At 34.3% G+C, this 72089-nt stretch overlaps 1 protein-coding gene across 1 annotated transcript; it reads left to right on the forward strand.

Moving 5' to 3' along the window:
• Positions 1 to 24119: 24119 nt before the first annotated feature.
• On the forward strand, positions 24120 to 29096 carry LOC113394729 (keratin-associated protein 19-2-like). Its single transcript, XM_026632153.2, has 4 exons — positions 24120 to 24280; positions 25365 to 25548; positions 27955 to 28107; positions 28723 to 29096. Exons 1-4 carry the CDS (start codon positions 24269 to 24271, stop codon positions 28872 to 28874), a joined length of 501 nt encoding a protein of 166 aa, XP_026487938.1. The 5' UTR covers positions 24120 to 24268; the 3' UTR covers positions 28875 to 29096.
• The last annotated feature ends 42993 nt before the right edge of the window (positions 29097 to 72089 follow it).

The raw sequence follows: 72089 nt of genomic DNA on the forward strand, positions 1-72089 counted from the left end.
CACGACCGGACAAAAAGCAATATTACATTCACAAAAATTATATATAAACCGACAAATTTGTAATTCATATCTGCGAATAATATATCCAATATTCATAATCCAACGGTGCGTGACTTTTAATTAGTGTTAACTCAAGCGTGTACGTAATAACACTTATACGAGTAAGTAGCGTCAATGTACAGAATACATCCCTGATTGTCTTCCCAAGGTCCTTGATTAAACAAACGTTTTAACTGCATTTCCTTTACCTCTGTGTAACTGACAATAATATTATTTTATTGTCACTTTAAGTGTAAAGTTTAACGCTATTTTTTTCCAAAATAGTCGTCCGTCCCGACTTCGTACGGGTAAATTTCTGGCAAAGTTACACCACCCGCTTACAAGTGAGGGGACTTGTGGTGTAACTTATATTTATTTATTTATTCTTTATTGTACACCATAATGACAAAATAAAAAATCTTAAAATTAAAATAGTATATATTTCATGTGTTGTACAATGGGCGGCCTTATGGCTAATATGTCTCATCTCGTCCAGACAACCCAAACGAAGAGAGATTCATTGAACTTAAACTGGGTAGGCGGTGCAGCCAATAAACTTACATACAAATGTTACACACTAATACTTATACTTAATACAAATATAAAAAATGATAAATATTACTATTATATACTAAAAAATACCTACATATATAATATGCTAGAGAAAAACAGTACATGGAAATTAAGTGAAGTCGTCTAAATTATTATTTAGATAGTAATTTTTAATAGATTTTTTTAAATATATTGATCGATTCTGATTTTTTTATATTTTCCGGAAGTGCATTCCATAACTTTATGGCCTTTACAGTGAAGGAGTTTTTGAAAAAAATTTGTTTTATGTACAGGCATTTTAAGCATAAGGTTCCGCGACGGTCTTAATAAGGAAGAGCCTCCTAGAAATTCAAACTGTACCTTTAAATAGGAACGAGAGTTAGAGGTGAATAGAGTACTGTACAGAAGAGAAAGTTTGTGCAGGTTCCGGCGAAGACGTATTGGAAGCCACTTGAGCCTTGAACGATATTCAGAGACATGGTCATACTTTCGCAGGCAAAATATGAACCGGATAGCAATATTTTGAAGTCGCTCAAGCTTGTCAAGTTGGTCCTCAGTCAGATCAGGATAACTGGCATCTGCATAATCAATAACGGATAAGAGGAGAGAGTTTGCTAGCATAATTTTGGTAGGAATTGGAAGAACAGATTGGAGACGTCGTAATGAACTCAGTGTAACAAATAATTTCCTACTGTCCTCTTTAATTTGTACTGACCACGATAGTGTCTGATCTAAATAGATACCAAGGTTTTTGACGGTGGAACAGTATGGTATTCTGTAGCCGTTGTATTCTACTGATGGTAAGTTCAATAGATTGACCTTCGTGATCATGCCAGGGCTACCGATTATAATAGCCTGAGATTTGTTAGGGGTAATGTTAAGTCCGTATCGTTTACTCCAATCAGAGATTGAGACAAGATCATCATTAATGTCATTAATAGCAGCAGGAATATCTTTAAGCGATGCCTGACGATAGATCTGGATATCGTCTGCCTTATCGTCTGCCTATGTATGATAGTGAGAAGAAATGCAAGAGAAGATGGAATTAATAAAAATTGCAAATAGTAAGGGAGATAAGATGCCACCTTGAGGAACACCGGCCTGGACATCACACCACGAGGAGGGAATCTCATTAAGGGGTATACGATGTCGCCGGCCCTTGAGGTAACTCTGAAACCAACCAATCACTGATGGAGATAAGTCGTTAGTACCTAGCAGACCCAAAAGGAGGTCATGGTCAACACAGTTAAATGCGTTGCTGAAATCCAAAAGGATCAAAATTGATATGGCTGCACGAATGTCATCAGTAACCTTGACAAGGGCCGAGACCGTACTATGACCTTCACGGAAACCGGATTGAAGAGGGTTCAGAAAGGAATGATTGTTGAGGAACGTGTTTAACTGTTGAAAAATAATTTTGTCTAAGATTTTTGATAGGAAGGGAAGGATGGAAATCGGACGGAAATCTGAATAGTTGATAGGATTCGGTTTTTTAGGAATAGGTATAATTTGAGCATCCTTCCAAACATCAGGAAATGAGCTACTAGAGATTGAATGATTTAGGATGGGCTCTAAGATGGGAGCAACAATATTATATAATAATATATCCTTATAGTGGAAATATCAAAAAAATATTTTCTTAGTAAGCGTTTACGTTGCAACGGGAGTAACTATGTTAAATTTCAAGCCGATCGGATATAGAGTTTTGGAGATCTTGTAATCAGTTGTATTTCGCTGTGATTTAATCATATAGATATTATTTATATAGGCAATTTGAAAGTTAAGAAAGAAAAAGACCTATGAGTTAGTATTCGGTGATTTTCAAACGAGAAACATATTTAATTATGACAGTATTATGAATATAGAAGGTGTTACGTATGTATTGAAATAAAAAGGTGACGCAAGTCGTTTTCACTGTATGTTTGAATAAATCATATTGTTTTTTACTTTCTTGTTAATAATAAAAGGCTATGATCTATGAATTTTTCTGATATTAAATATAATCTGCGACAGAATTGAACTTTAATTTGTTTCTAGTTATGTTGCCAATTCAATAAATATATAATTGAGCACAAATTATAGTAAATGCGATGCCTTTAATCAATTTATAACTTAAACTATAAAACACAATGACTCGGAATTGACAGGAGACCTGTTGTAATTTTGAACTGCACTAAAAAAAGATTTTAAGGAAATTGCTTAATAAAATACTGCATATTTAAAGAGTCATTATTTTTTAAATTACTTCGAAAAAGGACAAGATTCGTCTCTTAATGGAACCCTTTTGTTTGTGTATAGATAGTTTCTTTTTGAGCGAGACTCAGTAAAGCTTCAAGGCGATACAATTTCAATTTCATTACTCTGATCAGTGTTAAGTTGTATGTACATTTAGACACATTTTTATAGTCAATTTATTATATCATTAAAATAATTCTAAATTAAACTAAAACTAATGAATATTTTCATATACTTTTATAAATTAGATATACTGACTGAAAAATCACTGATATATTATTTTAAATGTTTGGGCTAAAGTGAGGGACAGTACTAGTCAACATAAAGTCTTTGTCAGCGTTTCCTAAATGGTAAGTCGCGACCTGGCACCGAGCCATGAAAATAAAACACCGGCTCGCAGTACTGTCTCCGTCTTGTTTAATCATTCTCGTAAATGATCACGTTGCTGGGCTTGTCGCTAGGCCGGCGACAGAGATGCTATGTCTTTAATTATAATATTATTTTTAATTTAACATATACTTTTCATTGACATATTTATTTACAAAGATTTACTGGTTTATCTGAAGAAGATATGTCTCAGGAAGTCTAAGAGTGGATGTTTTCGGGGGTAAATAAAGATTCGAGAAAAGTTGATTATGTATATACATAGATTTTTTAGTGATCCCAGTGGAAAAAAAAAGGAAAAACAAATATAGGCTTCCAGAACAGCAGCGGGGATGATATTGATGATGTATAGAGGCGAGATCTCTTTTTCGCCCTTTAAAAAGCGCTCCATCGAGCCATAAAGCAGATGTCTTGCAAAGATTACATAATGTCACCAATTCGGCAAAGACTACCATCACATGGGTTCACTTACTGGGTAAAAAGTCTACATAGTTTCTCCTGGATGGATAAAAAAAATATCTATTCCATCCTTGACACTACGTTATTGCTATTTAACCAGTTCTTTACATCAATCTCATTATCCTTTCCTCTTCTCTCACACACCAGTAACCAGTAATTCAAACCTTCGATTAAAATCGAATAATTAACGTTTATTTACACACAAAGTGGGTGGAAGTTCTTGAGTTGAACCTTACTAGTTGCTAATCAATGATTTGAGATACTGAGACATTGCTAATTACACTAACGCGAATCAAGGAGCAAGAATATTCACGCATAATGCGTTGATTGTAATGACCGAGACATATGCTTTAAGCAATACGTGTAATGACACTATTCCAAATAACCGATTTAATATATATTATAGGAGTAATAGTACCTAAACATATTTTATGTGCAATACAAAACAAATATTTCACAATCCTTATTAATTTAAATAATTATTAATTGCTTAATATTATGACGACGAATATTTTGCATACTATACCAAGATTTATGTACATATTTGATAGGGCTTTGTGCAAGCCCGTCTGGATAGGTACCACCTTTTTCTTTGTAAAAGCTTACTTGAATAAAGTATATTTTGATTTGATTTTGATTTGAATTAGTATTCTTATGTTCCGGTTTGAAGGGTAAATGAGCCAGTGTAATGTACAAGGGATAAACAAGGGACCAGTCGATGGCGCATGGTGATGTAAGGAATGGTCGATATTTTTAACAGCGCCGATTTCTTTGGGCAGTTGTAAATACTTACCATCAGGTGGCCCATTTGCCAAATAACACGATTAGATATTGATTTGGGCTGTATCGTTGAGACGCTCAAAGTCCTTTTTGCTTGTGCAAGTTAACTACGCTGGGCATAATTATTAAAGCACACAACCGTTTGCATAGACACAAATACACGCTCTGCCCTCACTCCCTTAGCGCGATGGGACGGTCCAACTCGACCGGAAAGACCTAGATTTCAGGCGACTTAGCACTGCCAACATCTAGACTCCGGGATGGTACTAAAGATTTCTCGAAGGATAAACTAAAGTTTTTTTATTGATCCGACCCGGGAGGCGAGGCAACTTCTTTGTCTTAAGACAGTCGCTACCAATCTATTGCACAATGCAATCTAGACTCAACAAAAAGATAATTGTTTCAGTTCTCACGTCTCGTTATTGAATACGCTCCATTGAATCTTGGAAATGAACACTTATTATCATTGACCTTGGCAGCCCATTCGCTAATGTATGGCTTTGTAGTGTAGTAAATGCTATGACGGTCCGTAGAACCTTAAATAATAATCGTTCTAGTACTATATTAAGGTGAGATTTATTATTATGATTTGTTGTATACGACATTGAAATATTTATTTTCGTTTCTTTCAATTTTGTAGTAATCGAACGAGATGAGATAATTACTGCATATTATAAGATAAATTTATCTAGGCGTGTATAAGTCAAAAACTGCCAACGGACTACGGCTTTCTCTAATGGATGAAGTGATTTTTGAGGAAGGTGTATAGTTCATTATGAATAAGGGTCTACATTTTATTCTACCCGTGCGAAGTCAGTCAGTCTAGTAGTGTTATATTATACTGTCGTAGATTGTTGTGTTCTTACAAATTTTCTTCTATCTAATATTGTTTTAGAATCATGTGCTTGAAAAGCGACCGGACTAAACATGCAGGTGTTCTTCGACCACATTCATATACATTCATTACCGAAATGAAAAAACACTTTATTTAAGTAAACTCTTTTAAGAATTTTAACGGCGAGTAACTTTTTCATCAATTATGTAATAAAAAATTATATGCACCAACAACTTTGTTACACTGGCTCACTCACCCTTTAAACCGAAACACAAAAATAACAAGTATTGGTGGTTGGCGGTAGAATATATGACGAGAGGGCGGTACCCACTCAGACGGGCCTGTACATAGCCCTACCACCAATTAAATCGATCCTTAAGCTTAAATATCAATATTTAACTCTTTCTGTTATAGAGACAATGATTAGCATAATGAACTGAAACATTTCATATAATTTCAATGGTAGAAATGTATTTGGAGTGCATGTCACTGATCACGTCAAGTTTCACAGTTGACTAATTTTATTCATGACTTTCTGATCAGACCCATTCGTTAATATTCAAATTAAATTAGCATATTTATATCGTAATAACGCTCACTAAATATTCCAACGTAAAATAGGCAATCGAGTGTTGTCAAGTTTCAGAGCGAATGAGCGGCTTCGTGTAATTAGTTTAGGCAAACGCGACAGATTTTAAGTCCTGCATTTGTCAATGAGTCGTGATCGTCCCAGTAATTAATATACCTTTATCCTAACCGAGGATGTCGGATTCTAATCTGAATAAGAACCACCGAGTCTTCACGTGCTCAATTTGAGTTTACAATACATTCGTCTTATACTGACACGTTTTATGCACACGCTAGTTCAAACTTACGTGGGACAAAATTCTGTGCAACCGTTTCTTACATAAACATAATAATAACATAATCAGCCTGTAAATTTCCCACTGCTGGGCTAAGGCCTCCTCTCCCGTTGAGGAGAAGGTATGGAGCATATTCCACCACGCTGCTCCAATGCGGGTTGGTGGAATACACATGTGGCAGAATTTCGTTGAAATTAGACACATGCAGGTTTCCTCACGATGTTTTCCTTCACCGCCGAGCACGAGATGAATTATAAACAAATTAAGCACATGTAAATTCAGTGGTGCCTGCCTGGGTTTGAACCCGAAATCATCGGTTAAGATGCACGCGTTCTAACCACTGGGCCAACTCGGAACCGTTTCTTAGGGGGTTGTTATTAACTCCAATCTTTATCATCGAGACGATATAGAAGCGTTTACCCACAAGTCGGACATGGACAAAGGACACAGGCTTTTAGCTTGTGTAAAAATATTGCCAGTTTACATGGCCACCACAGTATTCGTATTACAGTAGTATTAGATCACAGTAATGATCGTACATAAACATCTTTACCAACTTGCTATTATGTAAATAAAACATTTTAAAAAATCTAGTTGAAAAGGTTGACCTCTAAAAATGAATGTCGTAGATATACTCTTTGACAACAGCGAGAGGTCAACTATTTCTGGACATTTCAATTATATTTTAACAACCTTTGTTTTTTTTAAGTTGAAAATAAATAGTTTTATGTATGTTTTAATATATCACCATCCTCCTCCCTTATCCAAATTTTACTCGGGGTCGGCGCAGCTTGTCTTCTTCTTCCATACTTCTCTGTCGGACGTCATCTCACAAGTAACATTCTTTCTAACCATATCGTCTTTCACACAATCCATCCATCGTTTCTTGGGTCGTCCCCTACCTCTATATCCATCCACGTCCATTCTCAAAACCTTTCTCACAACATGGTCCTCATTCCTCCGCATGACATGCCCATACCAAGACAGCCGGTTTCCAGAGAGCTTCTCGGTTACCGGTGCCACTTTCAAACAATATATATCACTATGTTTTTAATATATTTTGTATGTTTTAATATATATCACTCATTTAAAGTATGTATAGATTTGACCGCGAATTTCTCTGCAATTAATTAAACGATTTCCGTGAATTTATTTCGACTGAAAATTCGCTTCGGTATTCTTGTACGCAAATGAAACAAAAAATGGGAAAATTACTTAAGGAAGTTCTATCGTGCAGTAAAATCCTCCCTTATTTTTGTTTTTCTTAAGAGCTGAGTCCGTTCGTTATACTTTATATATAAGACAAAAATATACTTAACATAAACATATGAATGTTCTCATAAGGAATGATGTAGGTATTTTTTATATATAGTTTGTTTGCGGACGATTAAACGGGCCACCTGATGATATGTGGTCGGCTGTACCCATAGACATCGGCGTCCATAAGAAATATTAACCATTCCTTATGGGCACAATGCGCCACAAACATGGGAACTAAGATATTACTATAAGATATATGCTTATAGTTACACTGTATTGCTGCTTGGCGGTAGGATATATGAGTGGTACCTTCCCAAACGGACACAAAATCCTATCACCAACCAGTTGACCTGATCTTGATCTTTGATCATTACTCTTGATCCTACGGCGCAGTTGTACAGTACGATTAACATTACTTTTGTTATTGTGCGCTCAAATATGTATCAGTGTTGAAATATTATTGCGTCATTGTAAATTTATTAATACGTTACATATAAAACTCTACAAAATTATACCATGATGTGTTCCTTACCGTCATACTAAATGAATAAGTTACATGAAAACTCAAACCTGAAGTTGTGACATTTGTTTAACGAAATGAAAAAAAAAATTATTCATTAAACCAAAAAAAAACCAGATTAATTAAAAACATTTAGAACAAAGAAGAATAAACGAGTTATATGTGTATAAAAATAGTTGTAGAAAAAAAAATATTTCAAACAATGAAAAAAAACTATAGATTACGTTACAAAGAAACAACAACAACAAATTAACAACTCGACGAGGACGATCAATGCTGTTATTCATAAAGCAGAACGGTATAGAAATATAGTTTTTTTTATCATAAATAATATATAAGACCAAAAATAAAATTACAGAATATTATTATAATTATTTCAATTTATGTGTAGGACACACAAACTCATATTCACTTACGCATGTAAACAATTACTCTTAATGTTTTAGTACAAGTTTTATAATATACTGTCATGATTGTCAGTAGGGAAATTAAATTTCGAGCTAGAGTGATTAAAAGGGAGAGGATATATAGACTAGATTTATGGTATATAAATTGACACAGGATCTACGACTGCTTAAGATAGATAAAAAATTAAGTAATATTATACGTAAGTATTTAATATTCATAATGTTACAGAGTTAAAAAATATGACAAAACAAACTTCAACAATACACGGATGCAAAAACAGATAAAGATAGAAAATAATTAAAAAAGGAATCTCCAGCAACAGTGAAGATAATAGATGATCATAATCAAACAAGAAGTTCTTGTTAAATTACGGAACTGTAATATAGGGCAGCTGAGTTGCGTGCCCGTTTAGGAAAATTAAATTGCTACTTTTATGTTAAATGAACGTTGTTGAACGAATGAAAGGGAATGATAATTCGCTTGATGGTGAATGCTCACCATCGTTAATCCGAGGACATTTAGTACGAATATCTTATGTCCTTTGTTTACTTATTTTATTTATTTACTAGATAAAACCCGGCTTCGCTCGGGTAAAATATATGAAACTATATAAATATGGTTCATCATTTTTCATATAACACATAACTTTTTCTTAAAGATTGTGATTATCAAACATCTATAACATCACCCGTAAACGTCAAACATGGCCGTCTGTTGATCTGTCACGTCATTGAATTTTATGGATTTAATATCGAAATATCTTGCTTATACGAATTTTGCATATAGACTATAAAATTATTATTTTTTAAAGCTCCATAATTGTGTAAAGGTCTTGATCATAGATCTGCACGAAATAATATAGATTATACAGACAAAAATAATTTTTTTATTAATGTTATGTTCTATGTAACAAAAATATTAAGAAATTTTGCGTAAGATGATAAAAAAAATCAATACGTGTGACGTATGTCATCCGTATTCTCATCCAATTTTGCTCAATTTAAGGTATTTTCACGGGGAATACTCCGAGTTTGGATTAATACCGGCCTCTACATTTCACCTTCGGATATTACTTCAGTATTCCAAATTTCATCCACACAACTTTGTTGCCTGGAATTATATAAAAACTATAATAACAAAATCTCGATTTTAAGGCATATACTTCCTCCTTTTTAACTAGAGTAGGTATTTTCTTAAAAGCAACACATATGCAAGGCTTGCGGTGTTGCAGATGTCCATGGGCGGTACATTAAATGTTAAGTTAAGGTCAATTTGCCAACCCGCCGTTTAGCTAACAATAAGTTACTTATACGCTTCCGAAATAAATATTCTCGTAATTAACATAACGTGCGTCTAAATTATACATAACAACGCTGTTAACACAAGGATTAGACACCGATTAATATATTATAAGTATTGAGCGTTGTTTTTTAAATATGAGTTATGACGAAGGTTTCGGGTTTTGTCGAAGCCTCCTTCCACTTTTCCTTTCCACCTGTCACACTTTCATAGTTTCTGTAGTTTAGAATTCATTTGCATTAAATTATCAAATAGATTTGAATATAATGTCTGTCGGAATCTAATACACTATTCCGCTTAACTTTGTCTTTATGACAAAACTGACATAGTACATTCTCGCCAATACGTACTGTTAGCGAGTTACATACTTAATAACAATAATTTCGTGGGCTCAATTCATTACTACGTAACGTAACAGCCTGGACGTGCCCACTGGTGGGCTTTTATCTTGTATAATATAAGTAAACAGGCAAATGGGCCAACTGATGGTAAGTAATCACCATCGCCTTTAGACGTTGGCGTTATAAAACAATCCTTCTACATCCTCATATGGCCAACGCTCCGCCAGCTTTGGTAAATAAGATGTTATGGCCCTGGTGCTTGTGGTTACACCGGCTCTATCACTGGAAACTTCAAACTGGAAAACAATAATACTAAATATTGCTGTTTGTCGCTGTTTGACGGTAGAATATTTGATGGGTGGCACCTAACCAGACAGACTTGCACAAAAACCTACCACGAAGAGACTAAAGCCACCTCTTCCTTCTTGAAAAGGTTTCGAACTTAGTCCGCCATGTTGCTCCAATATCTGTCAGTACGTGTATCAGAGCTTGAGACAAATCGTAAAATCCTATTAAGCACTGGATTTGAACACCCAATATAAGGCTGAGATTTACGTATTCTAACTACTATTACATCTCTGCACAAATTTCTTACAAAAAAGCACATCATTGTCGTAATAGCGATGACTTGAATTGAAAATTATATTTAACTGAAATTTTTATATGTCTTTTTTTTTTACAGAACTTTTCATGGTCAAACGTCAAAGTACTTACGTTCCAGATGAATTCCAAATTATTCACACCCGCAGTGAAGTAGCGTGGTGCATTGTGCTTCGAATAACTAATCTTAGTTCTCTTTTTTATTATTAAAAATATTAAATGCTATTATTCAACTCATTTCCTTATTCTGGTTAAATAAAAAATATACCTATTCTATTATTATAAATCTAATACGTATTTTAAATAACCGCCAAAGTAATTATATTAAATTCAAATTTATTTTTTGGTCACAAACGTTCACGTGTCTTTGTGAGGCTTATCACAATCGTGTGCGGCCTTATGTTCAGATTATATCGGTGAGGTGTTGACACAAAGCTCCCTGCTACAGGTTCTCGATATTTAAAACCTTACTAATATTTTAAAAGTGCTTTCTGTATTGTAAAAATAAATAAAAATGTGAAGTGACAGCCTGACAATGTTCCACTGCTAGACAAAGGACTCCTTTCCCTTTTGAGGAAAAGGTTTGGAGCTTACTCTGCTGCGTTGCTACAATGCGGGTTGCTGGATACAAATGTGGTAGATTTTTGTTGAAATTGCACACATGCCGGTTTTCTCACGATGTTTTCCTTCAGCGTGCCGGAGCACGAGATGAGAGAATATATTCATGGTCAAGTTAATTAATTCAGTGGTTTACACCAAGTTTGAACTCAGAACCATTCGTTAGGGACTCCCATCATGAAGGTCGTGGTCCCAAGATCGAAGTCTAAGCAAATTGTTTTGTTTAATCATATATGTTAAATTAAATCGGCCTTGCAAAAAGGTCAAGTACGTTCTCCCGAAGCTAAAAATTGCAACATTTTTTTTTAATTACGTATAATTCAAACCTTAATAATCAACACACTTAACAGAAACAAAAATGAGTGGGGAAAAACCGCGCTAGTAAATTTGACGCTTCCGAAGGTTTTCCGCTTAGCCAGCCTATTTAGAAATCTGCTAACTGTGGCGGAACTTGAATACTGCGAAACTGCTGATCAACTTCGAATGAACGTACATACATTAAATATTCCCTGGAACAAAACACAGGATACAGCTGGAGTTATGTATATATTTTAAGATGTGCCATTTTAAGCAATTACTCACTTACACCTCCAATAAACGTTAAGCTTGTGCGGGGAGTTGTGGATCAGGATCGAACTTGCGACTTTTTATAGAACTAGGCGGCTCGTAAACCATTACTCTTTTGATGCTTAAAATCAAAGTTCTTTTTAAAAATATCATTAAATAATATTTAGACAATAAAAAGGTCCTTCGTCAGTTTTGTCACAAATCTTGTTCCTGTCTTTATGGAGCGCTCTAGAACTAATTGTGATAATGGCAAACTCTTGACCTAACTTAGTTTACAATAATAGATGACATTATACATATTAGTAATATTCGTTTACAACAATATTATGCATAATCAGCTACGGTAATAGTTTCCATTATAAAATATCTAGTAATATTCCAAAAACATATTTAACAACTTTTCGTAATGTTACTATATTATTAAAAAGAGATCTAAATCAGATCTCAATAAAACTCTCAATAAAAAAATGAGAACTGTCCTGGAAAACCTGATTGGAAAGCAGTTGCTTCGCTATAAATTATGTTTTAAAATAACAGACACAATAAATAAATGAGCTATATTTTAAAATTAATTAAAAAAATAATAATATAATTGTCATTAAATTACTATGAGAATTAAAACATTAACAAAAAGTTATTTGAAATCATGGTATAATATAAACCGTATACAGTAGAAAGAGACAGGGAGGAAAAGATAGAGATGGAACGAAGTATAACGCTTTTGCCTTACGTCACGACTTCTGCCAGGTCCCTCGTAAGGCGCGTAAAAGAACTGCGTTCGAAAAGTTTTTTTTTATGGTATCGGTAGTCACCACAGCCCATAGACAATGGCGCTATAAGAAATATTAACCATTCCTTACATCACCTTTGGGAACTAAGATGTTATGTCCTTTGTGCCTGTAGTTACACTGGCTCACTCAACCTTCAAACCGGAACACAACAATACTGAGTACTGCTGTTTGGTGGTAGAATATCTGATGAGTGTGTGGTACTTACCCAGGCGGGCTTGCACAAAGCCCTATCACCGAGTAAATGGATGAATGGACAAGATGGATTTTCTTTGGATTTGTAGTTGAGTTGTTCCTTTATACAGCTATGTTTACTTACGTGTTTGTTTGCACTAAGCACCATCAGCGCGTAGTAGACGTCACGCGACTTGTAACGGATAATTGTTAGCAAAAAATAAAATAAAGATACATTGCAAAGTATGCCACGCCATCGCAACTATGAAATTTAAATGTATCTTTGATTTTAATTAACTTTAAAAACATTTAATAATAATAATCTTTTAACCATAGAAGTAACTCTACCCTTGTTCGCATGATGTCCAGCTTTATTTCACGATTGGACCCCACCTGATTCCATGGTGACTTCTGAATTCACATATTTCTGGAGACGACTCTCTGTATTGCGTTGTCACAATTATTTTTAAAACATTTCTCATTTAAAATAAATAAATCCGTATTAGATACACAGTAATAGCCTGTAAATTTCCCACTGCTGCGCTAAGACCTTCTCTCCCTTTGAGGAGACGATTTGGAGCATATTCCACGCTGCTCCAATGCGGTTTGGTGGATTCACATGTGGCAGAATTACATTGAAATTAGACACATGCAGGATTCCTCACGAAAATTTCCTACACCACCGAGCACTGGATGAATTATAAACACCAATAAAAATGAAAATTCAGTGGTGCTTGGCTGGGTTTGAATCCGCAATCATCGGTTAAGGTTCACACGTTCTAGCCACTGGGCCATCTAGATAATGTTTCTATTAATAAAAAAAATTAACATTTCTATATAGAACTGTCTCAAAAGCCTTAATCGCACATAAAACTACTCAGAATAGACCTGCAATCATTAATAAGGATTGACATCTATTACTAATTACTATTCCAACTAATATTTTAAAATCAAAGTTTAAATTTAATTTAATATTAATAATGTATGAATATTTCACAACAAAATTCCGACCTCTCCAATCCACTCTATGTCTCGAATTAGTAAAATTATATTTTATATTATACAAGTTATTAATAACAAAAGTATTACATAACAAACATAAATTATAAATAAGTAAACAATACCTTATTTATGAGAGAGCCGAGGTGGCCCAGTGGTTAGAACGCGTGCATCTTAACCGATGACTGCGGGTTCAAAGCAAGCACCACTAAATTTGATTTATGATTTATCTCGTGCTTAGTAGTGAAGGAAATCATCGCGAGGAAACCTTCATGTATTTAATTTCATTGAAATTCTATCACATGTCTATCCACCAAACCGCATTAAAGCAGAACGTTGGGATAAACTCCAAATTTACACATAGTTAGAGACCTTAGCCCAGCTTTGAAAAAGTTACGGGTCGTACTTTACTTTTTATGAATAAAGTATACTATTTTATACGTCTCAAACAGGTTACTACAAGACTAATGAACTTTTGCTGAATTCGTTTCGCCTTTATACATATGTACGTATGTAAGGTGTTCCTTTCCAGACAGGATATTTCTACATTAAATAAATTCATTTATAATATTGAATGTATAAATTATGATCAGGATACTTTTCTCCCGAGATTAAAGCAGAATAACTCGCAAGCCGTAACGAAACTAATATCAGTCAAAGCGTCGTCATTCCGATGATTAATTGTCGTAATTATACGGACCGACAGACGTTTATTATTTATTAATATTCTTCGATTCTCATTAAAGATCGTATTTGTGTTAATTTATAGTGATGCTTTGTGTGGCTTTGTGTGAGTCTGTCTGTGATACCAGCCACATATTAGATATATAATGAAAATCATCAAAAACTGTGTGTGTGTGAGTGTATTATATAATATACATATATAGTAGTGCAATTTTGCACACAAAAATATTCCTCTCTCCTATTTACTTAAAAATATTCTATTTTATGTAAATCATAAACATAATTGGTGATATTACTAATGTATTTTAATTATTTCAACGTTGGAGGAGAGGACTGATTATCCTTAACATAGGTTATCAAAAGCCTAGCTAGGATACCCAGTACCTGATCTACATTCGTTTGATAACATATGTTGTCCTAGATATTCAAAAATATTTTCTTGTGGAATAAATAGAGTATTATAATTGTTAGTAATTTTTTACACTAATTAAAAATCGAAAAAATTCATGCCTTATTCAAGTATAGACTTATTAACACTTTTTATATATCATATAAAATTATATATAAGACTACCACCGGTTTAAAAAGTATATACCACCGAGAAGAACTGGTAAGAAATTCGTGAGTTATGTTAATTAAGCAAGTACCGCAACTACAATATCTTCTGCGCAAATGGCTACTCTGAAGTCAGGTGAACACGGACAGGAGGACATTATAAAGATAAGTTTATCCCAGCGCAGCCGCACCTCCCAACTAACTGTATCATTGCATACGTTTTGTAATACTTGGCGCGTATTAACGACTCGCGAATAGTATTGTTTGTTTATAAATGTAACGAGTTCACGCGAGCTAATGGAGACGTGAAAACAACAAGAATTTAAAGAAATATCGTTTTACGTAAGAGCAGGTTATGAAATACTGGCTCTGGGATTTTGTCAAACATTGCATTATTTTATGCGACTCAAATATTAGTATCATAATTTTTATTAAAAATATTTTATTTTAAATTTCTATTAAACACGAACTGTACCTTTATCTTAAGTATATAGTGTAGAGTATTTTTATTGCTGTTTTACGCATTATTTATTTATATAATGTAGGGAACTTTTACTGCCCGAATAAAACTTTTTTGGCTTGTTTCTGTGGAACACTATGCATTTTTAAAAATGAAATTTAATGAGTAACCTACTCATTAAAACATTAGCTATCTACCAGTGGAAGTCTCGTCAAAATCTGTTTCGCTGTTTCGGTGATTACCCGGGACAAACAGACAGAATGGGCCATCAGACCGAATAAATAAAGATAAAATAAAAATTGTGTGTTTCGTTTGAATATCATATGAACATAGACAATTCCATTTTGTTTATTTGTATAGAATAACATCTTGCCAAAAGATCAAGTAACAAATATATCAAATTACATAACAATATTCAATCAGTGTTTTAAGTTAGCGGCAACACATAAACAAACATTAAGAGGCGGAACATACGTCGTAGACCTTGACGTCACGGATAAGTATGGCGCGTGTGAACCTCACGTCCCCTTGGCCACATTTTACAGTTCACAGATTCATGCAGCACAGCGTCTCGTCCCGCACTGATTTACTAGACAGAGGACTTGCATCGCGGTGTGCGCGCATTGATGTTGTGTTAAGTCGTTTAAAAATATTTAAAATATAATTTTGCAAATATAATCTGAAGGTTCCCTAAGTATTGGGTTACTCAATATTCTAATGTAAATATAAAAATCTTATTATAGATAGCTTAAGAAAAAAAAGCGAATAATAACAAATTCAGGTTGTTATATAAAATTATTGTAAGTTTTTCGGTAATGAGTACTGAGAAAAAGGAATCAACGTAACTTACTTGGTGGTAGGGCTAAGTTCAAGTCTGTCTTGGTGAATACCACCCGCTCATCATATAATTCACCACCAAACAGCAATAATTAATAACGTTGTGTTCAGATTTGAATGGTGATTGAGTCAGTGTCACTACAGGCACTAGCGATAAGCAATATGTACCTCTTACAAATACTTTATAATCATAATGTAACACGATTAATTAAACGAACTATAATAATTAACACCGCCGGTTTGAAGCTCAGTATTTACTCGCGTTCTAATGATGTTATTAATTTATTAATTAATAATATATTAATTAAATCAATAGAATTTCGCATATTCTATAAAATCAACGAATTGTAATTCCACGCCTTTTTGCCATCGTCACGTTTACGTTATACCCACTTCAAGGTACCGCTCACCACATGTTCTACCTCTAAACGGAAACTATTACTATTATTATTTTCTGGCTTGAAGAGTGAGTGAGAGCCAGTGTAAATACAGGCTAAGGGGGCATTGCATCTTATATTACCGATTGGCGGCACCTTAACGATTTTAGGAATGGTTAATTTTTCTTAGTGCTGTACAGGCTATGGGCAGTGTTCACTTACATGACGCTGATTTGCCAGACTGCTCAACCGCTTGAGTCGAAGCGAGACGTTACACTCGTATAGTCAGAAACCTTAATAAATATACTATCAAATGAGAAAAGCTATTTTTTTTGAAAATATCTAGTTGATCTTTAGATTAACATATTTTGCCTTCACTGGTGACAGGAGGGCTGGTTCGTTTTTTGCCCAGTGGATTTGAATTGTGATTCAACGGGGAAATTGCTGCTAGCATTCTCGCCACCATTACACGCGGTCAGGATTTGTACAGTTACTATTTTTAATTCATATTTGTATCTATTTAAGGACTTAGTGTTAATAATTCTTATGTTAATAAAACTATATATTTACGTCACTATACTGCTTCTTACATATTCAGTATATATAATCTAGATCGGTCTTCGAATGAATATTATAATTAATTGTCATTTAGATTCATAAACTATTAGATTGTATCATATAAGTCAGTATCAGGTGTGAGCTTATGTAATAATTCTATTGCATTTAATTTTGTTATATAGATATTTTAACATGCGCTTTCTACGTAGCTCGTTGGTTTAGTTCCAACGTCTTGGATTCAAACTGAATTAAATTGAGTTGGGTTTTCTGTTTAGATTATTTGTTCTAACTTGAAGTTTAATTTGGCAGTATTTACTTATTCTTATATCTGAAACATTGGTCCTGCTCTTCAACTCTCACCGATCGTGTGAAGTTGTTTTAGCACCAGATTATGAGAGTGAGGCAGTTAATAGTGCAGCTGGGTTTGCACACACAATTATGTGCAGCAACATATCCTGTGTAGTTTTGTAGTTTATCTTTAAAATGTCGCTGCGGCCCAAATCATACAGGACTAAAAAAATACAATTATTAAAAACTTAACTAACTAAATGCTAATTTACTCAGAAGTAAATATAGTATACTTATAATATAAAAAAGAAATAAATGTTCATTTAGGACACGGCACATTTGTAAAAACTATAATAAATAAAAATAATAATAATTTGTAGATTAACTTTAAGGTGTAACTTAATCTTGGACACTTCGACTATAAGACACACAGACACACACGAAATATAACACATCTACACATCTCTAATCGACTCTTTCTGCGTGGGGGGTTAATTAGAATGAACGTCAATCGTGCGATTAAATTAGATTAATTACAAATGATTAATATACTGTGTTCCTTAGCAAAAGCCGCCTGTAGGTTGTCATTCCCACACATATTAAATACGAGTAGAAATCTGACCGACATAAAACCATTCAATTTTCATATTAACTTGTGATTTCTTAACTTCACCGTATAATCGAGAGATTGTGAGGAAGTTTTGCCACTCGCGCTTCCTCCGGCTTGAGATGCCGTCAGAGATACTAATTGTTTTTATGTCCAATGTATTAAATGAAAAAAAAATCGTCAATGATGAAATATTTTACAATATTTTTTGTATGTGTACCTTATCTTCTTGATAATCAGTGGTCACCTTTTCTAGACAATAGCTCTGAAGAGACCCAATAACAAAATTCCATGGATTTTTTGGAGGCTCGGGAGAGTAACTTCGCTGACTTGGTTGTTGATTTTTTCTGACCCAACCCAGAATTCGATCCAAGAAATGTTGACTCTGCAATCGTATAAATCAAGCATTATAACTATAAGTTTTAAGACTGAGGTTTGTACCAAGGTAACCTTGAAGTAGTGAAAATAGAACCAGCCTTATAATAAAAATTGGAATTGCTCTACTCGACTATGGGTAATGTTTTAGAAATAATTAGATATGTAATAAGGAAATACGTAAAATTTAACTCGTGATAAACTTATCGAGAGCCGAGATGGCCCAGTGGTTAGAACGCGTGTGCTGGTTAAATCTCGTGCTCGGCGGTGAAGGAAAACATCGTGCGGAAACCTGCATGTGTCTAATTTCATGTATCGAAATTCTATCACATGTGTATTCCACCAACCCGCATTGGAGCAACGTGGTGGAATATGCTCCAAACCTTCTCCTTCAAGGGAGAGGAGGCCTTAGCCCAGCAGTGGGAAATTTACAGGCTGATAATGTAATGTAAAAACTTATCGAAATGAAGACCGTTAAAAAGGGTGAGCAGTAAGCACTCGGACGTACTAGAAATGAACTAGGAGAAATCGTTTGACTCGATACCTATTAGCTTACTTCTGTATATGTATACAGGGTTATTGGTAATTCTCTTATTCTTCTCTTATTTTAATATTGACAAATAACCAGTATTTATTCGTTTTTACAAATCAGAAGAAAAAAATAGATTTTAATTGATACTTTTTTTTAAATAAAATTTTGAAGTTGCATTTTTGACTTATTTTGAAAAAATCTAAAAAACTTGATAACTCAAAAATGGTTCACTTTTGCATCATGCATATGGGAGTTAAAATTATCGCAAATAGTCACCCCTATCACCTCCTAACGGGAATACGTCGAATTACCAATAACCCTGTATATATATAGTATATGATATGATCTACTCCTTAGCATTACTCAAAGTTAGAACAAATTCAAGTCAAAGTTAAAATCATTACACACCATAGACGCATGACACTTGCTAATATAGCCTACCACCCGTTTGGAAAGAAACCCTGATTACTGGAAAAGCACCGATAAAAATCGCCGTGTTGGTCAGCAAGCAAATATTGCACTAATTTAACATGTTATAATGATATAATGACAATGACACAACACCACTTTTCGTCGAGGCGTGAGTAAGCCGAGCGCGTCCCAAAGTAATGAGAGCGGCCTTGGTATATTGTATACGTGATGCGGTTTTTATGGGAGATTTTAACATTGCCTTGGCATATGCCAAAGGTACTTGGAGTTTAACTATAAATCGATCTCCAATAAGAAGTTGATAATCAATTGAAGTTTGAACTTAATTAAAATACAGAAAAGTTATTTATTCATTCAAATTTGAGGAGAACTGAAGATAATAAGTGCCTCCCTCAACTTCGTTTCTTATATTTTATATTAAAACTGAAGTAATAACAACATAAGAGGTACTATTTAATTAAAAGGTCCCATGGACCTGATAATTAAACCTGATAACTAAATTTATAGATAGACAAACATAAAAATATCTTCTGAGTCTAATCTAGTTCTTTATTCAAGTATGCTCATAGAGGCCCTTCGAATTGACATGCTACAGTGTTCAATTAATTGCAAAGCTACTACCGATTTGGAAATTAGATTCTACCAACAACCCGCAAGAAACTCAGTAGTCTTTTCCACTGTTATATAGAAACGAATATACACCCTGGAAGGATGATATTGACTTTGTAGAGTCGTATCAGGTCATTTTACTTAACCGTCTCCTATATTTGGTGGGATCGATTTATAAAACCAGTCTGAACGAGTTTACCGGAGCGAGTGACTCTGAAAATATTGCTTTCAGAGCGAATTTTAGTGAACGACAGTATGAGCGTCATCCATCGTCCAATTGCGTCCAATGGCAAGATCCATCATTCGATATATATTGGGACCGTCCAGTATAAATTGTCAAACGTTCTTACAACATATTGCCAAATTATTAACAAACATTAACACATTTAATATTTTCAATAATTTTGCAATTGAAATCTAAGAAAACAGACAAGACATACAATATATAGAGCAGATATATTTAATAGTATTATTTATATGAAAGTGTTAGTGTGTAGAGACACTGAGGCAGCAATGGATTGACGTCATTTTTTGCATAGAAGTAGTTCATGGGCCGCAAAGTTTAATAGGCTTCCTAATCAGTACGACAATAGAGATGGTTAAAAGTAGAAGAAGTATACGTAACTTACTACTGAATGAAAGAAAATAAATGAACAGTACGTAAGTGGTCCACTTATATTTACAGTTCTTCTCTCTTCCACGTCTTCTTTGTAGGCACAACCTCCGAACAAATTAATATGGTACCACCCATTCTTTAGATATTCTGCCGGCAAAACGCAATATTATAACATGAATAGCGATTATAATAAAAATATAATTTAATCTTTTGTCACCACAAATTTAAACTTTTAGATTTTTTCTCAATAATGTGATTATTATCAAACCAAAATAAATTATAAGTACTCGTTATGAAAACGCAACAGCTAGGACCGCTGTTCGTTTGCGGTACCCACTGTTCAAGTTATTCGATAATTTAAGACGAAACCACGGCCTAGACTATGTATTGTGATTGTCAACGATTTCAATACCAATGTTATATGAATTCACAGCGAGACAAAAGTGTTTCGAAATATTTAATTACGATCGCGCTCGGTATTATAATGACGAGTTTAATAATTGTATGATTGTTTTATTTATTTGTGAAGTAAATTTGACATAAATATAGCTTCGGATTGTAAAACAAAGGCACGGAACGCATCGAACATTAAAGTGTAGGAACCAAAGCGAATACAAAATGTAAAGATAGAGCGAATATCCAGTAATTAATTTATTGATACGACAATAATTAAACATTAAGTTGTTAGCTTTACTACCTTTGAGGTATTAATAAAAAAACGGCATAAAAATTATGTCTCCTGCATAGGAGCCCCGTTAAATATATTTTTTTATATTTTTTTAGTATTTGTTGTTATAGCGGAAATACATCATCTCTGAAAATTTCAACTGTCTAACTATCACGAGATACAGCCCGATGACAAACGGACAGATAGATGGACGGACAGCAGAGTCTTAGTAATAGGGTCCCGTTTTAGCTTCTGAGAACGGTACCTTAAAAAACGCCCGTCATTTCGCACTACCCGGAATTTGTATTCGCTTTTGATTTTGTATTCACTTTTGTTGCTTTAATGTTCTGTGCTCTCTTGGCTTTTGGTAATCTAAGAATATAACATCACTAACTAATATAACATCGATAACATCACTACGAGCTAAATAATCACACTAAATTCACATTTAAAATAATTATAACCAGCTTAACATTCAAAACCTTATAGCACGACAAAATGAAAAGTGCCTATAAGAGCTTGCTTTAATAAAGTATATTTTGGCTTTTATATTTAATTGGGTAATAGTAACATCGACAACGAAGTTTGATTTTCGTTTATCTGAACGAAGTTTGGATTACAGAAAATGTCGTCCACGACAAGTAATCTCAAGGGAGAGTAACCGAGCACGCAGGGCATAATGTATTAACTTTAAGTGCTTTTGAGGCACGGGAGTACACATGTCCAACTTCCAGACCCCGGACTACTGCTGAGAAAATTTCGTCAGAAAAACTCAATAACTTTTTATGGGCCAATCTGGGGTTTAATCCCAGGACCTCAGAATATGCCTCAAATACATATATATACAGGGTTATTGGTAATTCGACGTATTCCCGTTAGGAGGTGATAGGGGTGATTATTTGCGATAATTTTAACCCCCATATGCATGATGCAAAAGTGAACCATTTCAGAGTTATCGCGTTTTTTAGATTTTTTCAAAATAAATCCAAAATGCAACTTTACAAATTTATTTAAAAAAAGTATCAATTAAAATCTGTTTTTTTCTTCTGATTTATAAAAACGATTAAACGCTGGATATTTTTCAATATTTAAACAACAATTATCGGTCCAAATTTAAAAATGCGAGACAGAAAACGATATTATTTGAATATATTTTTTATTTTTTTCCCTCAAATATACCTGAAAAACAAAAAAAAACATTATGAAACTTGTTCTGCAGATTATTTTAAAAACATAATCGTTTACTTAGCTTTCCGAAAATGTATAAAAACTAGGAATTTATTTCAAAGCAACCGAAATAAAATGATCAGAAAGGACGCTGGTGGAAATTCGTATTCGAACATGACCGAATTCATACTAAAAGTCGCTCTTTAAAATTCTCACAAAATTGATTTAAAAGAATAACCAATGTAAAAAAACTTACTTATTTACTTAACTTACTTACTTAATACAAATTTAAAATAAAATTTAGATACATAAACAGTACAGTAGCTAAGTTACAATTAAGATATTTTGTATTTCTGAAGTTGCAATTTTGACTTATTTTGAAAAAATCTAAAAAACGTGATAACTCAAAAATGGTTCACTTTTTCATCATGCATCATGGGGGTTAAAATTATCGCAAATAGTCACCCCTATCACCTCCTAACGGGAATACGTCGAATTACCAATAACCCTGTATATTACCTGTATATTATATACTATTTTTTTCATTTCTCAACAATCTATATATAAATAAATTAAACGATAATGTCTGTCTGTCGTTTCAAACTTAGCCACAAAAATCGAAACAAACATTTTTTTATTATTGTCACACTGTATGTTTGTATAGAATTTATAAAATGGCTAATATTACAAATGTAAATACTATTAATAAATATTATAGATTAAAAGATACTGTCTTATTTTCATCAAAATCTGAGGAGGGTTTCAAAATTTATAACAACTCATAGCCACGTACAGATTCATTCAACACTAAATTATCGAAATATAATTATATAATACTAACGAAAAGAGTCTTTCAGGTTTTGTGGAAATTGGATATCATAAAAATTATCGTAATATTTTTAAATTTAGAATATTTTATTACTCCATACATAATACAAATTTAGCGCAGATAGAAACGCGGGGCAGTACTAGTATAATAATATAATTATTTGTTATATTTAAATAATTTGTGAAGAAGCGACTGCGTAACGCGTTGCGCAAAATCTGGGTCTTAAATAAGTCTAGCTTAATCTCCTAATAACATCTCGAACATATTACAATTACTATTGGATCGAGTGTAGAATGTTCTTGTAATGAATTTAGTAACTTCCTTGTCAATGAAGTTGTTTTATATTAAACTGATATTTAACACTATTCGATCGAAAATGAACGAAAGTCTATTATTTAATTAAATATACTGATTCTAATTCTGTTCCAAATAGGTTCATATGTAATCTTTCTTATGAATATTTCAATGTTAAGTTATCTCTAAAATAAAATGCTTCTATTTATAATAATCCTGATAAAATTATACTCTATTAATAATTATCTTCAAAGATTTTTAATTACAATCAATCATGCTAATTTACTGCCGACTACATGGTGTTTTTTTCATGATGTATTTCAACACATGAAAACGATACTAGCTCAAATTTTAACCTACGATATTCGGTTAAGATAATATTCTAAGCAGTGAATCCTTGACTTTGATACACTTGCCTTTGTTGTTAAATGCACGTTCACAATGAATTATTATATCAAAGAACAATGCAATGAATTTTTCATATACACGTCAATTCAAACAACCCTCTAACTTAAGTTCCGTAGCTATTATCCTTGGACGATGAAAAAATGCTCAATATTTTGTACCGTCCACATTCGGTCTGCGCACGCGCACTGTATATAAGCTAGCCGCTGCTTCACCAGGCATCAGTCACTTGTCCAGTGTGATACCAACAACATCAACATGAAATTCTTGGTAAGAGCAAATTTTAAATAATATATTAATATAAAACCTATTTCTTTAAACGTATTGTATTAATCATGTCAATAAAATCCCATTTTTATTGACCAATAGTATTATTTTTATGAACTCAAATAGAGCAGATCCAATAAATTATAACTATGCAATATAAAAAATTTAAATGGTACGTGCTCAAACATTAATTCATATGCTATTATTAACTTCTTAAAAACATTAATTAAACACATTTTCATAATTAATTAATTGTTTTTCCTCAATTTACTAAATCAGCAAAAAATGTAATCAAAACTTGCTCATTAAAATGAATAGTTAATTTGATGACTAGTCATTAAAACTCCGGTTAAAATCGATCTTAACTGGAAAATCACGGGTAATGTTAGTGTGTATGAGAACACACCCTAACATTAGCGTATAGCGCAACGTGCATTTTCCATCAGACATTATAAATATCATTAAAAATGATTTCATATTTTTAAATGTATATAGCTTTTATATTTTAATTATGAAATATAATATTAAGTTGGAAAGCTGGAAAGTGTTCGTGAAAAATACAAAGTACGCCATGTTTGTTCCATACTTTATTAATACCGTTTTTCTTAAATTCCATTCGAAATATTTTGCTGTCGCACATAGACGTTTAACTAGCTTCCATTGATTGAGTTTTAATAGCACTCGCAATTATTTCTTTGCATATCAATTATAGATTACAATGTGATTCACGTTCTTCGTTAACGATTCAATTAAACGCTTACCAAAAGTCTGATACTAAAACTAAAAACTAAAGTTAAAAACGTTTATTGTGTAACTCGTAACGAGTCACAAAGGGCAGAACCAAACAAACAATTACAGATCAAGTCCGACAATTGTATTGTCTTCGATGGACATTGCGCCATTCAGTTCTGCACATTGGTTTATAAGTATAGGTAATTACCGCGGCGTGCTTCACTACCGCTCATGACCCAGCCTATTGTGAAATGGAACAGCCCCATTCAAACGATGCTAAGAATGGCTCGCTTGTTTTACCTCCTGAACGAATTACTGTTATAATAGTTATTTATAAAATTTGTTATTATTATAGATCGTAGTCGCCCTCACCATCGCAGCGGTCGCTGCCGATGAAGCTAAGAAGACCGAGAAGCGTGGCCTCTCCGGGCTCGGCTATGGTATCGGCTCCGGCCTTGGTTACGGTGGACACGGCGCCGGTTACGGTTCTGGTTATGGTGGTCTTGGCTATGGAGGATACGGCGGATACGGTGGATACGGTAAGAAATTTAAACTTAATTAATTATAACTCAAAAAAAATATTTAACGAACGAATCTATGAAACATTTTCAAGCTACAGCGATCTCCGAACTTATAAATCCGATTTTTTTTTTAGAAACTTAAAAGCGTTTAAAAAGTACCGCAATTAGCACTTAGATTTCATTAAAATTGGAAATAAAACAATCTCGATTAAACTATTTCTATAGACCATCCGCAGTTCAGTGCAACTTTAAATTGACCAAAGCCTTTTACGTCTCGAGGCGCGAGCGAAGTTCCTTGATAGTTTGCATTCAAAGGTTTAAAGATGATTTCCTTTAAAAGTTTAGTTTTTGTTTTAGTCGAAGTTCATTATTTTAATGATTTAACATTAGTCTTTAATGAATGATTTTAAAGCATGTAAATACAAACTCTCAGTGAGAATATTTCTGAAGAATACATACGTTCAAGTATGAGTCCTAAGTATAACTTAAATGCTCATGGCTACCGTAAACTTCACTCCAAACATCCCAACTCAAAATTCTAACCCCGATCCTCAATTTGGTGAAAACCAAGAACTCTAATTCACTGCTAATTAGAAGCAATAACGAATGGAACTTGTTAAATCGAATAAGAGAATTCTCTCAACCGATTAAACTTTGAACTGTCGTATAAATTGTGAAGCTGGGGATCGAAGCGAACAAACAAAGGATACATTTGAGAAACATTAGCGATGCAATAAAATAGCAGTAAACCTTGGAATCATTCCAGGAGATTAGTAGTGGAGAAAAGCGTTCTCTCAAACGCCCATTATCATTCAGTATAAAGAACGAACACATTCTATGACATATCACTCGTTCAATATCAATCCATTCCTGTTAAAATCAATTGTTACGATATTATTATTATTAATTTCATTTCAACCAATCGGTATTTTATTTTTGGAAAATAATATTAACATGTTATACTTAAATTTAATTCGTAATAATAAATATTCTGGAGTGTCCCCTAACCCTTAATGCATTTCAGTTAATTCTAGTTAGAGAAAGCACAAGTTTACTGTCCAACATAAGTGTCCATTGCAAACGAAAAGCATCTTTATGTGTAAGGTATTAAATAACAGAATACGTTATTTGCTTAGCAACCCCAAGTGAACGTATCGTTGTCTAGATATATTACATGAATTTCGCCTTTAATTACCTTTGAAGATATTTCATTTGTACAATGGGTGTACCGCTGGGAGACTTTTAGGGCCACTTGTATTCAATGCGAACATCACTGGTGATACATTGTCAAAAATTATGAAACTAATTAACCTTCGTAACAATATAAAAAACAGTCCTCATTCGTTTATTTTTATAAAAATAAAGTTATTATTAATAATTATTCAAACAATAAACATAATTCGCACGTTCATAGATATAATTAACAAGTATACAATTCGAGGTGCTTATCTTGTCGATTGCTGTTGCCAGTGTCACAGGGCATTAAAGCGAACGTGGGAACTTCAAAATCCTTGGCACACAAGACAAGCAAAATTGCTATTGTAATTTCCTCATTGTTGACACCGGCTTTCCTAGACGTTGGTTTAAACCTTTCCACATTATTTAAGTATATGGAAAACAGAGGTAGATGAATTAATCCCTTTGCCTCATTATCCGATACTTAACAATAAAACAGAGACATATGAACTTAAATTCTTCTGCTGTGAACATCTTAATAAAAAACTCCCATCTTTTCAGCGGCTTAATCAGGGACAAAATAATAACTTATTATAATATTTTACTGTGTTCCATATTGATTGTTAAATAGGGTTTTATTCACAGTATATTCGAAAGTATACACTTTTTCAGGAACTATATTAATAAAAAATGTTCTATACATTTTCAATGTCATTTCAGTTCAAAACCTGAATGCTTATGTTTTTGTATCAGAGAAAAAAGTCGTGTTATTTGAATTATTTTTACACTCCATCGATATATTTCGAAGGAAATAAAAATATTCGGTGAATGGGAGTTTTTTCTGCGGTAAGTCATGCGGCAACAGATGGTCACGCGATGTGATTTAAGTTTTTTTTTTGTACAAATTATTGGTAACCTTAACATTGAACATTCTTTTTACAATCAGCCGCGCTCGCTCGATTACTATCGCCTTCTGACTCAATGAACTATTAAATATGACTCACAGTAGAAACAAGATAGAAACATTATCTGGTGTTTGAATAAACACTGATAAGGCCCGTTGGTTTGCATTGTGAGTTTCGATCTAAAACTGCGACTTCAAGTCGTGATCGGTGAAATTCCAGCACATATATACTCACTAGTCTGCTAGGTACCAGCTCGGTGGAATAAGCTCCAAAATTTAACATCACAAGTCTTAACCCAGTGGGACATTTACGGGCTAACACTGTAATATTTCGACGTTTTTAGTTGCGGCACCAGTAGCTGTCAGCAAGGTTTCGTACACCACTTCCCACGGCGGTTACGGCGGTTTGGGCGGATACGGAAGTTATGGCGGATATGGTGGATACGGACACAGCGGTCTTGGCGGATACTCTGGTCTCGGTGGATACTCCGGTCTTGGTAAGCAAGGATTCATTATTGACTGAGTAACATTTAGAGTACTTTATGCTCAATTTAAAACTAACGGTTAAACGATAACTATGCAGTTGCAAATTTTATTACAAGTAGTCGTACTATTTCAACAAAAAATAATTAATTTAAAATAGTAAATAGAGACTACATTTTTGTGCTTCCCTTGTTTTCATTTAATTAAAAAGTAGTTTAAACAGAGTTTCATACTACTGCCTCTTGGACAGTGTTTACTGCTACGTACTAACAGTAAAAAAAATACGACCCAAACTGCCAATTTCAAGCTTCGAGAACCTATATTATTATTGGAAAGAACCAAATGATAGCGTGATTCAGAAAAAAAGATTTTTAAGTCTGTCTGTTGCTCTTACACAACCACGCCACTGAACCCAATTTGATGAAATTTAATATAAACCAAAAGCTTGAAAGCCACGAAAGAACATAGGCTACTTTTTATGCCCAGCAGCTGATGACCATCTCGTAAAACGCGAGCGAAGTCGCGGACGACAACTAGTATTTATATAATATGCAGTTTTAGTTAATGTACGAATAGACGTTTTAATGTTACGCAATAATGGTGTATTGTATATAATATGTCGTGTACAGGTGGATACGGAGGCTACAGCGGTGGTCACGGTGGATACTACAGCGCTCCCGTCGTCAGCGGATACGGCGGCTACTCCGGGTACTCCGGCTACGGACATGGCATCGGCGGATACGGCGGACACGGCGGACTCGGCTACTACGGACACCACTAAGCCCAGGGCGTCTGTGCAAATACAATATGTGTTCATAGATCAAATACTCGAAATTACGTAAGGTCATTGATTTGTACTTTTTAGACTTATTTAGAGAGCTTACTATGACAATCTGTTACGTAGAACTCCGCTCACAAACTAGAGTTATATTTATGTGATACTTTTACAACGATTTTTGATAATTGTACATAATTATGTAATAAACTTATATATTAACCTAAATTTTTTTTTAATTATTATGCATCCTTCCTTGATATTTTATTACACGTGATATTTTAAACGTATAAGTCGAATATTAGTGAAATCAAAGATTATTGTTTTAAATTGAACAATAAAAATACTGGTTTTAATAATTAGTTACCAAAGTATGAAATTAAAAATAATTTAATCACCTTTTTTAATAACAAAATCATTAATTTACTACAAGCACTTCGCTCGCTCCGCTACACATAAATTAATTTAATTTTCGTTCCTTAAGTATTAAAAATGATTTACTTCGTTTTGTTCCGGTAACTTGTTTCAGCAAACTAAGTGCTGATTGGTCAAAGTGTGTTATTTAATAATTTTAACAATTATAACTATCACGAATCATGCTTTATTTTACTTTATACTTTTATTGTACACCGCACAGAGGAAATAAATAAATACAACATAGATCCTAGATAGACCTTATCGCTACACAGCGGTCTCTTCCAGGCAACCAACGGTGTGGGTTACGTTAGCTCATAGAATATGAGGTGGGTTGTGCTGTAATAATGAAAAAAACACTAATCTTTGATTACTAGAACTAATAAATAAATTTAAATATAGAATACACATTTTATATTTCAATAAATAAATTATGTTATCAGTACATATAAAATACAAGTATATAATCAAAATACACACTACAATAAGTACGAATACATACAATATTATAATTTTTCACTGGTTATTCACGATTTTGTTAGACACGATTTCTTATTTATAATATTCGTCGGGAAGTAGATGTGACAAGTCACACAGTACCTTTTTGTTTCAGTCGATATAAGTGACTTCCATACGAATATTCCATATTAGAACATTACTGCCTTTATAAAATAAAACATATTTCATAAATATGAATGTATTATAATTTAGAAATGCTTTACAATTGTAGAACTTTTTGAAAGAAACGGTGACAGTCATTGTGTAGGCACGAGGAGGAAAGGTAAACTAACAACTCCTAGTTACCGATTTCGTAAAAACAAATCTCCCGTCCTGGGGCGCGGTATTAGTTTCTACAATAAGCCTCCGCAGTTATTTATAACATCGCCTTTCCAAAAATTTAAAGCAAATATATATGCACATTGAAAACTGAGGCATAATATTCAAAACAAGATTTATATTAAAGAAAAAAAAATCGTGGACTTAGTATTGATGATTTCTACACAGGATATAAAAAAAAATATTAAAAAGGTAGGTTGCCGACATACTCTATAATTAAAATGGCGGAAAAGAGTAACCACTGAGTTCCTTGGCAATTTTTCTAAGCAGAATCTATTTTCCGGACCGGTGTTAGATATACATCTAATTCAACACTGTAACACGGCGATTCAAAAGTTTATTACTTGAATAAAGATTATTTTGATTTTGATTTCGATAACCGTGTCGAATTATGTAATGATAATCCCGTCTGGGTAGGTACCACCCACTCATCAAAAATGGCGGTACCTGGTCATAGTAAATGGTACCTTATGGCAAGTGGTCACCATCGCCCATGAAAATTGGCGCTGTAAGAAATATGAACCAATACATACTTGGTGAACCTTCCATTCTGCCACAGTCCTAAGCGAAATGGCAAATGGGATGACAGGAGGATAAAAAAAATCGCCAATGCACCACCAACTTTGGTAACTAATATGTTAAGTCCTTGTGCCTGTAGTTAGATTAGACTCACTCAGTAATGTTTTCCGGACTTGAAACAGAAACCGATCAAACAGAAAATCTCGTCTTGAGCTGTACTCTAACGGTTAAATAGCATTTATTTTAAATTTGACCTGCTTTTCAGTATATCTACTATCACAAAAACACGCTTACAATAAAACACATACAAAATTAATTGTATATATGTGCAAACACAGGATGCAAAATTTAGAAAATGAATTCGCTAACAGTTTATAATGATTTAAGGGAATTGCAATAATAATATAATTCATACGCCCGTACAGTCTTAAGACACTAAGATTGAAAGTAATACAGATTGCTCAAATCTAAGCAATTTTAATTTTTAATTGGTGCGTCGAAAGGAAACAATTTCCAAGCTAATGTTACACATTTGCACAATTTTGACCTAACGAATGAACACTAATTACATGATTATAGTTTAAATGACGTACATACAGCCAAAGCAATTCCGCGGTAATTTTTATAATATGCAGATGTAGTTCAGTGCAGCGTATATTTGTATGTTTAGCTGTACGGATGTGGATGAAATGTTTAAGTTCATAATTAATTTTACCTTTTATTACTTTTAATGAGCAAAGACATAAATCAAAATCATTGAATTTATTATTATACATACATACATTAGCACCTTTAAATTTCCCACTGCTGGGTTAAGACCTCCTCTCCCTTTAAGGAGAAGGTTTGGGAAGGTTTGGAGCATATCCCACCACGCTGCTCCAATGCGGGTTGGTGGAATACACAAGTGGCAGAATTTCGTTGAAATTGGACACATGCAGGTTTTCTCACGATGTTTTCCTTCACCGCTGAGCACGAGATGAATTATAAACACAAATTAAGCACATGAAATTCAGTGGTGCTTGCCTGGGTTTGAACCCGAAATCATCGGTTAAGATGCTCGCGTTCTAACCACTGGGCCATCTCGGCTCACTGGGCCATCTCGGCTCTTATTGTGATAACATTATTTAGTTTTCGTTTCAGGAATATATAACAAAATTTTATTTCGTGTTTGCTTACGAGGACACCTTATAAACATTTTACTCAGAAAGAAAGGAGAATCAATATAGTGTTTAATAATAAAAGTTATTTAATAATTTAAAAAAAAAAGTTCATCTCTGTCCATGCGACGGTCTTTTAACAATAAAAAAATCGAGATTTTGAGGAAATTGAATTTCATCGGCTTTGAATAAAATACGCTTAAGAAATTTATTTTGTATTTTTTCAATTTTATCTATATTTCTATTATTTATATGATTTAAAACTGTTGAGGCTGACTCGGTAACATATTGGACAAAAGCATTGTTTAAAAAAATAGCGTAGATATGAAGCGAAAATCCTTATCTACTCTAAGAATAAATCGCAGCATCCGATTCGCCCTTCCAACAATGTGATCACCATATCTCTCACCCGAGTCACCCTTTTAATAGGTTTTTCATTTATATTGCAAGAAACAAAGCAACTAAATGTATGATTATTCACATATTCTAGCACCAAACAACAATGATTTGTGTCGTTGTTTTCCAGTTTGGAGGATGAGATCAACAAATAAAATTAATCAACAGGGGACAGAGCGTTGGTGGTGATTGCTGGTGCATTGACGATGTAAACACAACGGGTTAATATTTCTTACAGTGCGAATGTTTATGACGTTACCTACTTACCGTCAGGGATCTCTATAAATGTCTGCCTGTCTACGTCCGATTTCAAATTAAAAAAATACTTCCTAGAATATCGTTATATCACGGAATCAGCTGAGGAGGAACAAACCTTGGCTGTAAATAAAATTTATTAAGTTACCCGTCGTTAATTGAATAAGAAGCCCTGCACTCCATACCGAGTCTTGACGGGGCGGTCCCTGGAGGTTACCGCTTACATTTTCCCGAAGGCGTTATTATTCTCTTATGAAATATTGAATCTTTGTGTTACATTTATGGTCCTCGTCGCTCAATATAATATCATGTTTAACGTGATTTATTTTTACTGAATGACTTGCTATTCTGTAGGATGTAATCATTCGAATGAAATAAATCTGTTAGAATTACCTTGAGTAGGTACGACGTAGATATATAACACAGAGATCTAATATAGTTTAAAAAACTAAAAAACACGCTTTTAGCACGCAAACCCTTTCATTTAAAACCCATATCATGGGGGTAGATTTCGAATAGCCGGTCCGCCATCTTGTGGTGGCCGCCATATTGGATTTGTAATGACGTTTCTTAGCTAGTCATGTATTGTCATCAGAACTCAGAGCGTGTGCAAAATTTCATCCTAATCGAAGACCGGGAAGTGGCTCAAATTAAGATTCCAATATTTTCTTACATACATAGTTACCGTTAATATGAGCGTGTTAAAAAAATAAAAAGTAAGTAAACAATGTTTTTCCAAAATATAAGCCCAGAGTTCCTTTTCTTGTTTATTTTCAAGTCTGAATATTTTCTATATAAGATTTTAAATTAACATGGTTATTTTTATTACTAACATTATCTAAAACGGGATATTTACCATGTTTTTTATAAATAAAATAAAAAACATGGTAAATATCCCGTTTTAGATAATGTTAGTGAATATTTTCTTTTCAGAATCGACGGCACTTTGGATACCGATGGACTATGAATAAACGAGAGTGTTACTTCTAGGCCTTGAATAAATACATTTCAATCTCAATTTCTCATCATTCATAGTTTTAAAGGATGTTAAGTCGAATGTTTATAAATATAACAGGACGCTTATTTGTTATAATATTCAATCTTACTATAATATCCCAGACGTCGCCCAAGTATTACAATTGTTACCAAAAAATTACAAAACTGGACCATGACAAGTAAAACCGTAAAAGTTAATCTATACTAATAATATTATAAATGCAGCGACTTTGTCTGTCTGTCGCTCTTTCACGGCCAAACCAAGGAACTGAATTTGATGAAATCTGGTATGAAGCGAGCTGGAACCCCAAGAAAGGACAGACCTGACCAAATCCTACAACACGAGGTAAACCGTGAGCGACAACTATTATTGAATAAATACAGTTCAAGTAACATTGGGCTTTTTATTTATGAAGTAATAGCTTTTTATAATAATAATATTCACGAGACAAAACCTATTATATTTAGCGAGGAAAGCAATAAATAACAGAAGAAGTAATATATGATCGTTCAGTAAATGTACCTTCGGGAAAATCCAAAGGTTTTCTCGTCGAGACCGCTCCGTAAATACAGCTGAGATCAAGAACAAGAACCATCTTAAGACTGATTTTATTACACAACTAGCGTTTGCCCTCATCCTCGCCCGTGTTTTTAACCTTATTACAGAGTCCTCGTTTCGAATATATAATTGTCTACGGATGTGATATCTCCGTTTCAGCTTTAATCGACATAATTAATTATTTTCGGGTCTATCTTGGAGGGTACTGCTGCATCAATTATTCAGACGTCATACTAATTAATTGAATAATTAAACCAGTGTCGGCTCTCTTTTATTTTGATATAAGGAACACATTTAATATTTAAAATATTACTCACGTAAAGATAAAACATGTATAAATTGTTATCGCATAAAATATCGTTTTCAAAACATTCGGGCGTTGCCGCTGGGAGGGGGGTTCACTGGACGAGAGATCTGTCGCCTCGGAGTATCAGAATAGCTATTAGACATCACACTATTCATAAAATACGCGTGAAGTTATTGTATTTATTGTAATTTTCCTATTAAAGTTTGCTTGTAAGTTATCGATTATTATTTTTTTCTTTACTACGATATATTTTCAAATATAACTTATAAATATGTATTATATAAAGAGGTAAGTTAAATAAAATAAGTAGTTACTAGTGGGTCACACGCGAAACTTCGCGTTTATTCAAAAGATCTTTTTCGGAATTTCGAGACCTTAGGTTTTGTTTTGATTTAATTTCATTGTAAACTGCAAATCACCCATCTAAATTCGGCGCCAAAATGATGAAGCTTTTAATGTCAAATAGTATACATTAGTTCAGTTAGAATTGGAGTTTGTCGATAGCAATTTACTTTAGTTTTGTTTACGTTTTTAATTTTTTTTGTACTGTCGTAGCCTCTAAAATTAATTCTAATAAATTTAGGAAATTGCAATTAAGAATCCTCTTTATTTTTCCGCACATCTACGGCTGGAGCTCTTCAAAATGCGACCATAACCGACTTTTTATGTGCAGCTATCGACCCAGAAGATAAAAATCTGCTAAAGCTATTATTATATAATATATATTTTTGGAGTAAATTTATCACTACATATAAAAAAGTCATAAAGTTACGGATTTTCTTACGGTTTAAAGTAATGGACGGAGTGATTCATGAGGATAGTTTAAATGTATAATTCGTTATGGTTTTGTGTGAAAATTATGCCGACCGATAGAGAAGTATATTATAATGTAAAAATTTATTTAGATCCTTGTTCTACCCGAAGTCTGTTAGTTACTTATAATATAAGACTTTAATAATATGATTAATATATCGTCGTAATTGACTTCGGTTGTTGTAAAGGAGCCGATTGGGCAGGATACACGATAGTACAAATGTGTGCACTAGCACAAGTACAGAAAATACCCTGACTTTCACATTTGGGTGGGTAATCCGACACGAGCGGAACGAATTCCGGCACAGGATCAACGGATTTAGGCGCTGTCCAATGTCCAATCCGGAGTATCACGCAGTATAGTACACGCCAACATACAGACCCCGAGCTGCAACGCTTGCTGGGTTCGCAAAGCTGGTAATGCTAACACATTTGTAATCTTCCGTATATAAACCAGTGGGTAATATCTCTTACAGAGCCATCAGGCAGCCAATTTTAAATAAATAAAAATATGTCTACGTCTCGGGACGCCGAACAGAAGTGATAACTTAAACTAATCGCTGCCGTATGCGTAAGAGAAAGGGAAGCCAGACAGACTGGCGCCGTTACGCGTTACATAACGAAGCGGTTTACCCTCGAATAAGAAGTTATCACTTCAAAAAGCAATTTGTATTAGTCTACCATTAGGAATAAGCCGCACATTATACGTCTGTACTATTATATAATTTTTCATTTGTTATCAGAGAGTTTAATATAAATCTTTCTGCAACCCGACGCCCTTGAATAATATGGGAACTACATATTTATGTTGACGCAATGTTGCGCTAGCTTTATATCCAACGGTGACAATGAGCGATGCATTTCATGACTAGCGACCCGATGTAACTTCACTCGGGTGATTTATCTGCAGCAGTAGCGTAGCATGGGGGGGGGGGCAGAGGGTGCTTCTGCACCGGGCGGCACATTGCCGGGGGCGGCGCTGCGGAAGTGGCAGTTAGAGAAAAAAAAGTTAATTTATTTCAGTGTTTTTTTCGTCATTTTTTTTGTTGTTACCAAATACCCAGGTACCTATGCAGGTTCTATGCATGGGTGATGCAAGCGCAAGCTTTCTCAATAACTATTATTTAGGAAACATATTTCGTTTCAATGTTATTTTAAATAAATATCAAATATGTCTCCTTAGGCATTCTTTGTACTTCACCGTAATACGGTAATGACAGACCATCGTTTCACAAGGCATCGATGATCGTTAATGTTCATGAAATAAATAATAATTTAATTGTATTTAATTAGCATAGCTGTGTGATTTAATTGTTGATAATTAACTGGTGGGGCGTTTTTTCTTCTTGGTTGAATTTCGAACCAATGTTGACTTTAAAATGAACTTAATCTTATAAAATAATGATGAGTGAGCCAGTGTAACCACAGGCACAAGGAACATATTGCTTAAATTTCTCCCATCAGAACTGACTTGAAACGTACAACAGAACAGTCACATAGAGAGATATACGTAACATTGGCTATAGTAAGTAAAATAACAATAATTATTTACTCACAACAGTGTTCCTTTTTGAGGAAAAGGTTTGGAGTTGACTCCACCACGTTGTTCTAGTGCGGGTTTATGGATACACGTGGCAGATTCATCCGCCACATGCAGGTATCCTGAAGATGTTTTCTTTCACACATGAGTGTTATTATAAACACGTATTAAACACATGAAAATTCAGTAGTGCACGACCATCATGTCTTTTAATCACTGGGCTATCTAACACAGATACATATGATATTTAAGGATATACGCATCAGAATAGCCTTTTATCAACACTTCACAAGTGAAATACGTAATGATTTCCTTCAGAATAGCGCTGTCTGTCATGCATATTTTAAAACATTAAAAATATATATACTATTAGAAATGTTCCTTTTTAATTATCAAACGTACTAATATTCCTATTTCGCCTCAAATAAAGCTTGTGCTAGGAGTGTTTAACCTTTTTTTACATCGCTAGGCGGCCCGTAATTCATTGCGCTATTAACGCGTCAAATATACACTGTTTAGAAGAAGGCATAATGGTATTGGAATCTTACTGTCACGTGATTAGCTTATAGCTCCGCCATTACGCGCACGTTATTCCACTTCACTGATTAATAATTTTTCACTTTAATTTCACTTCGAAATTTCCGATAACAATTTGTCAACGCCGCCATTCAAAACGCCAATTTTCCGCAAAACCATACCGAGTAGTGATTGAATATCGTTAATTAATCAAGATCTCGACAATTAAATTTAAGGTGGTTTATCTTTGATCTCAAAATGCTTATTATTTTAACAGGCTATTTACTAAATTTGATATTACCATCTATTGCTCGCTGTCGTGTCGTATCCCGGCATGATGGTCCCCGGGCCACAACGCTTAGACACTCCCGTGGGCGCTATCACCTCCTACGCCAGCAGTATTACTACCAACTGTCATGTTTATGGCTTTTGAACTCTCTATAAAACTTCTCGACTAAAATCAAAATATACTTTATTCAAGTAGGCTTTTACAAGCACTTTTGAATCGTCATTTAACAAACTATTTAAAGTAAAGCTACCACCAGCTAGAACCGGCAAGAAACTCAGTTATACAATTGGTTTGTTTAGTTTAGCGTTTGTAAGTAGCCGATGGTCTATTGGCTACTAGTTTATTCCTGGTGTTACTGTACATACGTCACAATTTCTCGATAAATCGTTTTGTTTTTGAGCATATATATAATAAACTCGGTAAGCATCACGAGTCGAAGCTAATTTCTCGTATTTACGTCCTCTATTTTATTAGTAATTTAGCCAAGCCAATGAAAAGCTAGTAAATTGGGCCAAAGGCCTCATCTTCCCTTGGGGAGAAGGCTTGGAGCTTCCGCAACGGGATGCATATATGGAACATATTCATCAGACACGCGCAGTACTCAAAATATCATCACAAAGAAATTTGAAACATGCATTTAAATAATAAAATAAACGCTTAAATCGACAAGGGCGTATTTTTCTCAGCCTCACCTAAACGACATTTATTACGAGCACATTTCAGTTCAATGACACTTAAACGTACGGACATTATCATACATGAATTATTGACGGCATGGAAAATGACGCAAAGATGTATTCAGAAAACAAGTTCCTAGGTGGAGTTAATGGTGCGGAGCTGAGATCGAAACTTCGACGGAACCGCTTAAAGGTGACTTATAGCAAACTTTGTATATATTGTTGAACCAAACCGCTGACACGGATCAATATGTGGTATAAAAATTTTTTTATTGTTAATTTAAAATAGAAGGACCAACTAACAAATGGGCCATCTGATACCAAATCGTTACAACCACCCATGGAAATTGGGAGAAAGCAATAACTGAACCCACATTCCTTCCCTTAAAATGAAACACAACAATTGAATACTTACTATGGATGCTTGGTGTGAGTTTTACCTAACCAGATTAATTTTCCCAAAGCTCTACCACGAAGTACAAAGCCCTGCCACCGAGGAAGTACTGTTACTTACATAGATATAGATAATACATTTAATCACTCAGAGGAAGCTCATTACGTAAAATAGACGACTGGTGTGTAGACTGCTCAAGATGATTGTGAATGTAATTTATGTTAAATGACAATAATTTACAATATACATTCAATATCCGAACTAATTAATTAGTCATTCTGTCTTCACGATATACAATTGCAAAGACGAGCACAAATTCGTGCTTCAAACCCTTTGGATTAGAGTTTACATGCGTGGAATTCATAATACTTATAAAAAAGACGTGTCGTGGGACACCCGGGTGAAACGAAGTTGTGTTTATTACGTTATGGATTAAATAAAAGATACAATAAAATAAATTTCCAAGGTTTGATAATATTTAAATGACAAATATTAAAAATCCAGCGTGAATTTCATCAATAACAAAAACAAATATATAATAGTTTTAATAGTGATATATAAATCTATACCTAATAGAAAGAGACAGAGTTAGAGAGGAAGAGAGAGAGATGATATGTCATAACACTTTTTTTCTTACGTGTCGATTTCAGTAAACCGCGTAAAAGACTTCGAAAGCATTGGCGCTGTAAGGAATGGTTAATATTTCTAACAGCATGAATGGTTCGTGGTGATGACCACATACCATCAGGTCGATTGCCAGAAAAAATACCTAAATATATGTTATCAAGCGAAACCGATACATTTAAGAGGACAGTCCTTGCGGAACGCCAAAATAGCGCTTACTATTTTTAAAATATCTTAAAACTGGAGCATTGATTATGGATGAAAAAATACATTCAGTATCTCAATAGATATATCTCAAGTTTCACCGCATGATATTTATAAAATTTGTATCAATAACCTGGTAAATTAATCGTCAACATCACTCCAAACACTGAAATCGACCTTTTCTATTAACATTTTTTAAGCTATTTAGCGGCTAGTTTATACATGTATTTTTGGTTAAATGGGGACACAGAAGTGTAAATAATAAGTTTACCGTGTTCAATTTCTATTATATCTCACAATATTATAGTAATTTTTATTTAAATATTGCTTACTTTTTGGCATTCGTCGTCCATACATTTTAGTATGGAGAAAATGATTTGACGGTTTTGACTTATTATTCGACATCGCTGTCAATAAATTTTCAGTCCCTTCCCAGAGCCCAAGGTGAGAGCACGTCAATTTTTATTTCGAGCCGACTCTTATAATTTCGCAAAACGTCTACGCACACATAGACAAGTTAGCATAAGGGTGGGGCGCGAGTGTCGTGGGACACAATTGTTAATTTTTATGCTGCGGAGCTGAGTCTTCCTGTCAGGGACGATAAATGAGGACTCCACTGAAGTTTGGAATCCAATGCTATTCCCAAAAAAAACCGTAGTATCGGCTACATCAAGACGGCCACCATTTAAAGATATATTATAATTTTGCTTTCTAAAATTTGGTAGGGTAAAAACTACACATTTCGTTTTTGAGTATTCAAAACTAAATTATTTACTGTAAACCAATCGTGTATCTGTGATAATGCACCTTTCACATCGTCATAGTCAGTTTTTTCCTGTCTACCTTAAAAATCAGTGAAGTATCGTCAGCAAACAACATTATATCACAAATACCTTTAACATAGAAAGGAAGATCATTTATATATACTAGAAATATAAAGGGACCCAAAATTGATCCTTGTGGAACACTCATTTATAACGTAGATCCAGAAAACTTTATGCCATTAATGAAAACTTGCTGGACTCTTTGACTTAAATATGAAGCAATGAGATCAAGAGCTTTACCTTTAATACCGTAGTATTTGAGCTTATAAAGAAGCGTCTCGTGTTCTACACAATCAAATGCTTTAGACAAATCACAGAATACTCCAATAGCATTCTGTGATTTTTGTCAAGCATCGTAAATATGTTTAAGAAGTGCTATTCTCGCATCAGTTGTCGAGCGACCTCTTGTAAAACCGAATTGCTCGCTATGAAAAATAGTATTTGTACCGAAATGGACGAGAAGTTGATTTAAAATATTTTTTTCGAATATTTTACTTAAAAATAGAGTATTGAAAAAAATTATATTTAACTTCGTTATTTATATTTATAAAATTTAAGAAGTGATTATTTAATGTGTCTTTAATTTAATTTAATTCGGTATATCTACCAACCTTAAAATATCAAGAAAATAATTATTATTATTTAGTTAGACGAAAGCAGTTGAAACAATAAAAATCATAATGAATATTTGGCATCTTATTGCACTCTGACCGCACCCTATGCTAACAAATAATTTATAATTGCGTTTGCGAGTGACAACCTTATAGCTAATACATTACTCGTAATTAAATGTATTTTTATAAATCCTACGTTATGAACGTGCAATGAAAATTTAATTTATTCGTTGCACCGAAAACAAGCAACTAATTATCTCCGGGGATGCGTACGATACACTGCACAATGCATCTGTATTTTTGAAAAGTACCTATGTGTGTGTTCTAAAATTAATTCCCACGCTTACAAACTACGCTCTTAATAATAACGATAAGATTTTGTCAACTTCATTTAAACGTCATTGTCAAACGTCAATATTTTTCGTGTAAAATGATCACTTAGATGTCCGAAATCTACAACAACGCGATATTTTCTGTGGGAGAGAATAAATAAAATTATAATTTAACGCATTTTCGGCCTCGCACAACCACTCATTCCCCGGCGGTTTTTCCGAACCGATACGACTTGGAAACCTTCCAAAACCCACACATTTCTTAAATGCAGGTAGCGGTTGCAGATGACCATGGGCGGTGATAGTCACTTTTCATTAGGTGTGCCTCCTGCTTGTTTGCCATCTATACCATAATAAAAAAATAAAAACAAGATTAGTGTACATACCACCGTTTTATTTTAAATTAACAAATAATCTGTTAACATTATTTATAAACATTAAAAGTAAAGACTTATTAGTTTCTACGTTTGTATTATTTAAAAATAAAATAATTCATAAAATTCTATACTTAATATTAAAAACATATTATAAGTATATATGACCCTCCCTTTGTTTTCTAAAGCATAAATTAACAGTGTAGAACTCCCATTATAGCTTGCAAGTATTTGTCTAATTGCTGATACTCCTACCTTGTTAGACTTGCACTTCAATCAGGCCTCAGGCTAATGAACCAGCTTTAACGAAAACGCCTTAATGAGGAACTGCTGTTGTTCAAATCGATATTATTTTAATATAACAAAACGTCAAAAAGTTACTATTAAGAGACAATAACTAAATGAAATCTATTGTGCTATCTGTGAGACTTTTTTAGTATTGTATTATAAAAGGCGACCAACAAAACAGTATAAACAATTCAAGAAAAAGTTATGGCTTTGTATATAACATTATAAGCCTCTACCATTAAAAATATATAAAAAAAGCGTGAACGTAAAATTGCTCTCAAAATTTTACAGGCACCTCTAAATATATATTTTGTTTAATATTTTTTTATGAAACATTTGCTTGTGCAAGGAATATCAAATAGGTGTTCTACGTGACACATTTAATGTTTTTAAATCAGCTAAAAATGTTGTCGTCAGTTTGATGAGTCACGTCGGCTTTAAATAGGTTAATAAATTTAATGGGATAGGGAATTTAAATAACCTCTGTTTTAATTTTTGGATTGCTAATTAGCCTTTACTAAAGAATGAATTTTTTTTTTTAATTTAATAAATTTGTTTTTGAGATAAAAATAGAAACGTTAATATCCCGTTTCAAGTAACGAGCCGGTCTTTAAATTACGTTTAAATATATCTTCACATAATTTACTCCGTGATATATTTGAGAAAATTTAATGCTTGACAAGCCGAATCTTTGCTTCGTTTAATTAAAATTTCTAGGCCTTTGGAGGGCTTCGTACAAGAGGGTTGATAAATTACGGTCAAGGTATTTATTTTGTTTAAAATATGTTGCGACATTTCGCTTTCAGATAGCGGGAGACTTTGATGTACTTATAAAAGCTATCATCATTATAGTGATGTCATCCTATATTTCTGAATGATTACTTAGTAAAATTAACATTCGTAATATATTTTATATAAATATTTTATGTACACACATCCAGATTTTCGACTGCCTCCTTGGTCTAGAGATACACTAGATATTGGGCCACAGATCCCAAGGCTAAGATCCCTAGGGTTTAAACAACAATTTTCGTACAAAAATTCTCACTAACGGCCCGGAAGATGGAAATATGTACTCTACCATGCCGAGTAAAACGCGTAAAGCCGTTGGTCCTACGCCTGAACTCTTTTGGGTTGTGTTGGATTCTCCGTCCCATCGGAGCATTGCAGTGAGGGGATAGAGAATGCATCTGTGTTTGTGCAAACTTTTATGCACTATATGTCCTGCGTAGTCGATCTCCCTTGAGATAGGCTGCCTTGACCGTAATCGGTTGTGACGTCATCATCATCATCATCCTTGTTTTATAAATAAAGTAATAATAACTTTTATTAACAACAAAATAATGATATTTTAAGCAATATACGTATAAATATACATATATTACTAATATAATGACGCTACCATTCCACCCTAATCTATCGTGCATACATTACAATCGAATACTTCGGATCATCTATAGTTCTCATCTCACATCTCTACAGCACTCGCGCGTCTAAGCTATGTTTGAACGTAATAAAATCGCTTAAATGCAATCGCTAGATAGACTTATGTTCACCGCAACGGGTATAAGCGCGTAGACTGACATAGCCTGTAGTCTACGAGTTGAAACGTTGTGGACACTAAAGTCGCGGATGTATAAAATTGTCACAAATATACATACATATTAAGAATTATTAATTTCAAGGATTCAAATAAAAGTTTAAAATACTTTAGTTACTATAGAAATCATGACGACTCGGAATGTTATCAAGGATGCTAAAATAAAATTAATTTAAATAATGTATTTAACTTGTCATATCTTTTTCTTTATTCTTTAGTTGTTTCAATTGCAGTAACGCATTTTATAATTATTTAATATACAAATAAATTAACTGTCAAATATAAATTATTAATTAAGAATACTGAATAAAAAACTAAAGTAAACAATCTATGTACGTAATAAACTTACAAAACCATAATATATTATGTCTGGTAACCACGATGTGTCCTAAATATATGTGTACCGATGGTAACACACATTTGGGACGTATCGTACCACCCACTCATCAGATATGCTACCGCCAAACAACACTACTCAGTATTGTTTTTTCCAGTTTGAACGGTGAGTGAGTCAGTGTAACTACAGGCACAAGGGACATAACATCTTAGTTTCCAAGGTTAGTGGCGCATTGGCGATGTAAGCAATGGTTAATATTTCTTACAGCGGTGGTGACCACTTACCATCAGGTGGCCCATATTGCTTGTCCGCCAACCTATGCCATAAAAAAAAGAAAAACCAAAATTCATACGATTTTTTTATTATGATAATATTTATTTATTTTAAATAAACACCGGCTTCATGGCTCTAATACTCTTCACCGAAACAGCCATGGCAAGTAAAATGCGTTAACTATTTCATCATAAAGTCGATATGTTTACGCTACGCGATTCCCCTTGTGATCGTATTTGCTCTGTACGTATGTTCCAATATTTATTTCAAATTGATTCTAGTCGCTGTATTTGAGTGTATTTCATTTTTCTATGTGTTGCAGGCTTCCTAGAAATCTAGTGTCCAGCTATAAAGCCGCAGACCCGAGATCCTGTGTACCAACCCTGGATCGAGCCATTAAATATATATTTCGTATTTATTTTTAAATCCCGTGCCTGGAATCCACGTAAACCCTCTTGTCCATGAACTCTATCCCCTCAGAGAATGCATCTGGGTTTACCCAGCCGTATGTTCTGCGCAGTAAGTTAGTCTCTTGTAATAAAGGCTGCCGTGGTCAGGAGAATATCATCCACATCCCCTAGGTGGTCAACTAGTTGACTTGAAACTAGTATTGGCATAGTATAAAATGTATCATTTACATATCATTACATAGTATAAAACAAAATCGCTTACCGCTGTCTGTCCCTGTGTATGCTTAGATCTTTAAAATTACACTGCATTTTGATGTGGTTTTTTTAATTGATAGATTGATTCAAGAGGAAGGTTTATGTGTATAATACATGCACAATATAGTATAGAAACACTGATCATTTTAGAGCTTTCTAATGTGATGTCGTAAATAAACAAATCTTTTTTGCGCTTACATTGCAAACGCTGGCCGAACCCTACGAGATAGATCAAAATAATGTACTAAAGTATTGTACACCTTACAAAGGTCTTCAATAAAGTCCGCGATGTATATCATCGCATACGTATACCGTCTATCTCTTAGGGATAACCAACAATAAACATTTTTAATCCTTTACTTTCTACGAGAAATAATGTGTCATTTTCGAAGAGATTTTAAGCAATAGAGCAATAATCCTTATCCAATAAAGTACATTAAATACATTGTGCATTTATTATATATTATTACGGCCCTTTACAGCATGTAATTTAAATGAATATTTTCGAAGATATTACAGATTTAAAACGCAGGTACATTACGGTTTGTATTGTCTAATGACTGAAAAACTGTGAACCTTGTAAGACATTCTGTAGTATATTTAGTATCAGCATTGCACCCGTGCGAAGCCGGGGCGGGTCGCTAGTTACATATTAGATGCGAGTTGTATCGGATAATTGATTGACAAAGTCAGAGAGTTCAGTTACGACGGCCGTTCCCAATGATATAACTTGTGCAAAAGAGGATGCGCAAACGTACCCGTAGCTACATTCCCAATTTCCATCTCGTCCTCCATGTTACTATTTTACGGAAGGACGTTACGTACAGAGCATTTTACTTACGGAAAGGACGGCTATTTTTTTAATCTAATTTTATCTTAATCCTTGTGGTCATTTTTATAAATATATTAATTTTAAAAAAGGCATATATTTTGAAATTATAAAAACTTTACTTAGTTGTAGGGCTTTGTGCAAGCCCGTCTGGGTAGGTACCACCCACTCATCAGATATTCTACCGCCAAACAGCAGTACTCAGTATTGTTGTGTTCCGCTTGGGTGGGTTGTGTTCCGAAGGGTGAGTGAGCCAGTGTAACTACAGGCACAAGGGACGTACCATCTTGGTTCCCAAGGTTGGTGGCACATTGGTGATGTAAGGAATGATTAATATTTCTTACAACGTCATTGTCTATGGGCGGTGGTGACCACTTACTATCAGTCCCATTTGCTCGTCCGCCTACCGATATCATAAAAAAAAAGTTTCATTCTAATAAATGAAATTTAAGGGTCACATTTATTTATTAGAATGGATACAACATAAATAAAATATTGGAGTTTATAAATGTGACATATTGCGTACCTCACTCAGTAATAACGAACATATCCAACCCTCAAGAATGCAGATAGCGTTCACAAGAGCAACTTTAATTGGTACATTACTCCGACCCTCGGGGAGGCTACGTGACGTCTTTCCTCTCGATTTAAAGTTAAAAGTCTTCAAATTGCAACCGTGCACAAAAATGTCGGATACATTCCTGGACTTGGAAAGTTATATAACATGAAAATGATATTTTTTGATGTAACCATATTTTTAATGGCTCCAAACTCAACCATCTGTATGTTCCTTATAGAATCATGCTAATATATAAAGCTTTTTATGACATAGTATTCGGCCAAAATGGGCCACCTGATGGTAAAGAGTCCGGAAGAAATTTAAACCATTCCTTTATATCGCCAATGCACCTCGAACCTTAGGAGCTGAAATGCTATATCCCTTGTGCTTGTAGTTACACTGAGTGGATGGTACCTACCCAGAAGGGCTTGTAGAAATTTCTACCAGTAGCACCATTCTATCAAGAAGCTGATAAGTTTGTTTCTTTGAAGGCGCTAATCTAAGATTACAATAGTACGACACGATTTAAATGTAGGCAAATAAAAAAATACAATCTATCGTCAATTTGGCGAACTTATTTGGTTATTACGTTTACGTAAAGGTCATTTTCCCGTAACAAATAGATTAAGATTGATGATTTTGAAGACGCACTTAATTCGGATGTGATCGATTTTACGAATTTTGCCGATGTGTACATAATTGTGTCGTACTATACCCGATTTGAAAACATCTGAGACTGGGCTGTAATAGTAGAAAAACTAGTAGTTATTTCATACATATGCGAGTAACATTGACCTTTGTTCTAACAAATTCTGAAACTCTACTCTAAAATAAAATATGTATATATGAAATACAATAGCAAAACTATGCCAAGAGTAAGTCTCTTAAATAATTAGCTTCTTTCTATCACAAACTATTTCTCTCAGCTTATCAATTTAGTTCTTTCTCTGACACTAGATGGCGCTAGTTGTATTTTAAATCGCGCTAGCGTTTTGTTATTCGTGAATACACTTAAGATGTGTAGAGCCGTTTTACAATTGCCATCAGAAGGGTCTTAACTGACTCGACTGAACAGCGAGTGATGATATCGGATATGATTCTTCATGATTACGATCCGCTCGCTTGTGTCTCAACTATCGCAGAGGCACTTGTCGAATAACTGACGCTGTTTTTGGCCACTTTTAAAAACCCATCAATAATTCTCAGTAGCTTTACATCAAGTCGAAATCATTTCATCAATATTAATTAATTTTTACAGTAATTTTATTTCGTTTAACATTTCTCTACAATAGTTTTTAAACGTAACAGATTTTGTGTGTAATAAAGAACGTAACTTATTTTCTTAAATCAAGACTATTTCCTGTAGTTAAAATACCAATTCAACTTTACCAAATTCATGGAAACCGTGCCGGAAACGTACTAAAAAATCCACTTAATTTTAATGTAACCCTTACCCGGGTGCGGCAAGCGCCTGCGTGAATTTTAAGAGCAACATTAGCATTTGCGTTTTGTTGCTAAGCAATATCTCAAACATCGATTGATTTAAATATAAAACAGCGACATTTAATATAACAGATTCCACTCTCATTTTATTTGTTTACATGATATTTACAAACTTTATCAGGTTTCATTCGATCAAATACTTTAAAATGTCTCAGGCGACATTAACAATGAGTAGACTTTGCCCTTATGCTTACTGATTAAAGTAGGTACTACGATTATATTTACTTTAATAATATCGGTAATAACTGATTGTAATTATACTTAAATTTCATGATATAATTAGCTACGGTGGATCGTAAAGTGTTGTTATATTATAAATAGCATTCTCAATAAGTGGACTACGCCGCGTATTTTTTTAAATCAGAGTATGAGAGACAGAAAACAAAAAATTTTTGTTCTAATAATATGAAAGTGTTAATTGCCCGTCCGACCTTGTACGTTCCTAAAAAAATCCTGGAACTAGCACCACTTAGGTACCGGATCTAAAACAATCGAATCTAAAGCATCCAGTCAATATATCATCGAAATCGGTCAAGTCGCTTAAGAGGACTTTAGTGACATATGTACATACACACAGAATAGTACTTTATATAGAGAGTAGGTTTCTCCGTTTTTTTTTTCTGGAAATTCATTAACATGACTTAATTTAATAAAATTTTCACATTCACCTTTTAAATTACCTTTTAATTATCACCTTTTAAATTAACAATAACGACGTTTCCCAATATATTTCAATAGATCCAGATAATCGACTCAATAGCGTAAGGGCGTACCCGATATCTGATGGTGTAAATGCCGTCTATGGGAATTTATTGTACGTGATGTTACTGTAAGACTTTACATATCGATACACATACATACATACATACTTAAATAACGAGATTTTGTTACCGAACCTAAAAATGTTAAAATGAAATAGTCAAATGGCTCGTAAATTTAATTTACGTTAATACTATTCCTCAAAGAGAGAGCGAGTACACAGATTTATTTTATAAACTGTGCCGATCAAATCTTACAAGTCATTTCCTACCCAATTTGAGTGGAATTTGTTTGGGTGGAACTCACACTTTAGGTGTTTGTGACAATTTGTATCGTACAAACTTATATTTAATCGTTTTATTGCATTCATTTAAAATTATATTACTTATAGTTTACAAAATATATTTGACTCAAATTTGGATTGTAGTCCTCACTTAGATTACAAGTTTCTGTTTAATTTTGTTCAATTTAAATTTAGAGTGAAGTGTATTTGAGTCTGTATTAACACTAAGCTGAAGCGATGGTAAAATAATCGTTAATTCTCAAATGAAATTGCTATTATTGCTATGTATATTCTGGAGGGAAATTACGCTCTAATGATCCTGATAATTGCTCATTGAAATAACTGTAACGAATGTTATACGCAGTTATATCGATAAACCCAGAAGTAATAGTTATTAGTTACTAGAAATGAAAACCTGTCATGGATTTGTTACTCTCAGAGCGATCGTGGATTATTTATCGAATACATAACTATAAACGTTAAACAAACACAAAGTTCCAAGAATGCTGTCATGATGTTTTAATTGTCAAGATCCTTTATATATTGGAGCGAAACAAACGCTGGCGCGATTTAGAAAGTAGTTTTAGATTTTTCATACAATTCAATTTTGTTTGATTGATTGTTTGTCTCTTTGTCGTGACGTATTTCCGGTTCATCGCGTTTCAAATCACAACGATTCTAAAGAAATTCCACTTCATCACAAGATTGAAACTAATTTGTTTCCTTATCGATATACCATTCGACTATGACATTGCACAACACTACACAATCAAGAATAGACGCTGCACCGCAATGGACGTTCCAATCTCGATTCAGAGGTGAGGCGACACCGCCGATTCAATGCCTCGGCTAATGGCGACAGATTATGTGCAAACTGCAAGGCGTTCGATACTAACATTTGTATTGCTGAATTGCTGAAACAGAGAACCGGGGACTTGATAATTGAGTAACGAGAACCTGCCTTGATAATAATCATATTATTTTTGTGAAACAAGAATGTTAGTAATATTAACAGAGCATAAATGTCTTGTTCGAAATTTGAATTGATGACAGAAAATACAAACTTTAAGATCTCTTTTTGTACGCGATCCAGTAAACCACTTCCGTGATAGCATATCGTTCCAAAATTAATATTATTAATTATCAAGATAATTCATCGTAGAGGGCGCGCCTTCGTGAGTGAACAGACATATGAAATAGTGCACGCACAAATGTGTGTCTTTGTGAGTGCATCGGTTGCATCGGTGCACCTGTTTTTTGTTTACGTGTTCACATTAATGCTCAATTATAAATAATTAGTTATTTAGCATATAGTTGTGTGAGCGTCTATGTGTGTTGTTTATTTGCAATCCTTGCAACATACATATACCCTTTTTAACAGAGTCAGAGCTATGCATTAGTAGAACATATACATTTTGGTTACCTGTACATTAAAAATGGTATTCTCTCATATCTGTGATAAGGCCGAACGCGTCACTTAACTTGGCATATTATTTCAAGGCTTTTGTAATAAAATTATGCCGCCTGTCGACAAGTCGGAGCGCTGACATAAAATATTATTAAAATTTCACTTAAAATTCCCTCGACCGCGTCATCTGCATCAACTGATTTCTTAGAAACTACTTTTCCTAGCTCAGCCACTTTATCTTGAACTTGTGAAGAGCGACTTTAGAAGAGTTATGGTAAAAATTATATAAGTTATGTGAAACTTTTTATGGATGAAGGTTTTAATACATGACAGAGTACGGCTGGAAAATGGCAAACGTGGTATTCGAGGAGAGCAAAGTGCAGCGAATTTAATCCATCCTAAACGTAATTATTATAGTATCGCAGGTATGCGTTTTATCAATACATACAAACGTACATAAATATATGAAGAAAGAAAGTGATTTAATTATTAGTTAATAGAATAAATATAATATTCTTATCTATACGAATACTATAAAAAATAATATCCGGAACTAATGATCACATCTCATGTAAATATAAGGCTTCATGTGAAAGCGCCGTGCCGTTTGCCGCCACGGCGTACTACCCTTACGATCTTTTATCATTTGTCGTGTATGTAAACGTCCTTGCCTACTCGGTGGTAGGGCTTTGTGCAAGCCCGTCTGAGTAGGTACCATCCACTCAAATATTCTACCCCCAAACAGCAATATTTAGTATTGTTGTGTTCAGGTTTAAAGAATGGTTATTATTTCGTACAGCGTCCATGTCTATAGACGGTGGTGACCACTTACCATTGGGTGGCCCATTTGTCCATCTGCTAAAGTCAAAGGCAAAAATCATTATTCGATATAGAAGTGTTACACTTGCTTATTGATAGTCAAAAATCTACCACCGGTTCGGAATTCAACACCTGAGAAGAACCGGCGAAGAAACTCAGCTGGTTTTTTTTTATACGTCATTTACACATACAATAATAATAAATATATTTTCGTTAATTGAAACAGCCTGGAGGCGGTCATCTCATTCCCAAGGTGTGCAATCAACTAAGAAGTCATTAGTGTTGTAATATGTTTAGCACATAAACTAACAAGTCATTTAAATTTTACAATTTAATATTTTGGAACGTTTTCATACATATAAAAGTATACATTGCCCCACAAAAGAGTTACTAACCCTGTGTAATCGGCTACATCGCCTACCTATAACATACAAAAAAACGTGTAATATAATATTTTATACATAAGGTTGTATGTACTTCCTAAAACGAAAGAAAAGCGATCACTACTAAGTTGTTTAAGTACAAGGTTAATAGACTTTTTCTGACGCTGTAACGTACGCAACAATTGCAGTGTACGCAATTCCTACCCTCATTTCTTTTCCCAGATGAGTAAAGTTGTTTTTTTCCTCGTATTATAAGCGTGTGTGTTAACTTTTGTCATAATTATATCTATGTGTGTGTATTGTTGTGTGTATTAGATCGTTATTTTTTGTATTATTTGCTCTTTTAATGATATAGATGGGCTAACATACTACCTAATGGCAAATGTTTACGGCCATGACATTGCCGCTGCAAGAAATATTAACCATTCCTTACATTGCCAATGAGCTATGAACCTTAACAATACTGAGTACTGCTGGTACTTTGGCGGTAAAATATTTATTGATAGGATCATACCTACCCCGACGGGCTTGCATAAAGCCCCACCTCGTAAGTAACATTATATTCGTATAAATACTCGAAAGTATTTCGTTAAGAGTATTTATTTATGAAGCTCGGTAATCGAATCTTTAACAAAGCCATTATTTCAAAAGAAAAATATATTTCGAAAATAATAAATCTTAGCAAATTTTCTTGGAATAAAAAGGAAATTCATATCAAAAATAGCGAGCTATCTCCGCGAGAAACTTCCAGAAATCCTTTAAAACAATGAAGAATACTACAAAAATATTTCTCAAGTTTGGAAATTCAGCTGGCCACAATTTCCTCTGCGAGTCCGCTACAAACAAACCTCGGACAAGGAGATGACGCGAAGCTAATTTAGCGGTCGCCTGCATCCCAGTTTATTTATTACGTACACTTGCAATCTGGAAGCGGTTTGAGATACAAGCGGACGACGGATTAGTTCACCATATATATTTCTATTACGTAATAACTGTATGTATAATAACAAGAGCCGAGATGGCCCAGTGGTTAGAACGCGTGCATCTTAACCGATGATTGCGGGTTCAAACCCAGACAAGCACCACTGAATTTTCATGTGCTTAATGTGTGTTTATAATTCATCTCGTGCTCAGCGGTTAAGGAAAACATCGTGTGGAAACCTGCATGTGTCTAATTTTAACGAAATTCTTCCACGTGTGTATTTCATCAACCCGCTGCTCCAACAGCGTGGTGGAATATGCTCCAAACCTTCTCCTCATTTTCTCCTCATTTATACTTTTTGTTAAATACTTTTGCTTTTACTTTTACTTGAATAAGGTATATGATAGGTACGAAGATCACAACGTATATCATCAGATCCGTACCTTGTTCACAATTTTGCGTGACGTCTCGGAAAATTGACATGTCTCGTCGCTATAATGAAAAAGTTAGGTAATATTTAAATAACTAATTGATGGTCCAGTCATTATAAATATTTGGGAATGCAAATGAACCGAGAAGGCTGATTTTTGGATATGTTGCAGGAAGCTAGAAATTGTACCCTCAAGAGGGCGTCGAATGCATTTAGGATCTAGGTCGACAATTTCAAGTTAACCTTTCTAAGCCCGTCCTAGAGGATTTCTGGAAGATTCTCGGCCTGTTCTTGGTATATAATGGACTATGATACCAATATAAGAAAGAAGATAAGCGAATGTCCAGTTGCTGGAGAAATGTCTCTTTGAAGATAAGGAGTCTATCCTACCACGCGCACTAAATGCTGATTGATGTATAATCTGAGGCCGGTTTTCCCTGTTAATAAATTTAATGCTGGCGGTACTGGTACTGACAGCGTCACCCGTTCTCCGCCGAAATTTAATTCATCTCGTGTCCCGAATGAAATCTATCCCTAGGGTGTCTCCCTTGAGATCGCACCTCGGTTCAGGCGTAAGTTATAACTAAGTACCTGCTGCTGCTTACAATAAAAATCTTAAAATTAAAATAAGTTTAAATAAAATTAGTCTGAATTACTCATCAATACAACAAACACTATAATTATGACTAAATTCCGCCCGGTGATTTGCGTGTGTGAGCAGGAGTTAAGTTAGGTTGGGTATTATATCCCTGAACGTGTATGAATATTTAATAATGATAGGTCGAATAGATAATGTGTAACTATCAAACAATCTTATTTTCAAATTTAAAGTTTACTAAGGATTCGTTCAATTTTAGTGTTCATTTAATATTATTATGGTTTTCTCAATTCCGCTAGTGTCAGAGAAACTTACCATATTCGGTTGTGACGTACTATCTCTAACAATAATTAAATTCTTTTGTCATAACAAAAGCGAATCGCCATTCCCTTAAATTGCCTTTTCATGCCATATGGTTTACATAGATTTTCACTCCTGACATTGCAATATATATTCTAACAGTACCACATAAAGTTCACATTACAATAAAGGATTTTTTCATTTGTGTCGCTAAAAGAAATTATCGCATAAATTACGCCCTTATTACGAGACTCTTTGATGACCCGACCCATTTAGTGCGAGAAAATTGTGTATTTCTGTTTTTATATCAATATGTATGCGAAAAATGAAACATAAATTCTACCAATGTTGGTGACATGGCCCGGCGCCAAGTATTCTAACGCCAAACCACAATATTACAACTTTACCTTAAATAACTATTCGTTTATGGATAAATTGATTATAAATAACATAAATAAACATAATCAGCCTGTAAATTTCCCACTGCTGGGCTAAGGCCTCCTCTCCCGTTGAGGAGGTTTATGGAGCATATTCCACCACGCTGCTCCAATGCGGGTTGGTGGAATACACATGTGGCAGAATTTCGTTGAAATTAGACACATGCAGGTTTCCTCACGATGTTTTCCTTTACCGCCGAGCACGAGATGAATTATAAACAATTCAGTGGTGCCTGCCTGGGTTTGAACCCGAAATCATCGGTTAAGATGCACGCGTTCTAACCACTGGGCCATCTCGGCTCAAAATTGATTATATGATTTTTTATTTATTTTAGATACCATTAGTAGGCGATCAACGTATGCAGTTTATAGGCGGTTTTACAGTTTCGTGCTATATTTTTTATGCTTCATTATAAAACAGAGGTGCAATTCCGTAGATGTGGCAGCAGTTTTTGCTAGATCAGCTTTGTGCGAGCCCGTCTGGGTAAGTGCTCATCGTATACCTATTCTGCTAAGCAGTATTACTTATTCTTGTTGTGTTACGGTTTAAAGGGTTAAATTCCATCACCGATTTTTTCCGAACCGGTAGTTAAATTTTGACAATCAATAGTGAAGTGTAACACTTCTATATTAAATAAAGATTATAATTTTTTTTATATTCATTTTAATGTCATAATTACTAATATCATGATCGACTACAATTAGAATATCTCAACTTTTTTTTATTTACTTTTGTGACGTAGAAGTAAGAAAATACAGAGCTAACAATCGTAAATAAAGATTATGTTAATTTTATGTATTAAGATTATTTATCTGTTCAAAATTAAATTAATTATCATATTGCTACCTGTTTATGTCTGTTTGAGATTAATAGATAACGACACTGTTTGGACATACATCATATTCATAAACGTACACACACACACACGTAGAGAATACACTGTGTCTATGTGTATCCATTAGCTTGTCGTATATAAGCTATTAATGTAATTATCAATTTCTGTAAAGTTTATTAAACAATATTAATATTGTAAATGTGAAAATAACTCTATATTTCAGTCTGTTACGCTTTCACTGCTAAAGCACTGAACAGAATTTGATGAAATGTGGTATTAAGCGAAGGCTATTTTATACATAAAACGTATGCCTCAAATTTAGTTATAGAATAAATCATTCAAGACTTCGTACAAAAGTAGAGTTCTAACCCTCGACGTTTAATTTATAATTAATTTTTAAATTATTTTAATTATAATATCTAAGAAAATATAAAGGGTTCCCTAAACCATATGCTCAAAATGTCATAAGAATCGATTACAATAATTTTTACTTCTGTTTAAAAATTATCTATTAAAAAAAAGTCAGGAATTGTTTTTTTTTCAATGGCGCGAAATCAACCCACTGGCAGGTGAGGGTTAATACACATTACAGTCATTGTATGATATTGTTCACGGGTATTTACTGTATTGTGAATCTGGAACATAATATAAATACGTTTCTGGATAATTTTCTTGTTTGAATTTAGCTGCAGTGTCGAGGCATAGATAACAGTAATCCGGTATTTGAATGTCTCAGCCTTCGCGCTCCTCTGCTTCTGCTAGAAGCACGGTTATTAGCCCGGTTTGTTTTTAAGCATAGAATAGTCTAGATTTATCCAAATTCTCTTTTTGAATTGCAGTGTTTTAATGTAACTTTAAAATATCTGATGGAAATGTAAATCCCATACATCATCACTCGTAAAACTGACTACAATTTTATTTTTAACTATGAAGGAGGACCGTCGTTCGTATTCGTATATATGGTTAATTTTTTGTGGCTATTTTTTTGTATCATTATGAAATAAAATTATTTAACAGTTAATGAGATTTTTAAATCAGATTGATCGTTCAATACAGTTTGCATACGCAGCGGCGACAGACGTGAAGTTCAATAAATATTTAAGTAGCATGCCTATTGAAAGTGATGTGTCAAAAAGACGTTCATGCGTAGCGACGTGATGTGAGATCCAAAATATATATAAATACATATGTCGCCCGTCATATCGAATATTACTTTTACATTTATTGCTAAAGTACGAGGGAGTCATTCTATACGTGTTGGAATTTATTTCTTTGATAGATGTGTATTTTATTTGTTATCTGCATTTCATTATTTACTATCCTTTCCATTTCATAACGCTTGAATGCCGTTACCGGTCATAGGCTTAACGCGTGAATCGAAACCGAAGATTACAAAGAAACACTGAATTTTCCTATGCTTATAATATCTCTCTAATCTCAATCCTCGGCGGTGTACGAATAGACCGTGAAGGAACATGCAAATGTCAAATGAAAACATGTATACATTAACCCGCTTTGTACCAAAGTCAAAATCAAAAATCATTATTCAATATAGAAATGTCACACTTGCTTATTGATAGTCAAAAATCTATCACCGGTTCGGAAATTAACACCTCGGACCTGAGAGGAACAGGCGAAAGAAACTTCGTTATTTGAAATAGTCCTGTGGCGATCATCTCATTCCCAGGGTGTGCAATCAGATAAGAAATCATTAGACTTGTAATATCCTCTAGCATACAAACGCTCCTTGGCGATTCTTTTACAAGCGTGGCAGACTCAAAACCCTCTCCTTAAAAGAAGACTTTTTTATGATATACTTCGAGGGATGAGCATATGGGCTACCTGCCACGGCCCATAAATAATGGCGCTGTAAGAAATATTAACCATGCCTTACATCACCAATGCGATATTCACCAACTTTCACCAACTTTGGGAACTAAGGTGTTCACTTGTACCTGTATTTACACTGGCTCACCCTTCAAAACGGAACACTACAGTACTAAGTATTGCTGTTTGGCGGTAGAATATCTGATGATTGAGTGGTACCTACCCAGACGGACTTGCACATAACCTTACCACCAAGTAAATAGTACTTCCTTGTTATACGTTAAATGAAAAAAAAAAAAAACTTTACTGACTAAACGTTTATGTTCTTTCATTTATTATAATCCCTATTCACAAAATTATTTCAATAAACATAATCTCATTTGTTCACATCGCCCGTCTTGTGACGGCCATTTTTTTTTGTTCTTGAAAACACAAATGTTCACAATGAGTAAATTAATGTGTACGAGTTCTATATTGTGTGAGCTTTGGTTAATGAGATCAAGTCTATCTTAACTATGTCGACATAGTCTGAGAAAATTATCCCCAGCGCGCTATCGTTGCGAACGCTGGGAAAAATATTACGAATTAACAAAAATTTAGTTTACGAGGATGGAATTTTAGTGTTTTTTTTTATTGCGTTACCGTTACTTGTTCTCTGATTTTAAATTCGTAATTAATGTAATTCTAACTATCATAGTTTTTAATTATTATTATATGGTTTCCAATAAGGGAGCATGGTGGTCATCAGCCATGATACAACGAAGGGTCCAACCATTTGTTCTATCTGGTCACCATAACCGTTATATAATTTTTGAAATTACACTTTTATTTTTTGTAAACTAACAATAATTTCAATGAAAAACTAACTGGGCTTTTTAAAATCTTGAGCTTTGTAAAGCTAAAATCTTATTGGCAGATTAAATATATTTTCGATGGCTGCTGCATTATCCTAAAGTATATACCATAGATACGATACTAGAACAACATTTACTCGAAAATAGGATACTATGAAACATACATACATACATTAGCAGCCTGTAAATTCCCCACAGCTGGGCTAAGGCCTCCTCCCCTTTTGGGGAGAAGGTTTGAAGCATACTCCACCATGCTACTCCAATGCGGGTTGGTGGAATACACATATGGTAGAATTTTGTTGAAATTAGACACATGCAGGTTTCCTCACGATGTTTTCCTTCACCGCCGAGCACGAGATGAATTATAAACACAAATTTAGCACATGATGACAGTGGTGCCCGCCTGGGATTGAACCCGAAATCATCGGTTATGAAAAAATATCCGTAATATATATTAAAATAACCTAACCTAACCATGAAAATTATTAGACGAAGCCTATTTCGCAATACACATATATGTATATTATGTATGTACTAAATAACACACACAATGACATAATGTCACAAAATTTGAGAGAAAACAACAACGAAATCCTGTATATACTGTCAATCTTATTATTATAACATTACCAAAAAATAAGCCAAATTAATAGTATTTAAAATATAAAAGAACAGTAAGAAACAAAGAGAAAGAGAGGGGTAGTCGCCTGGAGGGAGAAAACTCTATTTCCTTCCGTGACCATTTCTGCCAGATCAGTACTACACACTATAAACCGCGTTCCAAGGTGACCATTGTGTATGTGTGTTTATCGAGCGAATATATGATGAGATTGGTATTGGTACATCACTAGTCCACCATGCACAGTCCTGTCGCCACGAAAGAAATTATTTATATTAATTTATAATGTAAATATAAGGAAACGTCTCCTCAAGAGGACCATTGGACCCGTTTTTAAGCAATTCCACAATTTCTAGAAATTTATAGCTATTTCCAGTTCATGAAATATTCATTATTATTACCCATTTAATTTAAAATTATTATATATCTGCTCCTGGACCATAATTTGAAACCATTAAACGCAAAAATACTGTTCCCCATTAATTCAGGCCCTGAGTACACATTTAAAAATTACTACCTTTCAAATTATGTAGATAAACACGTACGTAGCTCGTATATGAGCTGAAATGTCTAAGGGCATGGCGTGACTGCCACGTCATAAACCCCGCTTGGGCATGACACTCGCTTTGGGACAGCGTAGACTCTCGACGAGAAAATTTATTTATTATCTTAATATCTAAACAATATATTATTTCTATTTCGGTGTGACTTAACTGGCTCAGTCTTATTTATTAAGTGGTAAACAGGATAAACGTATAATTAAATTATCGATAATAATCGATAGAATATAATAAAAAGATATTATTTTGATCCTCTGTCGATGTCGATGTCGATGTCGATCGTACAAAATGTGATTAAAATTTTATCGAGCCGAGGTGACCTAGTGACGAAAGAAACACAGCTGATAATTGTTTATTGTTCAGTTTTGGAATTGTTTACAGTTTTTGATCTAATAAAGAAATGGCCAGTAAATAAAATATTGCTTTAATTGTATAATATGCTGTTGCTTTATATATTATTACTTAAGGTGTGTAACAAAAAAAACACATAAAAAAGTAAATTGACCAGCAGGTTCGCTCCTTTTTTTGAGAAATATTATTCTTATTCTACAGTGCTGCTCTAATGTGGGTTGAACTTGTGTTAAACACATAGTAACTCAGTGGCTCAAGCGAGGGTTTGAACTCGAAATCTATGCTTCAGATATGCTTCAAATGTGTTTTAAAGCCGTCGTCGTCTTGTCTAAAGTCTATGCCATAATTCGATGCTTCATTCGTTATAATTTTACGAACGATAAAGCCTATTTGTCTGGTTTACGAGCACATGTGCTGGTCCCGAATTACAAGGCGCAATTATATGGAATTAGCCAACTGCTTCGGAAACTCGGAGCGTTATGTGTCGCTATTAGGATATTTGTCGGTGACAAAATTTTATCTTTATTGTGTTAAGTGTTTGCAAGAAGTGGCATCCGTTTCTGTTATGGCCGTGGTATAGGTACACTTGATAATATTTAAGTTATAATTTTCGCTTATTACTAGCATGTTTTAGCATGAGTACAGATAGTTCAGTTGGTGGAAAAATAAGTTCTTTAGCGTAGGTCGTGTTTAAATCGCGTTACTCAAAGTGGGTCCCGCTTTGAGTACTTTCAAGTGTGAATTATGTTTACGATTCTTTAACTTTATGAAGAGTCTAGAGAAATTTAGCCCACTCACAATTTTTGTTATGCTATGCACACACATACATTACACACACACTGTCTTAAACCCAACAACAAATATTATTTAGTATAACAATAATAATAAAGGAAAAAAAAAATTTCAAATAGCCAATTAATGAAATTCTTTGATAAGTTATGTAACCCTATATTGTGGGGCCTGCTGAGATTTTTTTTTACGTTTACTAGAAGGTAGGAACGTTTCCTTGTTTTGCATTATTTAAAGTATTTCAAGCTTTTATTTGTGAAATTTTACAAGGTAGGCTTATTGTATCTTAGCGTATCTAGTAGCAATAGATCCATGTTAACACGCAGGTACATGAGTTTGTATGAAGATATTTTTACAGCAGCGAGGATTATATGCGCGATCCTTCGATGTTATGGCTTTCTGAATTATTTTACTGTCTTTAGTAAAAATAGGTACATCAATCTGTAATGCTGTTTTGATCATACCTGTTACATACCGTGGGTTGTATTAGCTACACCTTTGTCAAGGTGACGTCTATTTGTATAATCGCTATAGTTCGATTTGTGTCCTTAGGTGTAACTTTTTAAATACAACGTCAGAGCTATGCAAAAAGTACTTAGTTAAAAGTCATTTCTAATATGGTTTATTATTTAAATAATAGATGTCACTATACAACGCTAACGTTTGGTATTGTTGTAAATACTAATGTTCGAGAAATGTTTGTGTATTCAGTTCAAAAATAATAATGTATACGTGAAGAATAAAATACCAGCGTAAAAAGTGAAGTGTTTTACTGGTTCCCGAAGTAAGCTTATGTACGACTGTGCGGGTTGTACACTATTCTCTAAGGAGGGCCTTGATATATGAAGTATCACTAGTTCGTTGTAAACGTCACAATACAGTGAGATATATTTTATTAAAATATACCATTCAAAATGTTATTTTTGACATCAATGTAGTTATCTGTTTTTGGGGCTTTATTAAAAATATATGTATGTGTGAGTGTACTTTATAGTGTACGTGCACAGATACGATACCGCGAGTACCACAGTAAGTGTCAAGTCGTTCGAAATAGACAACTTTAACTTACAATGTTTATTTTATCGTAAATTTACGTTGAGAATGTTTAACTTTGTGTTGCGATTTCAAAAACGAAGAAGTCACATTTATCATATTAATAACTATTTTATTGTTATTAATTATTTAAAGAAAAAAAAATAACATTCCGATGTTTTCCTACACTGCCGTGCACGAGATGAATTATAAACACTAATTAAGCACATGGAAATTTAGTGATGTTTGCTTGGGTTTGAAACCGCAATCGTCGGTTAAAATGCACGCATTTTAAACACGGAGCCATCTCGGCTCGTTTTTAATCGCTTGCATGGAATTAAAGCTATTTTTAATTATGCCGAAGAAGTAGATCTTCTCGCGCGCATGCATATATATTTATAGCGGTTTAGCGAGAAATTGTATATTCATCATGTTAGTTTTCAGGTCACACACAAATTCACTCTCATCATTTTTAGGGTTCCTTATCCAAAGGGTAAAACCGGGACCCTATTACTAAGACTTGGCTGTCTGTCCGTCCGTCTGTCTGTTACCAGGCTGTATCTCAAGATCGCGATGGCTAGACAGCTGAAATTTTCACAAATTATGTGTTTCTGTTGCTGCTATAACAACAAATACTTAAAACAAAATAAATATTTAAGGGGGCTGTTGTAACAAACGCGTTTTTTTTCCCTTTTCTGCTCGATATCAATAATGGCAACAGGTAGGTACTTATAATATTCATAAATACGACGACCTCCGTGGTCGAGTAGTGTGTACACCGGTTTTCATGGGTACGCCACTCCGAGGTCCCGGGTTCGATTCCCGGCCGAGTCGATATAGAAAAAGATCATTATTTTTCTATGTTGTCTTGGGTCTGGGTGTTTGTGGTACCGTCGTTACTTCTGATTTTCCAAAACACAAGTGCTTTAGCTACTTACATTGGGATCGGAGTAATGTATGTGATGTTGTCCAATATATATATATTTATTTAAAATACTTATTTATGTTTTTACTTTAATAATAAGTAATAAAAATAAAACAAATACTAAGGGGTCTCTCCAAAAATGTTACTGCTGTTTACCTAGTCAATGGTACGGAACCCTTCGTGCGCGAGTCCGACTTGCACTCGGCCGGTTTATTTCATAACGCGCCAAAAGAATTATAACATCAAAAAACATTTTTACACCTAAGTTCGTTTGAACATTGTTTTATGGAAACACTTTAATTAAAAAAATAAAATAATTGTATTTGAAAACACGTACATACGTTTGTTCTCTATGCGTTCCTAATACATTCATCCGATTGTGATGAAACTTTGGTGACTTGTTTGACTTATATCACCGATTTGAATGTTACATTTTAGCCTAGTCATTTCTTAAAACCCGCAAATGCCCCGGTGGTGGAGATGTCCACGGGCGGTAGTGGTCACTCTCCAACAAGTGAACCCCCCCTTTGTTTGCCAACTATACCATAAAAAATTAGACCCTTATTGTACGCATGCAAAGCCTGAGCAGGGTTTATTTAACATCTTAGACTGTGTGAAAACTATATAAGGTCATGGGTTTTTCAAAGCATTATACAATTTGATTCATCTAAAACATATTTTAATTTTGTTAATAACAAATAAGTTTTACAATACTAATACTAATGGCTGACTAACACAAACCTAAAACAGAGAATCGACAATTGCAATGTTCGTGCTCTATTTCCTTATTTAAAAGAGAACTGGAATTGTCCTTTCCACTCTAAATGAACACTAATTAATAAAAAAAATACCTTTATAACTGAGTCTTAAATAAATATTTAAATTAAAATTTAAATTAACTGAAACTTCTTATGTCATTAAAAAATATGATACGTTTTTTACTGAGACGCCCCCCTCCGACTCAACTGCCAACACTCGAATGTCAACACAAAGCTTACAAATATATAAACAATATATACGAAGTTACTTTTCGTTAACAAAATGCACAAAGATCAATGAACTTTCAACCTCTTTAATCGCTAAAGTTGCACTCGTTCGAAAACTGATAAAAAATAGCGCAATGCATTTCGTAAATAAAATCTGACTCATGTCGGAAACACGTACTGACTAAATACTCTAAGATAAAATAAATACAAAATTTAACCAGTTTAAAAGATAACTTCTTGTATTTTATTTTAGAATTTTGAAATTACAGCGTTTTAATTTTGTGTCTTTTTTAATGTATTATTTACGGAGAGGCGAACGTTTTTATAACAATTGTAAACACGAAATCATTACAAAAACTTTCCTTTATATTTTTCTAACATAGTTATGTGTTTTTAAATTAGTAAATGTCTTAAGAACTCATCATAATAAAACGAGTCATTTAAGCCGGTAAATTATATAATTTTCATAATATACGCATAATATAAATCAATTTGTTCAAAACAAGACCGGAAACCGGACATGTATAACATTGCGCGCGCGCCGCTTTTAGTAATAGTACTGATGACGTAACGCACCTGCGCTCATTCGGTGAAAGTTGATCTTATTCGGGCAAATGACGGACAAGAGTCCGCTATTACACTTGCGACTTTAATTGAACTTCAGGACGGTTATTGTTAATAGCAAATATTTTTATATGGCGAGATGGCCAAACCCAGGCGAGCACCACTGAATTTTCATGTGCTTAATTTGTGTTTATAATTCATCTCGTACTCGGCGGTGAAGGAAAACTTCGCGAGGAAACCTGCATGTGTCTAATTTCAACGATATTCTGCCACATTGTAATCCACCCGCATTGGAGCAATGTGATGGAATATGCTCCAAACCTTCTTCTCAAAGGGAGAGAAGGCCTTAGACCAGTTGCCTCAGACCATGGGATGTAAATATCCCATTGCTGGCCTAAAGCTGTTAGTCAGGCTGTTAATGTAAAAAAAAATATTTTTAACAAAATCCGCATCCAGTCGAATCTCACACTCACTAAAGGTCACCATTTACATCGATTGCAAAGTGAAATAAAACTACTTAAGTTACTTAAAGTTACCCCCTCTTAATGAAAAGGTTTGGAGCTTATTCCAATACGGCTTGGTAGATACAATGACAGAATTTCGTCCGACGCACGCAAATTTCCTGACGATATCCTTCATATCCGAGTAGATATGAATCATAAATATGATTTAGAGACATGAAAACTCAGCCGCGGCTCATTGAGTTAATACCGCAATCGATCAAACGAGTCTTTAATTATTTAAATAACATTTTTTATATTCATATGCTTAAATAAAACAAATAAAATACTTTCATTGCATCAGTCAAACGTCAGTGTGAAAGGCATCACTATAAAAGTAATCCAACGTATGAACTATGAAGCGATCTCATTACTGGGCTTGCGCAAGCGCAGACCGGTTCGAATATTACATCTTTATCACTCGTTATTTGTTGCAGAATCCCTCTCATCTCATTGCCGTGGGAAGTGTCGCGTGGATTTCTGTCACCAACTTAGCCGCTAATTAACCGTTTATTTAGGAAATAAGTAATTATCTAACTTTATTATATGAAAAAATATAAACGAGCAAAAATCACGCATAAATTCAATAATTCATTAATATTTTCCAAAATAAAATAATGTTATATAATGAAACTCAACTGTTTATTTTTAAACTCGACCTATCAATGTTTTTTTGAACTAATGTCAAATGTCAAATAATATATATATTTAGCGTACAGAAGTGAAACAGATTAAAAAAAGACAAGAATATAAGTTAGTTTAAACAATTTACTAACAAACCAAATAGTTCGAACTTCGAATTTATTTTAACATAAATAAATCACCAAATCATACATATTGAAGTAAATTACTTACTCAGTTGAGCATACAAATCCAAATAAAACACAAATAACACTTTTCACAAATTACAAGTCGCGCCACTATCGACCAGTAAGGTCCGCGCCCAAAAAGAAAAGAGAATGGCGGTTTAATTCGGTTTCGCGGGCTTTTGTTTTTTTTTATTTTATTTGTTCTACCCACTTGTATGGATAAAGGAATCTCCTAAATATATTATATATCATTGAGTAATATAAGGTTATATAACATTACTCAATACAAGATTACATTAAAGATAAAAAAGCGTGGGCTTGGTATTTATTGACCTGTAGGCAGGATAGATATTAAAAAAAAATTGTACTTTAATGACATATTATGTAATTGAAATGGTAGAAAAGAGTAACTACTGAGCTTCTTGCCGGTGCTTCTCGGTAGCTACGTTCTTTCATTTTCGTTCTCGGTAGCTAGGTTTTCCGAACTGTAGGTAGCATTACATTTATTTTACTGTGACATGATTGTTAAGAGTGCTTTTGTGAGCCTACTATAATTAAGAGTATTTTGATATTGAATAAAAAAAAATATATAATAATTATAATTTTTACCGAATTTATTATATAAATGATAAGATCTACATATTTTTAATAACAACATTTATAAAATATGTATACCCCGTCTTATTGCCTCCACTATTAAAAGGGCTGGAACGTTTTTCGCAGAGGATCGGAATTGCGAGTCAACGGGGAAATTCTGCTCGAATTCTTGCCGACATTCCACGCGATCTTAATTTATACAGAAGCTGCTTATAATTTGGATTTTGTAGAAAGTTATTTAAACCCTCAATAAAATTAGACATTTTATGTATAATCAGTAGTAAAGTCTGTTAATGTCCCGGTTATTCGACGATTCCGGACCAAAGCGGTCCATCGGGTTGGTGGACGCTAACGTGGCTAAATTTCACTGAACCGTTTCTGTTTGAAACATTCAAGTGAAACTTCTCTAATACCTACTATTCTGATTCTGATTTATAGTTTGATGCTGTTTTTTTATATTAATTATAAAGGCTTTACCCGCATAAAATTTATAAAACACAAACTTTCAAACCCCGTCTCACCCCTTTAGAGATGGAGTTTCTTAAAATCTTAGCGAATGTCTACACCCTATAAGGAACATATCTGACAAATTTTAAGTTTGTAGGTGTTATAATTTCTCAAATTTCGTGATGAGTGAGTGGTATTTCGCTTTTATATATTTATAAGTTATATGTAACGACAGTCATCGCGGCCGATTGTAAGTATCGGAAGTTTCGTCACCGCAGCCGCTTGGACTTGGACGAACTGACGGAACTTGAACGCGATAGGGTTAAACCAGTTGCGTCGCAATTTTTTATAATTTTCAAACGAATAAATAGCGACCCAGTCGTATTGACGATCTGATCTGGTCCGAAGAGTGGCTGACCCCAGAGTGGCAGTGGCGAAAATGAACTTTCCATCAGGTAGCCAGACATTGGCGCCGTAAGAAATTTTAATCATTCCTTACATCTCCAATGCACCACCAATCTCTGGAACTAAGTTATCATATCCCCTGTGCCTGTAGTCACTCACTTGTTCAAACCGAAACACAACAATGTTAAGTATTGTTGCTTGGCGGTAGAACATATATATTGGGTGACGGATCCAGACGGACTTCAAACAAAGTCACTAAGTAAACTAAAGTTGAAATAAAATATAAAAAAACTAAAATTAATCCATAAAAAAGGATGCAATGTTCATCATATTCTGTATATAACTAATGGCTATCCCCACACGTTCAGAGTGACCTTGAATACTTGTCTCACTACCAGGTAACTATGTACTAACCCATTGGCTCATCGTTCTCTCCATTATTAATAGAAAAACTTAAGTTATTAAAAACCGTATGAGATATTTTGGTATAATTACCTAAAATGCAGGCGAAAAATTATCTTGTCAGTTAGTACACATGTACATGTCAAATTATAAACATGTGCAAGGTGCATGTCGCAACATGACCACTTTTGTAATTATAAATATATTCTATGATATTGTGCAAAGTTTAGATCTCTTGGACTAGATCGGTCAGTAGCCGCATGATTATTTACAAAAACCTGCCATAACTGTAGTTCTGATGACGGTATTTTTAATGTTATATAGACGACTGACAAATGGGCCACGTGATGGTAAGTGGTCACCTCTATCCATAGACAAATCCCTGAAAGCCCGTCTGTGTAGATGTCGCCGTATATTGTACTGCCACACAGCAATGCTTATATTTGTGTTCCGGTTTGAAGGGTCACTGAGGTAGTTTAACTACAGGCACAAGAGAAAACATCTTATTTTCAAAGGTAGGCGTCCCCTTTATTTACCAGAATGTAAAGTTTATAAGCCGGGTATGGAGCCGAGATGGCCTAATAGTTACAACGCGTGCACAAAAACCGATGATTGCGAGTTCAAACCCAAGCAAGCATCACTGAATTTTCATATGCTTAAATTGTGTTTATAATTCATCTCATGCTCAACGGTGAAGGATAACATCACGAGTCAACCTGGATGTGTCTAATTTCAATGATAATCTGCCACAAATGCATCCACTAAACGGCATTCGGGCAAAAGGCAGAGGAGGCCTTCGCCCAGCAGTTTTACAGGCTGTTACTTAAAGGGTTATAAATATTTTGTAAATGCAAAAGTGTTATATACGCCGAATTCTAAATGCCGATTTATTTTTCTCGCTCTCCAATCGCGAAAGGATCAAGTAAATTGACACAGAAGTGGATTTTTATTTATTCATAAGTAACAAAATATTTCATAAATTTGTGATCGAATGGTTTGTAAATGTTACCAGCGTTTTTGCAATAACGTCCTGCGTCGACTACGTATTATATAATTACAAATTAATGATTATCCTGATGACATGCTTTCAGTTAAAACTACTGTGTGATGCTTTTGATCTTTATATAATTTTACAGTTACAAAATTATATTTAATTCTGAAGGTCATTGCTCTTAAAACTACGTAGAGGTTATTATGTAAAATTATAATTAAATTCCATTACGAGTGTTGTGTAACAAATATGAATGTTTTGAACTTTTTTACTTCATTTAAATCCGGTTTTTTCCGGTGTTTAAATACAACCTTTTTTTTTCTATTACTTTCCTTGTAACGTAGTAAAATTAAATTTGAGTTGAATCTAAGCCAGTTTATAATTTTTTTTATAGAAGTGATGAATGTCGTCAAATTGTTTAATGTAAAAATTCACATCGAATAGAATAAATTTTCAATATCACAATAGCTCTTAATTTTAACACAATGAAATTGTGATTGCGTACAGTTTAATTCGCTACCCGTTTTAATTACCGACACACACAAGCTAGTTATGTATAATTACGTATGTACAATGTAAATTTATAGTTATCTACTGAATCAAACCAAATAATTTAATTCATGACTCCCACCACTTAACGTCAAACGGTGTATAATTAAGTGAAAAAAACAATTATAGATAAGACCATTTTAAAATAATTTAACAGAGATGTCAAAATTGTAAACGAAGATTGCGGGTTCAAACCCGAGTGAGAACAACTGAGTTTTCATTTACTTATTAGCGCTTATAAATCGTCTCGTAGTGAAAAAAATCTGTGAGGTTCAGATATCTGCCGCAAGTACTTCGATAAACCCTGTTCGTCAATTGTTCTATTTAATGCTAGAAATTAACGGGTTTTCCTGCCAAGAAACTCGAGAGAGCGACATATCTGTACATCCGAAAGCATGTTAAGCCGTTCTGCTAATCTGTCTTCAGTGACGTCAGATTACAGATCAGTTTATGTGACTCCAGGAATAGTATGTGCAGACACATACACTATAATATCTGCTGCGCAATCGACTAACTCGTTCAGGAGGACACATGTTCCATGAACCTAATGAGATGTAAAGTTCATTCATCTTATAAACTTGTCAGTTAAACGAGTAACTGGGGCGAGTGGTGTCGGTTCAAGTGGCGTGTTGCGTCGAGCCTTCCAGTGAACCCGTCATGTCTCCTTAAGCCAAACTTCCTTTAATATTTTGAATACAATTATGTTATAAGAATCATGATGTAATGCATACATTTAAATTTTGTTTTGTTCCGGTTTGAAGGGTGAGTGAGCCAGTATAACTACAGACACAAGGGACATAACATCTAACATCATCATTCAATATGTGGATATGTCTCTTGAAGTAACCAATGTCTATAGGCAGCGGTGACTACTTACCATCATTTGCCCCGTTTACCAGTCCTGCCGTAATGCCATAAAAAATAACTGCCGTAAAAACAATACGAAAACATGCAATAACCACGGTAACGGTTATCGATAATTTAATCAAACTACACTTTCTAAATGCATAACACACAATCTTTGATCTAAGTGGATGAGCTGCCGTTCCATTACTAAATACACGCTCAGACCGCGGCGTTACGTACACTAGTTTCGAACTTACAGTAACATATTTCGAAAGAGTTTGAGATGAGTGAAATAATAAAGTCACACATGATACAGGAATAATTAATGAGTTAAAAAAACTTCTTTGTTTTTTTTATGTACGCGAACCCTAACATTATTTCCGGTTGGTGCGTAGTTCCTAGGTTTTATAGTGTGTTACATGGTCCTGTTTGTGATGGTACATCTTTTGCGAGTTCCAACCCTGTAAGTTTTTTTTTTAATTTAACATTTATTTGTACAAAGGCTATTGCATAGAGTAATAAAGTTTTCCGTCGAGATAGTTGCAACGATTGTGTACGTTCAGCAATAACAGAACTCGGTGTCTGTGTTTTATAGATCCACGAGAAGTATATTGAATTCTATTTGTTAGTAAATAGTTTCTTCTATCTTCGCTATCCATTTTAGAACTTGGATTCGTATTCATTTGACATTTAGTCGTCCGGAAGGAGCCTGAAAAATTATAACGAAGCTCAAAGTTTGTTACGAACTACATGGAGCTAATTACATTTACAGAAGGGTATCGCTTTTAATATAATTACACAAAAGTGTTACTGGATACAGATAACATGCTAAAACACAGATATAGAGTTCATTTTAAAGCTGTATAAAATACATAGTTGTCGCTCGCGGCTTTGATCCCGTTTTAGGGGTCCTTCTGTGAGCTTGCTTCATATAAGTGGTTTGTCCGTGAAAGAGCAACAGACAGACAGACAGTATATATATATTATCAATGAACCAACCTTACGATCTCATTATATGTACAATTTATATAACACAATATGCGGTGGCAAAGTTTTAATACTTATACGACATTGCATCAATCGGATTACCGAATAATGATCGTGCCGAGTATTGTATGTGTATTGTACTGTAGTGTGTGTAATATGTATTCATGTTGTGTATGTGTGTTAATCGTAACAGGAAGTATATAATTGCGGCACTTTATATATATATAGTACAAAAATAAAAATGTAATGAACCACTACTAAGCAATAGCACTTTTAACTTATACAAAGTTCTATTCCTTATTGATTATGTTTTGTTATAACTACGATAACGTGAATTAAGACTAAAACACACTCATACGTGTCAAATTGTAAGCCTTATATACTACCGGGGAAACTACATTTAGTTAGATCCTTTCCACTCATCGCACTGAATTTTAAAAGTAACTAAATACCTGTAATAATATATGCCTATAAGCTTACAAAATAAGAAAGATATCGACCCCTTATTTTTTAAACGATAAGCAATATTTACGCCAATTCTCAACCGATTCTTGAATAGGAAGGTTTGAAGTCCCATTTGAATTCGACAAAAAATTCCAATGCACGATTTCTACCAATAATACGAGCTTGCGCAGCCCCATGGGTTGTTATCAATAATTTTCTCGCTAAAATCGATATGTTGCATTACTATGAGCCGATAGTAATTAGTAATTTCATTACTGGGTACAAAACATCTTCAATTCTAACATCGCATATCATTGAACGACTTAATAAGAGATTTTATTTCTTGTAATGCTAGTTGTCTACGCACGAACCTTTTTTTTTTTTTGTTTAACGAGGAGGAAATGCATTTACGCATGCCGCCCGGTCGGGGGACCGGGACGGGTATGTGGGACTCAACCGGGGCCTAATGCCCCGTGCCAGGGCACGCTGAAGCTAATGCCCTGTCCTACCCACTAAAACCATCCTCGGGTTTCCACCATGCCGCCGAGTGGTGAGGCAACGGGATCGCCAAGGGCATGCAACCGCGACCCCACCAGCGGCAGCCGCCGTAAAGCGGCTGAATATTCATGGAAAGCGCGCCTAGTGCGCGCCTTCCCCCTCATCCTCCACGTGGGAATGTGGCGAACTCCCCCGAGTCCGCCACTGGAGGCTGGGCGTCAACGAAGCTGACGCCCTGCGGCGGATAAGATGGTAGGCTCCGCCGCTGACCGCCGGTGTAAAACACCTGGGAGGCTCGAGTAGCGAGCCCTCCCACTCCCTCCTAGCCAACGAGGCCACTCACATGGTCCGCCCTGACGCCGATCAGGGACGTACCAGGAGCGGCCCCGCGGCATCCCTCCCGCCAGTCTTAGCCGCGGCCGACGAGCAAGCTCAAGCCGGCCCCGTTGCCCAGGGTACACCACGAGGAGGTGACTGACATGTACCCCGTCTACGCACGAACCTACCGCGACTCGACCCAAATGCACCTACCTAAAATTATTGTTAAAAAAATAACTAAAAAATTAACGTAACCCTATCAAAAGCTATGTAAGATAAAACGTATGTCTTTGTATGGGATGTTGGACAAATTTATATCGTTGGCTTTGTATGAACTGTCAAAATCGTAAAACCAAGTAAGTAGTAACCATCGCGGCGGTTGCTTGCTACGTGATGTATAATGCGAAACCATTCCGACAATCTGACCTTTGGCTGGCCACAATAGAGTTACAAGCTCTTTAATCAGAGCAGTCACAAGCCGTCACAATAATTAGCCTACATAATATTACCAGTTCACAACATTGACATTTAATTAAACGCATTTTAATTAAAAATAATGCTATGATGAAATTAACTTGGTTATAGTTATGTTGACGGACGAGCAAACCACTATCATTGACACTTTAACCAATCCTTACATCGCCAATGCTCCACCGAACTTAGGAGCCGAGGAGTTACGTCTTTATTAGTTACACTGGCTAACTTCCCCTTCAAACCGAAACGCAATAGTATCTAATATATAAAATATACAAAATTATATATAGGCGGTTAATGTACTTCTAGCGGTGTGTTCCCTATATAGTGCTATAATTGTACTTTTGGAAACATAATATAATCTCTAAGGAAAAATGTGTACCGTTTGTTTTACATTTTGGGTGACGTTTCACTCGCTTGACATCTTTCCAAAACATGACGGCGACAAACCACTTTGGTCGCTCGCGTTTCATTTTGCCCTCAGGGTTCTAATTCAACGCTTGTTTTGTTAGCTGGGTTCTTTCGCAGTGTATGACTTAATCAACGATACCTCAGGCAAAGTATAAAAAAATGTATA

Source organism: Vanessa tameamea, chromosome 15, assembly GCF_037043105.1.
Source record: "Vanessa tameamea isolate UH-Manoa-2023 chromosome 15, ilVanTame1 primary haplotype, whole genome shotgun sequence".
NCBI classification, from domain to species: domain Eukaryota; kingdom Metazoa; phylum Arthropoda; class Insecta; order Lepidoptera; family Nymphalidae; genus Vanessa; species Vanessa tameamea.

Excerpts from the sequence above, each read along its gene's own strand:
- LOC113394729 (XM_026632153.2), top strand. Across the intron at positions 25,549-27,954 it reads CGGCGGATACGGTGGATACG|TTGCGGCACCAGTAGCTGTC; the intron begins GTAAGAAATTTA and ends CGACGTTTTTAG. Across the intron at positions 28,108-28,722 it reads CGGTGGATACTCCGGTCTTG|GTGGATACGGAGGCTACAGC; the intron begins GTAAGCAAGGAT and ends TGTCGTGTACAG.